Source organism: Lycium barbarum, chromosome 11, assembly GCF_019175385.1.
Source record: "Lycium barbarum isolate Lr01 chromosome 11, ASM1917538v2, whole genome shotgun sequence".
NCBI classification, from domain to species: Eukaryota; Viridiplantae; Streptophyta; class Magnoliopsida; order Solanales; family Solanaceae; genus Lycium; species Lycium barbarum.
In genome coordinates this window covers 114013320-114085408 of record NC_083347.1, presented here as the reverse complement: position 1 = coordinate 114085408, position 72089 = coordinate 114013320, and the positions used below count along the sequence as shown (strand labels likewise).

The 72089-nt window shown below is 36.5% G+C and overlaps 2 protein-coding genes, 2 long non-coding RNA genes and 1 other non-coding gene across 5 annotated transcripts; 2 read left to right on the top strand and 3 right to left on the bottom strand.

Moving 5' to 3' along the window:
- Positions 1-543: 543 nt before the first annotated feature.
- On the bottom strand, positions 544-3176 carry LOC132618627 (uncharacterized). The gene is made up of 3 exons (XR_009574231.1): positions 2991-3176; positions 2332-2382; positions 544-866 (listed from the first exon to the last, which is right to left on the bottom strand). It is a non-coding gene; the product is annotated as an uncharacterized LOC132618627 (long non-coding RNA).
- Positions 3177-18950: 15774 nt separating this feature from the next.
- Positions 18951-19051, top strand: LOC132620530 (U6 spliceosomal RNA). The gene has a single exon (XR_009574977.1). It is a non-coding gene; the product is annotated as a U6 spliceosomal RNA (small nuclear RNA).
- A 103-nt stretch (positions 19052-19154) lies between these two features.
- Positions 19155-19970, bottom strand: LOC132620148 (uncharacterized). Its single transcript, XM_060334849.1, has one exon. It carries the CDS (start codon positions 19968-19970, stop codon positions 19155-19157), a length of 816 nt encoding a protein of 271 aa, XP_060190832.1.
- Positions 19971-35781: 15811 nt separating this feature from the next.
- Positions 35782-36597, top strand: LOC132620147 (uncharacterized). Its single transcript, XM_060334848.1, has one exon. It carries the CDS (start codon positions 35782-35784, stop codon positions 36595-36597), a length of 816 nt encoding a protein of 271 aa, XP_060190831.1.
- Positions 36598-41089: 4492 nt separating this feature from the next.
- Positions 41090-44231, bottom strand: LOC132618711 (uncharacterized). The gene is made up of 3 exons (XR_009574271.1): positions 43645-44231; positions 43193-43238; positions 41090-42218 (listed from the first exon to the last, which is right to left on the bottom strand). It is a non-coding gene; the product is annotated as an uncharacterized LOC132618711 (long non-coding RNA).
- Between the last annotated feature and the right edge of the window lie 27858 nt (positions 44232-72089).

The following is a 72089-nucleotide window of genomic DNA, read 5'->3' as shown; positions in this document are numbered from 1 at the left end:
ACTGTGCATGCATGCATGAGGTCATACATATATATCTGCGTATATAACGCTTATCTAGCCATTGTGGACATCTCATCGTATCGTATCTGTCGGTATCATCATCATCATCATCATCATCATCATCATCGTATCATCATATGACCAGCTGATCAGGTGGTAGTGCGTATATAATGTCGTCACCTTCCTCATACCCCATACATATAGTGCCTGACGGGTCTCAGGTATATATATATATATATATAGTGCCTAAGGGGTCTCAGGTGTATAAATATATATATATATATATATATATGCAATGCATGAACCTGATAGTAGTGCAAGTGACACTAGAGACCATACTAGATATAAAGAGAGATTTTTTGAGGATATCATTATGGAACATGAAACAAATAGAACATTCCAAATTCTAAGAGTAAAATCATTATGGATTAGCATTACGTATACGTTCGGTTCACAAAGTGTCACGACCCAACTAGGGGCCGTGACGAGTACCCGATACTTGTACCGAGCACCCCTTATCTATCGTTTTACCTTTACTTCTCAGCGGGCCGTAGGAACTGTGCCATATATTTTTTTTTCGTTACTGAACATTAACATTAGTAGCATCATCGTAAACATAGACTAGTAAACTTTTCTATCACGTTATACGACGACGTGAACATTCCAAAATACAACACATCTAACTATACATATCTGTCTACGAGCCTCTAAACAAAGTGCATATATACATAGGAAGGGCCGGGTTCTGCCGTGCCCGATTATATACACAAAAGTAGTACCAATAGGCTGAAGCTCCGGATCAACTGGAGCACTCTCAAGGAACAGCTGGTGAAGCTCCTAGGGATTAAACCCGTCTGTCTGTTGACCTGCGCGGCATGAAACGCAGCGTCCACAAGAAGGGACGTCAGTACGAATAGTGTACCGAGTATGTAAGGCATAAAAGATAATACAAGCAGGAACATAGAGTACGATTAACAATATCATGAGGTCGTAGGACATATAATGAGGCTAGAAAGTGACCTGTACGTAGGAACGCCCCTTTCAGGCCGGATACCGTGCATGCTTATCTTTCCCTTTTTAAAACATTCCTTTTTCATAGGCATAGAAAATAAGGTTTATATCATGTCGTGTTTTATCATATTATATCCTATCATCTCATAGCGTGTCGTATCATATCATGTCGTAGCATATCATATCATAGTATATTATGTCATAGCGTATCATGTCATAGCATAGCATGTCATAGCGCATCATATCATAGCATAGCATGTCATAGCGTATCAGGTCATAGCATAGCATGTCATGTCATAGCATAGCACCGAGCAATGTCGGCTCGCCCACATAGCGCTGAAATACCGGCTCGCCCAAATATCCCGCGTCCAGGATGATAAGCCAGCTGACCAGGTGGCAATGAAACATGTTTCCCTTCCCATTCCCCCCATGTATCCCTTCCCCCCATCCCATGTTCATATACATATCTTATATACATATACATATTTTATATACATTTACATAACTTATATACATATATCATATAGGCATGCAAGAGAGCCCAAAGAAAAATCATGTAGCCATCGGAGTGACGTAAGTTCGGTGAACTCCGATTACATTATGGAACAATCGTGATCGCTTTGTCTCTCCTTGAAGGAACAAGTATTTTAAGGCGATACTACCAACGGAGAATAGCATTAGAAGTAAACATAGAATGAAATCATGGGCATCATAGACGTCAACTCATAGGCTTTGGAATCCTTAGGAAATAGTGTCACAGCTAGGAAATAGAAATAAGGTTCAAGAACTAGTTTATCACCCTCAAGTTCACATTGAATCCTTAGCTTAAAAATCTTAGTCATGGAATCATTCTGGTCATATTTGTCATGGGCATATTCTCTTTTCTAACATCGTCGTTATCATTATCGTCATAGAAGTATTCTCGTTAGAGTAGTTATAGTACTTGTCATTTGGTAACGAAATTAGGATCAAAGGTTTTCTTTGGATTCGATCCTCAAACTAAGTCAAACAGAACTATAAGGAAAATCCGAGAGCAATGGGGCCCACCTCGGGCCGAATGAGGTAGCGTATACGATTTGCATATGTTACATGTCATGGCGTTACTTGTGAGGGTTTTAGGGTAGTCGGGTCCCATTTATGCAAGTTCTAGGGGTTTAGGAGGTTTTTCCAACATTTCACACACTTTCTAGTTCAATTCTACTGAATGAAAAAGGGGAAACTTTAGGTGCGGATTCCGGGGAATAGAATTGTCCCCGAGGCTCGTACCCAACTTATTACGTCTAAGACATGCCATAGAAAGAAGGGTGAAGCCTTACATACCTTTTCCGCTTCATACACGTCTCCAAAATCAAGTTTCAAATTCGCCAAAATCTACAATTTGGTCATAATTACCAAATGTTAATTGTAAGGCTTTAAGATTTCAATCTTAACCAATACTTGTCTACAAAAATTTGGGCAGCATCTCCCCTATAAATACAACATCCCCGAGATTTAACTCGGCTCAAATATCAACAACCATACCAACAACAATATAAAAACAACCCCCAACTATAACATAACGATGCCCGAAATTCTAACGAACACTTACAATACACCAAGCAGCCCATATACACTTCTTATACCTTATTTCATGCAATATTTTCAGCAAATTTCAGGGAAATACAACAGCAGCCACACGACACCACATCATCTACTCATATGCAAGAAAACCACATTATTATCTCTATAATCCTTACAACAACCCACAACAATTTTAACTCCAACTCTAACCATTAAATTCCTTCATTCTCCTCACATAATCTTTGATTATAACAACCAAAATATTAATTCAAATCAGTCCATCAATTTCAATTAAAACAGCCCCTAATCCATAAATATCAACAAAACAACAAACGAGTTTATAATGTTGTTTTCTCCGTTCTAATTCGTTAAAACTCTAAATAAACACTTTAATAAAATAAAATGAATCTTATAAATACCTTAGCAGCAGCTCCACCACGAAAATTTCATCCCCCAAGACCAATATTTAGCTCAAATTGAAGGCAACGCAACGTACGACGTTTTTCTCTTCATGAGCTTCGCGATCCGGGGCTTACATTTTGGTCAAAATCGATTTTTCTCTAAGTTTCTCCTCCCTTTCTCTCTCTAGAATGTTCTAAATGTTTATGGGTGTGTTTTGGTCTGAAATGTGGAGAGAAGACCGAAAATTTTCATTAAATGACAATAGAAATGGGCCTGACCCGATTTGAAGTCGGGTTGGGCCGAATTCACTGTTCATCTCGACCTTTCTGCCTTAAAATGTTCATATCTCGTTGTACCGACGTCACCTGGGAACCCACGACCTATGGTTGGAAAGCTAATTCAATTATCTACAACTTCTATTTCTTGGTATTTTTCCAAATTCCAAACTTATAATACCGTTTTTGCCCCTAAGATCACCCGAAAACGTTTGCTTAAAAATATTCGTTTGGAAGACTTCCACTTTGATTTGGCCCAAGGGTCCTTCTTGAGTTGTGTTTAACTTCACATATGTGATTCATATGACTTTTCAGATGTCCCAAAAAAAATCTCGATGTGTGGGCCCCACTTCAGCAAATAATCTGACGTTCAAAAAATACGGGATATAACACAAAGATCATGCAAAAAAGAAAAAAAAGGATAGCTTATATACCTTCAGTCGTCCAAGCAGTCCAACAATTGAGCTACTTACAACTAGCACCCCAATCCTATAACAAGAAATACATATATAAACTTAGATGGCGCTAGTATATCACGTATATCAACGACAACTTGATTCTAAAGTAAAACGGGCAGCATTTCCCTTTACTCTCCAATCACCTCAACATATACAACAACCTATAATAACAACAACAAGCTTACAAAAGGTTCTTAAATACTCCTTTCACTGCCCTTTCAAAGAACATACACCAAACAGCCCGAAGTATACCAATATACAATAACAATATACACTTCCTTTCTCCCTAATCAAGGAGCATAATCTCATCAACACATCAACAACATTAGATACTACTCATATTCATGGATATAAACTTAACAATATAGCCACAAGATGTTCAAAACAGTCCATGAACTCAACATAGTTCCTAAATCATGTTTGGATTTCTCTTCACATTTTCTTCCTTCAATCAAGTTGCATAATCATGAAACAACATCAATACCAAGAAATTACATTCAAACTAGACTTAAATCCTTCCAAAAATTCTTTTCAAATTCAATTCATATCCAACCATTACAACACAAATGACTTTTCTCCATAACTCTTTTCACTTTTAGGACTTGCTAAATTTTCAAATCAACTGAACATAAGAAATAATATGAAGAATATACCTTATATTTGAAGAATTTCAACCCACATAACTTGCTCCAAGACTTAATCACCACAACTCTAAGTGAAAGTAAGAACACCCACCTTCCATAAATTAGTTTAGGTTTTCAAGGGTTGATCTTCTCTTGAAAAGGTTTAGGACAGTTAGAGTGGATTAGAAATAGTTGGGAGGTCTTAAGGGGTCTAGAAGAATCTGTTTTGATGTAATAAAATGACCCCAAGTCATGTGAAATCAATATATATGCCAAGTCTACCGACTTAAAAGTTTTTGGAATTTCGGGCAAAGTATGGGAAAAAAGTGCGGGCCGTACCTTCATCCCGTATTTGGAATGATAAAAATCCAACTTACTGGAAATTTCAGGTAAAACACGAGCACAAGGTGCGGTCCGTACTTCAAAGTACGTCCCGTATTTCAGAATTGCGATTTTTCAGTTGCATTGGAAAGTAGACTCGCTGAACTTCAATTTACATAGGTTATGGATTCCATAACTGTCACGACCCAACTAGAGGGCCATGACGGGTACCCGGAGCTAACTACCGAGCACCACTCATCATGCTAGCTATCATACTCAACCTGAACAAATATAACTTCTCAAAGTAAAACTTACTATGAAATGATCACTAAACATCTCCCAAAAACATGCGTATATACATAAGCCCACGAGGCTACAAAATGATATACAAGACATACACTAAAGAGATAATAAGACACCTACTACCCACACATATGTATCTACGAGCCTCTAACTGGAATACTGAATTCACAAGGACGTGACAAGACCCCGCCATACCCCAAGTATGTACACAAAAGAATATACCCATAAGTGGCAACTCCATAGTAGTGGAGTGCTCCTGTATATCTGCAGAGAAGGCGCCTACGTGTCCGGACCGTCTCCCTGTCTACCTGCGGGCATGAACGCAGCGTCCATAAAGAAAAAGACGTTAGTAATAATGTACTGAGTATGTAAGACATGTATAATAACATAAAAAAAGAAATAAAAGAACTTGAGATAAAGAGATAACCTATAACTGATTGCCTCTTAAGGCGGAGTCATGCATGCCAACTTTCTTTAACATCTTTTGTACTTATATACATATATTGATATCGATCCATAACATCATATGTTGCTGCGGAACGTGCAGGCCGATCCATAATATCATATATGCATCATATGTCTATATATTGCCGCGGAACGAATGACCCGATCCATTTATCCATATATCCCGCGTCCGGGACGATATCATAATCTGCCAACTGATCAGGTGGTTATGCGTATATAACGCCTCGCCCTTCTTTCCATACCCTATATATACATACTCATGTATACATGCACATCATATACTATGCATGAGAGCCCAAATGAAAGCTACGACTTTATCGGAGTGACGTAAGGTCGGTAACCTTCGATTATATTATTGAACAAACATCATCGCTGTGTCTCACCTTAAAGGAACTAGTATCATGAGGTGAAACTATCAACAATGAATAACATCAAGGAAATAATGAAATAGGATCATTAACCTCATAATAGCATCAATTCATAAGCTTTAGAATCTCTAGAAATCGAGTTATCATCATCAATATCATATCACACATCTTATCTCTTTCTCACAAGGAGCTCTTAAGAATCTTTAACTTTCAATTCTTGGAATGTAAGAAGATCATGGAAATATAGAGGAAATTGTAATGTAGGAATCATGCCTTTGAAAGAAAAGGACTAGTCTTACATACCTTGTCTCTTTAGTATACGGATCCCACGAGTCCTCATACGCTCTATGAATGATTATCTATATTAAACGAAGTATCCGTATCAACGATGGGTTCATAAATTATAATAGAGCTCATTCAGACATTTTGTCGAACATTTTATGTGCATGAGATTTATGTAGCTTATTTTCCTCAATTATATACATATTTCGGTACCATCAATCCTTCACTAGTTCCCTTTTCATCTTCACAACTCACTTAATGATCCAACAACTTCATATAACAACTTTATTTGCACAAACCAACCCAACAACATTACAATTGTACCAAGTCTAGAACAACTCATACTCAAGCATAGCTAAGAGCAAGTTCTAACACAACTTAAACCTTACTTTCACAATTCCTCCTTCCCATAATTTATGTAAATGCCAAATAATACTATAAACATGAAGATGGAGTGAAAATATTACCTTCAATCACAAGGATCACTTTAATTTCAAAATTCCTTCACCTCCAAGAAGTCTCCAAATTCAACACCATAAGAGGTGCAACAATCTAAAGATGATCATGGAATTCTTCATGTTAGTATCACTTGGTTTGCCCTTGATTTTGGTCTTGGATCATAAAACGACTTGTTGAGAGAGTTTTTAGAAGTTTCTAGGTCCAAAAATGGTGAAATTTATGATTTAGGGTCAAATTTGGTCTATTTATAGTTGTCCAGAAAATGCTGGACCAACACAACATGCTGCGAAGTTGCGAGGTCGCAAAGCGTGCTTTGCTAGACGCATATTGTGTCGCAAGCCTCGCAATATCACCAAAATTCAATGTCACACTTTGTTGCGCAACTGCGTCGCCGCAAAGCATGCTTTGCCCTTCGCAGGTTGCGCCACTTATTGCGCCATAATGTGACACTTTGTCAAACTTTTGCCGAAAATTAACTCTGATGATCCGACGAGTCTTAAACCTTCCCGAGACTTACTAAACATGGTTTTACTCCCTTATATACCCAAGATGGACATATCTATCCTCATGACCTCTAAAAATTGTCCTACTTCCCAAGACTAGGACAACTAGCCTTCGGCGAAACTCAACATATGAAAATGCGAGGTGTAACATCCTTCCCCCCTTAGAAACATTCGTCCTCGAATGTTAGACTCTTAGGAATCCTATAAAAATTTCGCCGGAGTTTCCCCTGTAAATATGCCACTACCATCCTGTCACAACAACCTAAATATATAACGCGCCACAGGGCCACAATAACAACAACAATAATGGCCACACACGACCAAAACATCATAAAGAGAATGCATTACATACCTGAGGACAATGGTATCTCTGCCTGAATCTCCTCTGGAAGTGAAAATAAATACGAATACCTGGACTTCATATCTTCCTCGGCTTCCTAAGTCATTTCTTCCCTATTATTGTTTCTCCATAACACTTTAACTGAAGCTACGTCTTTGGTTCTGAGTCTCTGAATTTTCCTATCTAGAATAATAATGGGTACTTATTCATAGGACAATTTCTCAGTAACTTGGACATCATTTACACGAACAATTATGGAAGGATCTCCAATGCACTTACGTAGCATTGACACATGAAAAACTGGGTGGACTAACTCCAAGTCTGAGGGCAGATCTAACTCATAAGCCACCTGGCCTACCTTGTCCACAATCTTATAAGGTCCAATATACTGGGTACTAAGCTTTCCCTTCTTTCCAAATCTCATTACACCTTTCATAGGCGACATTTTCAGAAATACCCAATCATTAACTTGAAATTCCAGATCTCGACGGCGATATCCATATAAGACTTCTGTCGGCTCTGGGCTGTCAACAACCGGTCTTGGATAAGCTTGATCTTCTCCACCGCTTGCTGGATTAAGTCTGGACCCACTAGCTTTGTCTCCCCTAATTCAAACCATCCAATTGGCGACCTACACTTTCTTCCATATAAAGCTTCATATGGAGCCATTTGAATGCTATAATGATAGCTATTATTATACACAAATTCAATGAGTGGAAAATTGTCACGACCCAACTATGGGCCGGGACGGGTACCCGGGGCTAGCCACCGAGCACCACTCGCTCTAATACTCATTTAATGCCCTTTTACCAATTTTATACACGAATTGTAGGAAAATCATATTTTATATAGAAACATAAATACTTATATACATTTGCCTCTCGGCCATCAAAATAACATATACAAATATAACATCTTGTGAGACCATCTAACCCACACTCCGCGTTTACGAGCCTCTACTGACATATTATACATATAGACGGAATAGGACTCCGTCGTGTGCGAAATACATAAAGGAACCAAAAGAATAAACATAAGCACCTCCGAACAATGGAGTGCTCTCAATCAGCTGACAGCTACTAAGAATCTGGATCAAGCTCACCTCCCTATCTACCTGTGGGCATGAACACAGCGTCCGAAGAAAACGGACGTCAGTACGAATATTGTACTGAGTATGAAAGGCATAAGCAGTAACAATATATCAATGAAATATGAAGGCATCAATGAGATAAGGAGTCATCAAGAAAGAGCAATCTGTACTGGCTATCAAATATAACTGAAATAATGCATTCTGACTTACTCATAATCTTTATCATGTCATGTATCTATACATATATAAGCTGCCCATCCATGCAGGTACGGTGTGATAATGTATAAGCTGCCCGTCCATGTAGGAGCGGTGTGATAATCATAGCCGGCGTCCAGGCCTCCCGCGTCCGGGGTATAAGCTGCCCACTATAGTGGTGTGCACATCTACGTGCCTGCCCGGCCGACTATAGCGCGGCGCGGTGTGAGAAAATACATACATACATATATATATATAAAGCATGCATAAGAGCCCAATCAAAAGTCATAACTATATCGGAGTGACGTAAGGTCAGTGGCTTCCGACGTCATTATGGAACATTCATTGATATCCTGCCTCACCTTGAAGGAATTAGCATATAAGGTGAGTGTAAGCAATAAATAGCATCATTAACATCATAGGATCATCACAACATGAGTATTGGAATTTCTATACTTTAATCATTACCTTGTGTGGCTAATTATGGACATAGACTCATATTTTCCAGAACTTAAGGAAACTCATGGATAAACAGAGAGTCAAGCTATAAGATTCATGCCATAGAAAGAAAGGACTAGCCTCACATACCTTGAACTCTATCTAATGTCCAACGTCTACTTCTCGAGCTCGCAGGTCTAAAATTAAGACAACATATGCCACAGTTAGATTATCCACATCACTTACTAACCAATCCAAGCACGAATGAAACTTAACAAAATTCGGGCAGCATTTCCCCTGTAAACTTAACAATCCTCGAAATTCCAACTTAGCCAAACATCAATAAAATACTAGCAACAACAATACCAACAATTTCATATCAAACTAGAATTAAATCCATCCTTAAATTAATTCAAAACAGCCCAATATACGCTTTCTATACAATGTCTTCATACACTTTATTCTCCCAAATTCAAGAACAACAACTTATCAACAACATCTACAACAATATCAACAATTATTATACATCATAAATCAGCTAATTCCATCCATTTAATCCACCTAAAACAACCCCTTAATCCATAAATCTCAACAAAACAACAAACGAGTTTATAACGTTATTTTCTCAATTTAAATCTATTAAAACTCTAAATAAACTTATTAACAATGAAAAAGGGACCCTAATCTTACCTTACTTGATGAACTTATAAATTACTTGAGCTTGCCAAAACAATTTTTGCTCCTCTTCACCTTCTATATTTTGTTTTTGAGCAAGAACCGAACACTTCTTAAAATTCCAAAAAGAAAACGTTGTTGAATTGAGGAAACAAGGTGAGAACCCTTTCTTTTGTTTGCTGGTACGTTTTTTTCCTTCAATGTAATATATGTATACAGCAACAATGTTGAAGCAAGTTGTTCTGCTCATTTCCATTAATTGTCTCAATATTTAATTGATTAAAATCCACCTCTTAAGCCTAATTATCATGAAAATTAGAGATCCACGTGCTATTCCTTGGACCAAATATTGGTCTTTATCTAATATTATTTATTAAGTGAGCCAGGTGGCCTACATGTCCCTTCATCACTTTAAAGAAATTACACATACGGATGCCACCTCTTATATTAGAATGATTAGTCATTATTTGACTTTCTACAAGGCCCCACGTGGGAGGGGGCTGCTAAGAGTAAGTAGCAGTGCACTTCTTTGCTTTATTTAATTTCCAAAACAAGATTTCTAAGTTTGTAAACTTTTTCATGGAAAAATCGTTACTGCCCCTATATTTTATTTGAATTGTTTCTCACTAAAATGATCTCTATATAAATCCTTTTATAATAGGTTTTGGGGTCCACTTAGCTCATAATGACAATGATCACACTATACCAAAATATGTCACCCATTATATAAATTTACATAGTCATATGCTGACTTCCACGTAGAATGGTTGGCACATAGCGTTATCAATATTTTTACAACTTTTATCACATTGTGTACGTAAATAATAAGATAAGGGAGGCTATGTACTTTCCCATTAAGTGGACCGTGGGGTCCACATGCCTTTAAATCATTTCAACTAGCCGTTTACTACATAAACAAAGATGCCACCTCCTCATTCCTAGAACATAGTCACAACACTTTCATCTTCCATGTTCCACGTGGAAATGCCATATGTGAACACTCACCTCCTATTGACCAGCTATATTCCTTTTGTCTCACACGTAATTAAACTTATCTAATTAGTTAATTCCTGATCACCAATAAAATCCCCACCTAATAATCTGATCATAGTTAATCAATCCCTAATCTTCACTAATGTTTCTACACTAATTGTAATTAATATGCAAACCGTGCACTATTAAAATCGGAAATAAAAAAAATTCTTGTCTCATATCTCAAAAATAATCTTGTCCTTGAACTTATGTCGATTAGTTTACGGATAACCCAACATACAAAAATACGGGATATAACAAAAATGATCATCCCAATTACCTTCGAAGTCCAATACACATGCCCGCAACATATCTTCGAGGGTTTGTATGGTGCGATCAACTTGCCCATCAGTTTGTGGATGAAATGTTGTGCTAAGTTTCATCTGCGTTCCCATGCCTTCTTGGAAGGATCTCCAAAATTTAGCTGTAAATTGCGCTCCCCTGTCAGTGATAATAGATATGCGAACTCCATGAAGTCGCACTATCTCTTCTAGGTACAGCTTTGCATAATCTTCTGCTGCGTATATAGTTCTGACTGGTAAGAAATGAGCTGATTTTGTGAGTCTGTCAACAATTACCCATATAGAGTCATACTTATGTTGGGAACGAGGCAAGCCTGTAATAAAATCCATATTAATCACTTCCCATTTCCAAGTCGAGATTTCCATAGCTTGCAACAATCCACCAGGCTTTTGATGCTCAATTTTCACCTGTTGACAATTTGGACATTAAGCTACAAACTCTGCTATATCTTTCTTCATTTCGTCCCACCAATATGTAGACTTAAGATCATGGTACATCTTTGTCGCTCCTGGATGAACAGAATAACGAGAATAATGAGCTTCTTCCAAAATCTGTTGACATAACCCTGCAACATCAGGAACGCAGAGTCTGCCTCGGTACCTGAGAACTCCATCTGCAGGAATCTCAAATGGAAACTTCTTCTTCTGAGGAAGTGCATCTCTGTAATGAATTAACTTAGGGTCCTCATATTGGCGCTTCTTCGCGTTCACTATTAGAGATGAAACAGCTGAATTACGAATAGTAAATCCCGCACTACCCGAGTTCATTAAGCGGACTCCTAGGCTAGCTAACTGTTTAAGCTCACGGGCTAACTCCCTCTTCTTGGGCTGAACATCACATACATAGGCTGTCCATGGATTTGCGGCTAAGAGCATCAGCCACTACATTCGCCTTTCCAGGATGATATAAGATACTCACATCATAATCTTTTACAGCTCCAACCACCGCCTTTGTCATAGATTCAACTCCTTCTGTTTAAAGATATATTGGAAACTCTTATGATCTATATAAATATCGACCTGAACACCATATAAATAGTGTCTCCACATCTTTAATGCATGAATAACCGCAGCTAACTCTATATCATGGGTCGGGTAGTTTTTCTCGTGCTTCCGCAGCTGCTTTGAAGCGTAAGTAATAACCTTACCGTGCTGCATCAGTACGCAATCTAATCCCACGCCTGAAGCATCACAATAAACAACATAACCCTCTGAGCCTTCTGGAAGTGTTAAGACTGGAGCTGAAGTTAGTCTGTCTTTCCGTTCCTGAAAGCTGCATTCACAAGCGTCGGTCCATTGGAATTTTGCTGATTTTTGAGTTAGCTTCGTCAATGGTGCCAAAATAGAAGAGAATCCTTCTACAAATCTTCTGTAGTAACCGGCCAGCCCTAGAAAGCTACTGGCCTCCGTAGGTGATGTGGGCCTTGGCCAAGTCTTCACATCCTCAATCTTTTGAGTATCTACTCGAATAACATTAGCTGAAATAATTTGCCCCAGAAAATTAACAAAATTCAGCCAAAACTCACATTTTGAAAACTTGGCATATAGTTCCCGAGTCTGAAGAATTCCAAGAACAGTACGTAGATGATCTGCAATCTTCGTCTCTGATCGAGAATATACTAGAATATCATCGATAAACACGATCACGAATAGATGTAGGAAAGGCCTAAACACATTATTCATCAAATTCATGAACACTGCCGGGGCGTTAGTCAACAAGAATGACATTACCCGAAATTCGTAATGAACATATTGTTGACACCCAATTTTGTCCCGCCTCTCAAAATACCTATTTACGCTTCTAATATTTTAAAAAAATAAAAAATAATATATATTATAATTATTAGCCTCTTTATCAATACTGACACTTCATTATTCTATTACAGTTACTATTATTATTATTATTATTATTATTATTATTATTATTATTATTATTATTATTATTATTATTATTATTATTATTTATTACTATTATCGTTTTGGTATTTTACCAGCTTACGCACATGCATCGCATTTATCTTTGCATAATTGAATAATAGTATTTATTTTACTATGGAATTCAGAATATTATTGCACGACTATTACAACGCCATTTTTTTTATCTGAACACTCATAATTGCATATTTTATATTAAATAATATTTTAATACAAGTTATTTAAATAGGTCCTTTATTTAAATGTAATATCCCAATCGACTCATATTATTTGCGGACAAATTCACAAAACCAGCCCACATTTTAATTCACCCCAGCCCAAATAATTAACCAACATTTCAGACCAGCCCATCTTTTTAATTTTGGCCAGCCCATTCACTTAATATCAGTCCAAAAGAAATTAAACCAGCCGATACCACTGACCCGACCCGGACGGCCCATTCTTTCCCTAAAACCTAATCACCCCCCTTTCCCTATTCTTTTCTCTTCTCTTCTCCGTCGTACCTCCCCTGCTCCCTTCTCCCTTTTCTATCCCTCATCTCTCTCCTCTCCTTCATCTCCCCCACGTGATCTCTGCCACCCCCACTCCGCTTTGTCCCCCCCCCCCCCCCCCACGCTTCTGCCGCCCCATTTCACCCTGTTCCCCACGCTCTTCCCTCTCTCGCTTCCTTCAAACTATAAAGAAAGGGGAGAGATTCGAAAGGAGGAGGGGATTTTGTTTGGTGAAACCCCCCAAGAACCTGGAAGATTTTTCGATTCATGAAATTCCCCAAAAAACAAGTCGTTCAGCCGCAAGAACCCCCCGAAAAATATAAGCTTAACCGCCTGGAATACTTCAGGATATCAGTCCTTTAGCAGTCAGTTTTATTGTTTTAATATCAAGTCAAAGGATACTACAATCATCCAGTATCATCTTTTGCGTTCGTTCACCTTGGTATCGCTTCGAATCCGAGCATCGCAAACTCGGATTTGGCAGTCTTCGAGTGTAGATTGGAGACCCCGCATCCTTTCGCTGCACCTGAAGAAGCCATCTGTCCGCAAAAAAAAAAAAGATAGAAAAACAAGTCCTGGGCCAAAGCCCAATAGGCAGCAACAGCAGCAGTAGCAGTCCTTCAAAATGGGCTGAGCCCATTTAATTTTATTTCAGCCTCTATTTGATTTTTTTTTTTTTTGCATTTAATTTGTATTATTTGACTAACCCATACTTTGTTTTGTTTTCCTAACTTAGATGAATTTTAGTAAATTTAGTGGGTTAGCTTTACTATAATGGGTAGAATTTAAGAGAGAAACTCGCCATTAGTCCCATAAGTTTCTTTTTATGTTGAACTATTTATAGCATATATAATATTTATTTTATTGGAATAATCAATTTGCAAAATAGCATGCCTATAAATTTTGGGTTAAAGGAATCATATTTTGTTCTTACTATTTTAGGAATTTCAGGATTTCACTAATACACAAATATAAATTTAAGTATATTTTATAAATAACTCTTCAAGTTTGAATCAATCGCGCATATTTTTAGCTAAGCATAATTAATAAGAGATAATGAAAAGGAGAAAGAAAGTTCGCACCTTGTCTATATTCCTAAATTGCAAAATCAATTAATATCTCGCCATTTGAGTTGTTTCAAAATATTAAAACACTGCAATCCGCACTCTTTTCCATTTATATGCAAATTGTTATATTTTGCAAATCTTATTTTTTTAAAATAGCATTTTTTTTAAATCCATAGCAATATTTTGTAAGATTATTTTCTATAGTATTATTATATTTTCACTTGAAGCTTTAGCAACATTCTTAAGTTTACTTTAAATAGTTTTATTATTTAAAGCCTTAATAATATTTACAAGTGTTATTTTAAATAGCTTATATTTTCCTTTTAAAACATTAGCAACATTGTAAGCCAATTTCTTAAAATTTAAATGCTACATTTATATCTTTAACTTTAATTAATTAACCTAAGTTTGGCTGGATAACCGTAGTTAACGGATTCTAAAGGATGCCTAACCCCTTCCCTTTAGGATAATATAGAACTCTTACCTAGAATCACACTGATTAAGCAGACTATTAACCGAGGTTTAGTTAGCTTTACCTTAGTTAATAATTAGATGCCCTAATTCACCTTAAAATCAATTAGGTGGCGACTCCTTAAAATAAAGCAATTTAGGAATCTCCAATATGTTGTACTTCTACTTTAACCCGGTTAAAATGGGGTATAACACATATCTGGTTCTGAAAGCTGTCTTCGGAATGTCCTCTTCCCTGACTCTCACTTGGTGGTATCTTGATCTCAGATCTATCTTTGAAAACCATTTGGCACCTTGCAATTGATCGAATAAATCATTGATTCTTGAAGTGGATATTTATTCTTGATAGTCACCTTATTCAACTGCCTATAGTCATTGCACATCCGTAAGGAACGATCTTTCTTCCTTGCAAACAACACAGGTGCTCCCCTCGGTGATGAACTGGGCCTAATAAATCCATTCTAAAGCAAATCCTTCAGTTGCGCCTTTAGCTCTTTCAATTCTGCAGGAGCCATTCTGTAAGGAGGAATAGATATTGGCTCAGTGTCTGGTAACACATCAATAGTAAAATCGATCTCCCGTTCTGGTAGAAGGCCCGGAAGCTCATCCGGGAACACATCAGGAAATTCATTCACTATTGGAACGGATTGAATACTCGATGGCTTTGCTTCTATATCTTGAACCCGGACTAAATGATAAATATAGCCCTTAGCAATTATCTTCCTCGCTTTGAGATAGGAAATAAACCTACCTCTTAGGGATGCTGTATTCCCTTTCTATTCTAGAACCGGCTCTCCTGGAAATTGGAAACAAAACCATTTTTGTTCTGCAATCAACATTAGCATAGCAGGAAGCCAACCAATCCATACCCATAATGACATCAAAGTCTATCATCTTCAATTCAATCAAATCAGCCATAGTATGGCAATCACAAACCACAACCAAACAGTTTCTATATACTTGTCTACCTATTACCGGGTCACCAACAGGAGTAGATACCTCAAAAGGTTTAATTGGCTCGGGTTTCACCCCAATACAATCACCAATATAAGGAGTAATATATGCTAAGGTAAAACTCGGACCAATCAATGCATAAACATCATGAGAGAATACTGATAATATACCTGTGACCACGTCAGGAGAAGAATCAAGATCCTATCGTCCGACCAATACATAAATACGAGGCTGAGGGCCACTCGAACTAGATGCTCCACTTCTTCCCCTGCCTCGGCCTGCTGGAGTATGGGAAGCCTTCTCAAGAGGGCGCACGGACGAAGAAGAGCCAATAGTTGATCCGGTGGGTCGAGCCCTATCTCTATCATTCCTCAATGGACAATCGCGCATCATATGACCAACCCGACCGCAGGCATAACAAACACCTAAACCTAAGCGACGCTGTCCGAAATGTGGCCTGCCACACTGAGTACAACGTGGTAAGGATAGTTTTATCTGGCTGGAATGAACTCAATACTGAGAACCTGGAACTCTTGAGCTTTGACTCGGTCCGGAATAGATGGGGCGGTCAAATCTTCTACCCTCAAATCGAAGAGGTGCACTAGCTACGGATTGGCCTGAATATCTAGAATATTTTTGCCTCTGACCCCCTCTATACTCACTACTAGCACCGATAGATCTGGCCCTCTTACTATGCCCTCTATTAATGTCATGCTCACCCCTGTGCGGCTGCTGCTGCTCTTCTATATTCTGAGCATTAGCTTGAATACGGGAGATGTCCATCCCCTCATGGAGTGAACCTGTCAAGCAATCTTTAATCAAATATGGCCCCAAGCCGCTAACAAACCGATGGACACGGTCCCCCATGTCGGCTACCATAGTTCGAGAATATCTAGCCAAGGAATTAAACCGGAGACTCTACTCTCGAGCGCTCATACTCCCTTGTCTAAGATTCAAAAATCTGTCGACTCAGGCCCGTCGAACCTCGGGTGGCAAATAGTGGCGAATGAAAGCATCTACGAACTCCTGCCATACCGGGGGAGATGCATTTCCCCCTCGAAGATACCCAATTATTGTACCACAAAATGGCTACATTTCGTAGTCTATAGGAAGCCAACTCCACTGACTCAGTATAGGAAGCATGTATTATCCTCAACATTTCAACTATAAAGCCCTGCGGGTCTTCATCCGGCTTCGACCTGAAAACTTCTAGAGGGTTCAAACTCATAAAATCACGGGCTCTGGAACTAGTCGCTCTGTCATCATGAACCGCACCCTGTCGCGGAGCCTGGGCGGCAACTAAATGGGTCAGCAACTGGAATGCGTCTTACAAGTCCTGATCCGGAGCAACGGGAGGAGGGGCTGGAGCCCTTTCATAGGGGCTGGAGCCCTTTCATTCTCTTCTACTACTGGAGGAATAGAGGTAGCATGCGAAGGAGTTGCACTCTGAGCCTCGCTATGTCCTAACTCAGCCAGGGGTTCTTGGCTGCTACCTTCTCCAGCAGCGCCCAGTATTGCGCTGACTTTTTTCTTTCTCAGAGGCATCATTGAAAATTAGACAAGAAAAGATTAGATAGTTGCATCCTTGGCTTGGCTCTATCGCACGATCTAAGATAAGAAAGAAAGGTCAATAGTTCCAAAATATTACCTTCAATCACAAGGATCACTTTTAGTTCAAAATTCCTTCACCTCCAAGAAGTCTCCAAATTCAACACCACAAGAGGAAGAATAATCTAATGATGATCATGGAATTCTTCATGTTAGAATCACTTGGTTTGCCCTTGATTTTGGTCTTAGATCATAAGAAGACTTGTTGAGAGAGTTTTTAGAAGTTTCTAGGTCCAAAAATGGTGAAAATATGATTTAGGGTCGAATTTGGTCTATTTATAGTGGTCCAGAAAATTCTGGACTAACACAACATGTTGCGAAGTTGTGAGGTCGCAAAGCATGCTTTGCTAGACACATATTGTGTCGCAAGCCTCGTAACATCACCAAAATTCACTATCACACTTTACTGCGCAACTGCATCACCACAAAGCGCGCTTCGCTGCTCGCATGTTACACCACATATTGCGCCATAATGTGACACTTTGTCAAACTTTCGTTGAAACTTAACTCGGATGATCCGACGAGTCTTAAACCTTCCCGAGGCTTACTAAACATGGTTTTACTCCCTTATATACCCAAGATGGACATATCTATCCTCGTGACCTCGAAAAATTTGTCCTACTTCCCAAGACTAGGACAACTAGCATTCGGAAAAACTTAACGTATGAAAATGCGAAGTGTAACAATAACTCCTCATATTCTAGGAGGTATGACTCTCTCAAGTTGGACCAAAATTTCTGCTCAAAATTCTGCCAAGTTTTCTCAAAGCTTTGACAAACTTAATTCCTTCAATTTGCTTGATCCTGGAATCTTTTGAAACTTGTTTAGCACTTGTTAAAAGTCCTCCTTAACCTTAAAAGAGTTCCATTATCTCTCCGTCTTACGTTAGTTTACTTACGACGCGAAAATTTTTGAGGTGTAAAAAGGGACAGATCTGAAATTGTTTGTGGATGCTAAATTTGCTATAAAGTACAAACATTAGTTATGTATTGTAATTATTTCAAACTATAGCTGTGAATGGTGAATACCTAGTAGATGTTAGTTATATCATGCAAAATTTCCTTAATTCAATTATATGATCCCATAATATGTGTCTGAATTAATATATATTAAATTTACAATATAAGAATAAAGTATTTTATGAATTTAATTTCAATAAAATTTAATCGTCTACCCTGACAACTTAAGAGAGCATAGACAAATTATTTGTCACAAACCACATGCTTCCGCGGAGACATCTAAAAGAAGATTGTAAATCATGAGACTCATTTCCAAATTAGTGATTTTCTAAATTTCTCCTTTGTTTAAATTGAAGGCTAGGGGTCCCTTCGGGGACCTCCAATAAAATTGGAACAATACAGAGAAGATTAGCATGGCCCTTGCGTAAGGATGACACACAAATCGAGAAAAGGCAAGGGATCCAAAAGCAAAAGAAGAGAGAACCAAAATTGGAGGTATATCTTTCACTAGTAGTAGTATTTCTCTAACAATAACTACAATTTTTTTTATGAACATAATATTCAAGATTAGCAGGAGAAGATGTTTAGGAGAGAACTCCTTGATCTAACCATACACCTAAATAGTCCTTCCAAACCATTTTCAAAGTTGTCAAGGTGAGATTCGAACGATTCCACTCTGACTTCAAAGTCCATTTTTTCTTCTTCGCCTTCGCATGGTATTCTTCCTTTGTTTACCAGTCTTGAAACCAATGACCTTTTAGATTGTTTTGGCTTCAAAAGCGGGTCAGAAAATAAGGACAAGAACATTTGGAAAGTGGAAAGGCGTATCGTGTTAGCTTCCCTTAGTGTTTTAATCATATCTACCGTGTCTTGGTCTGCATCTAGGAATACTGATGATCCTTCAGAAGTCTCATGATCCATTTTCTTCAAGGTCAATATTAATTTCTTCGCTTCTTTCTTTATCTTCTTGTTGGAGGAGGCGAACTTGACGATGTTGGTTTCTGTTGTTGAATCCCCTTTACTCCTTCTGAGAGAGAATTGAAGATCTCTTACGTTTTCCTTACGTTGTAAGACAAGTTCCCTTATAGCGGCACACACATCGAGAAGCCTCTCAGACTTATCCAATAAATCCTTAACCCATTTTTCGTGTTGATGTTGGGAGAAGAATAGGAGAGCCTGAGGCAAGTTAAGTAGATCATTCACACACTTGTATAACTCCTCTAAACCTAGTAGACCATCGTGCATAGTCTGAAATGTCGATTCACTCGATATTTTCAATGTTTTAAGGTTGTTGAGTGCCTCTTCAACTCTTTGAGTTGTTGGATGTGATCTTCCCGGCAAACTGATTGATCTAAAGTGGTTGAATTTTGAAGAAGTAGTCATTGTTGGAATTTTTTTTTTCTTTTTGGTGGAAGGAATATTAACTTTGTGATGTGCAATTAGATTAAACCAGTGTTATCTATATAGCAAATGAAGGAGACAAGATGAGAAGTGTCTTAATAATATTGTAATTAGCATGTGGCAGTAATATGACTATTTCTTGGAATTTGTTAAGTTGCTACACATTTGGCCAACAAAGGCTCTAATAAATTCAATTTCTAATTTAATCTTCACTGTCATGGAATTAAAGAAAATGCGTCACCTTTAATATTGGATCATTAATAGTTTTAATCTCCCTGCCTACCCAACGTTGCTTCATTAGTACCCGATATTGTTAAAGATGCAAACTACACTTAAATTTCAGTAAAGACAAAAATGGCCGGTGATTGTTTGTTATTTGTGTAAACCTTTGTAGGCAGAGTTACATAGTATTTATGTTAATAGAAAGTGCATATAAACTGATCCAATCACTGTCCTTATCAAACAAGAAAAGAAGATGCCAAGTACATTACTTTACTGAAATATAGGTGGATGCCGATTTGCTTTTTCTATGAGCTTAAATTTAATATAGTGGCGGTGCAAATACTATTTTTTGGATATCTACAATAAATAAAGATATATAACCTGATAACTTAAAAACTGTTTATATTGGCGGTACATATTACTTAAACTCTTTTTATATTCGACCCTCCTATTATCGAAGTTATTAGGCGTCTTATTATCAATTTATCACCATGTTCACTGTCTAAGATTTTGCTTAAGACGATCAGGTGATCTTAAGATAATAAAGGCTCCATAGATGATATAACTCCAAAGCTTCTCACTTCTCAAGTTCACATGTTTAGCACATAATACTGAGAAAAGGCTTAAAATTGCTGGTTCTCTAAAGGAAGCGCACATGTGCTTACAGAAAGCAGTCACTTAAAGTGTTTAATGGGTTTAAGGAACTTCCATATGCTGTTCTAAAACTACAAGTAATTTACTCATTTCCTTATTTAAAGAAATTTTGTAATTTATGTTGTAACGTTCATGACCGAGAGGAGGTCGGCGAGGGTAGGTTATACTATAGAGAAGGAATGTCAAGGCCTTTTGGCTGGCAAAATTATGAAAAAAGGGTTCAAATGATATTTTAGGCGAATTTCACATAAAAATGAAAGAGGAAACTGAAGAGCTTCATAAGGTATAGCATAAGTTCGCACGATATGCGCGCTTTGGGCTCGAACATGGCGTACCCCAAGGAACAAATACATGTGATCTATTTAATTGGGCCAAAGCGGACAATGCACGCCATAGCCTAGGATCGTGACTTGTGACAAATATGGTATCGGAGCCGGGTATTCCCTTTCTATGGTGGTAGAGAAATCTCAATGAGGATGCTGAGTAACCAAGGGGTGTATGTGTCGGCCATGAAGGAGTGTGTTACACCCCGCACTTTCATAGCATGAGCATGACACGTACATCACCGTAGTAATGGAGTATCGGAGACGTCCCATGATGTTTTGGAAGGTACAAGCCATGAGAAGTATGTAACAATTAAGTAAAGGATGAATTACGATCTCGTAAGTCGTAATCGGGAAAGACTATTTTGAAACACGAGAACATGGCCATTATTAATATAATGAATGATAAATATCATGTATGGAGAGTTCTGGAAGATTTCGAGATCAAGCAAATCGAAGAAAATAAGTTTGACGAAAATTTGAAAAATGTTGGGCAGATTTTTAGTCAACTTTGGAAGGGCATATCTCCTAGTATATTAGGAGATTTAAGGTGTTTAAAAATCTTAAAATGAAGTTCGTCGAGTCTAGTTTCTAATGCAACAAACCGCTCGTCGATAGGACCTCGGAGTAGAGAATTATGAACGTTACAAACTGAGCTGTCAACGCAGAAACAGGGCTGTTACAATACCACTTCAGTACTGCCGACTTAACCACTATAAAAGGGATTAAAATCCCATTTTTCTTCATCAAAAATCCTCCAAAATGTTCCAGAATTTTCAGCCAACAAAAGGGGCTCTTATGCCCCCTAGAAATGAGGATTTTGAGTGAAATTTAAGCTACGGAATATCAATCAAGGTCCCAGCAACATGTAGACGCGATTATAATTTCATTTTTGTGTAGGAGTAGCTTGGGAACAAGTAAATATTGAAGATCTTGTTACATTAGCAAATACAAGGTATGAATCATTGAATTTCTTTTCTTTATCAACATTGATTAAGGAATAATTGCAAGAATAAAAGTTATAGTTGTTGTATTGGCGTTGTTGGCTTATGGATTGAGGGTTGAAAGGAATTTTGGATGAAAATACATATATTCATCTTGTATGATGTTGGTATTGTTGTTGTTGATTGTTTGTTGATATTATGATTTCGGGCTAGGCATATAAACAGGGGAGATGCTGCCCGAATTTCGACAAAATTTAAAAGGATTTTAATTAAGGGCTTAAGACGAGCGTATGATGATGATTCTAACAATAGTATGAATGGTTGTATATGTATATTACGAGGCTACGAATAATCTTAAGTGAATTGCAAGACGGGAAGTAAGTTGGAAGTCGCTAAATTATCTTCCAGGTATGTTAAGGCTAGTCCCTTTCTTTCTAAAGGCATGATCCTTTCGTTATAAACCTTTGTGTCATACCCATAATATCATTGGTTTCACCAACGCTAGAAGTCCACGAATTTCGTGATCCTTATGATGTTATTGAGCTTCTAAAGGCATGATTCTTTTCCTACCAAACCATGCATGAATTCCATGAAAATTTACATTTTCAAGAATGTTAGAGATTCATGACTCTTAAAGTTTTTATGATGGTAAAGATGAATAATTTTTTGTATGATAACCATGACGATGATTATGAGGGATTTATTTATCAAAGCGCCAAGGCATACGGATTTCATGTTATTATGAAATGATTTTATTTATAGAGATTTTCCATGCACATGAGCTTTATATTAGTATGAGGTGACTGAGCTTACTTTGCAATTTCTTAATCTCCTTCATTGTTGGTAATCTCACCTTATGACCCTTGTTCCTTCAAGGTGGGATAAACGATGATGATTGATCCATAATATAATCGGAGGCTACCGACCTTACGTCACTCCGATATAGTTGTGGCTTTGATTAGGATCATATGCATGCTTTATATATATGTATGTATTTTCTCACACCGCGCCGCACTATAGTCGGTCGGGCATGGCACGTAGATGTGCACACCACTGCAGTGGGCATGTTATGATATTGCCCCGGACGCAGGTTAATGATGATAACACCGAGCCTTAATGGCCGGGCATGATACTATATATATGACACCGAGCCTTAATGGCCGGGCATGGTACTATGTATATGTATAGATTTTTTTTTTTTAAAAGGCTAAGCATGCATGACATCCGCTTTATGAGGCATTCAGATTTACAGTTTATCTCTCTTATTCCATGTTACCTTTCATATCTATGTTATGGTGTTATTCATGCCTTACATACTCAGTAAATTATTCGTACTGACGTCCCTTCTTGTGGACGTTGCGTTTCATGCCACGTAGGTGTATACAAATGAGTAGAGGATATTGCTAGAAGATGTTCCAGCTGGATTGGCGAGCTCCATTCTCTTCCAGAGTTTGCCGAGTCAGAGTATCTATGTTATGGTATATTGATTTATGTTAGAGACTTTGCAGACAGAGTCACGTATATATCATTGTCAGTCTTGCAAGCGGCTCTGCAAGCCGATGTATCATTATGCATTATGTTACAAATTTCATATCATTACAGATTTTACTTGATTTGAGAAAGACGAAAAGAATGTTTTTTTTTTTTGAAAAACTTTCATCATGCATTTCATTTCGTGATTTAAGAGTCCAGTGAGATTATGAATATAACGAGAACCAGCGGGTTCGCTCGGATCTAAGTAAAGGGTCGGGTGCCCATCATGCCCTATCAGGACTGGGGTGTGACAAATTGGTATTAGAGCAGTTCGTCCTAGGGGTTGTCTGCAAAGTCGTGTCCAGTCGAGTCCTGTTTATGGTGTGAAGCGCGCCACATTTATAAACAGGAGGCTACGGGGCATCTAGGGTGGTTACCCTTCTTTCTCATCTTAGATCGTGCCATAGAGCTAAATCATAGGATATGACGTCCCTGATTCTTACCCCAATTTTTTTTATTATGTCGCTACGAGGAAATTGCTTCGAATTGAAGTTTTTCATTCGAAAGGTATGTTTCCTATTTTATTAATATGGATAGACGTTGATATAAGAACTTGAGCAAAATATTATGGGTATTTGTGATTGCTCTGTGGGGCATTGGATGTGTTTTCTGGGCTGTGTGCACGAATGAGGTAGTATGAATTATAGAGGAAACTCTGCCGAAATTTTTACAAATTGAATTGTTTGCATGTTTATAAAGAAAGAGTAAAGGGAAAATGTGACCATCAGCCGTTTGGTAAGTCATGATTGAAGGAACAATTATGGGACGGTTTCAAAGAGAAGTTTTAGAACGATTTTAATTTAATTTAAGGGAGGAATCCTGGAGGGAAAAATGATTAGTAGTTAAGAAACTGGGATGAGTTGCATCCGAGATTTCGACGGATTGGGACCTATTGGAAACATAAAGAAAGTTGACATCAGGAACTCAAATGCAGTATTACGATTTATAGATTAGATTGGTTAGTAAGTGATAACAAAAAGATATTGATATGGGAAGGAAGTTAACAAGTACGGGAAAGTTCCACCCTAGAAGTATATATATAGATATACAAGATCAAGATGGGTTTGTACTTATAGTGGAATGTTCTGCAAACTTCTAAGTAGATACTATTAAGTGGTAAACGGGAAAAGAGCACTTTAAGAGCAACGAAAATCTAGGAGGACCTTCAGGACAGAAGTACGAGAAAGTGCGGTTATGAACTGATTAAAGGAAGTTATGTGATTGGCGACTATTGGCGGAAGTTTAATAAATTAATAAGGTTGGCCAAGGGTAGACAGTGATGGCATACGACAGTGGACTTGGGATAGAGATACGATTATAAAGGAAACAAGACGAATATACGAGAAATAAACATACCTACGAGCAAGCTATGCTATCGTAAAGGGAAATAAGAAATGAACGAAGGAAGAAAGAGAAGGGCGTATTTTACTAAAATTTCATGATAAGAACAAGAATCGGCGAGACATTAGAAGGACTATGACGCATGATTATGATACAAACAATTAGTTGAGAGAAAACATGGGACACTATGAGCTAAATTAAGAAAAGGACGGATCGCGAGAATATGAGAGAAAGTATCGACTTTTACTGGTATGATATAAACCCAACTCGGAATCAAGAACCAAGAGTAAGAGAAATCTCAAAGGTGTTGGGGAAAGGATGTCTACGACTACTTATAAGTGGATGGAGATGCGATGAAAGTATGATTAATGATATATTTCTCGATATATAGGCTCGGGTGAAGGGCAAGCTTCGATGTAAGGAACTCTTTAAGTGGTGGCTTGACGGATAAGGTATGTAAGGTGTTCGTTTCCTTTTTTCTTTGGCACGAACCCAACTAGAACATGAACATGAGCGTTCCATAACAACTTCACTCCATTCCCATGCTTTGTATATCAAATCTTAATGTCTTGTTATTTGATTGATTCTTGGAAATATTATTTTACTCATCATCGATTATTCCTTTGGGCTCGATACGAATTCCATAAGCTATTCGGGGGCTATCGACCTCATGTCCCTCCGAAAGGCCAAGGCTAGATCATTGACTTCTCATTCAAAAATCAGCCTCAGAACATTGCGCTTTCCTTCCGCATCGCGGGAGAAAAGCGGAGTCCTGCACAGAAGGCCTCAAGACATTGCGCTTTCCGTCCGCATCGCGGAAGGAAAGCAGAAGGTCTCAGAGCATTGTGCTTTCCTTCCGCATCGCGGAAGAAAAGCAGAATCCTGCACAGTTTTTTTTCGAACCAGACCAATAATGGTATATACGTATGAATAAATGTAATGCACTATTCTACGGCTGAAGGAGCATGGTATAGTCGGGCATGATATGAGAAGCCTAACGAATTCTAATGTCACCATTGATTCATTAACCTAGGGGACTATTAGGAATGAAGGAAGGAAGTGGTTTGAGTTGTGTCCAATATGTGTGGGCATTTGACTTGATACAAGAATTCAATTAGTATAAGAGAAATAAGTCAAACCACGCGATGATAGTAACTCCGACATTATATGGACTAGAGGAGTTGAAGGATCGCTAGGGTCGGCCAATTGACTACCAAAGACGGTCAACACTCGAATGTTACTGGTATATGAGGACATTCTTAGACGAATTAGAATATTCCCTAGTACAGAAGAAGGAAATGTACTGGTTTGAAGGAGACAAAAGTTCGAGATGAACTAATACAACAAGGATGTGCTAAAGGAAAGTGAAAATGGACTAAATGCATGTATATTATGAGACAGACATGGGAAAGGAGGCATGACAAGATAATAAAGGTTTAGCAAACCAAGGAAATAAGTTTTGTCAATGCAATACGTTGTGCTCCGGGCTACGATTCGAATCGGTCATACCAGAGAAACTATTTTTGTTACAAGTAAATATGCAGCAAACGTACCCCAAAAAGGTAATGGAGGAAGTGAGAAGGCCTATAAATGATCAAGGATAAGTATCAGGGACAGACAGGATTACTAAAGAAAAACAAATCGCGGCGTTGGAAGAGATGAGAGTTTTAAAAGAGAAATATTATAGGAATCTCAATGATCGTCAAAAGAAAGAAAGACAGTATGTCTATGGATAGCATGACAACAGTAGTACCTGAGACTAGAAAACATCTCCTGCGTCGTGAAATCATAAGTCATCGTTTATATCAAGTCGTGAGAGTATATGTCATAGGACCATATAAATAATCGTCCTGATGAAATGGCTAGTAAAATGGTGTGGGGACGACGATAAATATTTGAAGAGGAATGGAAGCTAGTTAAGTCTCAATTAGCCGCTGCTATAGGTGAGCCAAGGACTTAAAGAGGGAAGCACACTTGTATTGAAAGGAAGTTGTGATAAGTAAGATTTTATTTTAGTTTCATGCCAATGATTTATCTTGTAATGATGTTAAGATTAGAGGAGAGGAAAGATTCAACCAAGGATTTGAAAATATTTTGAATAGTGGATTAGTATGTTGTAAGTATAATCTTATGATAGGGGATAACAACGATGATAAGAAAATATTGTGTACAAGTGTATAAGGAATGGTGCTGAGGATTGTTGTATGGGTCGAATGGAGTCCCATTTGAATATAGATCTCTTGGCTAGGCATTTTTGACGCATTAGATGAGTAATCTGAGGTAAAGTAGTTAATGAGAATAATAAGCCATTGGCAAGGAAATGCTATTGCAAGCTGTCTGGGCGCTACCATAGGTGGAACTATAATAACATTGCAAGGCATTAAGGAGTTTGATAAAAGAATTAAAAAGGAGATGGAATGATATGTATATAAAATCGATTAATACTAAGAGTGTAATCTAAAGTAGTACTAGAGAAGCAAGCAAAGAAAAGTGCCACAGCTAAATAAGAAAGTTTCCCACTAGTAGAGAAATAGGAGGGACTAAGTCAACGGAAGGTGAAGTCGTGAAGACAAGATCGCAGGAAAAGGATTCAAGGATATAACTAAAGGAGATGGAAATTTAAGGAATTAAGAGGTCCGCTTGATTGGTAAATCGAAATGACAGATAATTGCGTCAAACTATGGGAAAGACTTATTAAGTGATAATCGGGAAAAAGTTAAAAGTAGAAGGAGAAACCCAAAGGAAACGATCAAAGGATATTGCGTTTGATTAGATCAATCGGGTGACAACGAAACCTCGTGGAACAAGAAACATGATGGCTCTTATTGGAAAAAGGAACAAATGAAGGTTACCGACAAAAGAAAGAATGAAAAGATCCGAATTTGCTGTATGACTAAGAATCTTGGTTATTTTTCGACAAACTTCTGAATTCACCCCTAATTTATTAGCCGAACTAAGGATCAGAAACTTTAAGCGTAAACTAAAGGAAATGAATCATTAAAAGAAGAGGTTTGAGAGGTTTTCGATATAAGTACAAGGATTGTCGTTAGTTAGCCAAGTGCCAGAAGTCCAATTGAAGGAAAGAGAAATTAAGCAAGACATTTCGGTGTTAAACTAGTTGAAAGACAAAGTACCGCAAAGATTAATTCGTCTGCTATAAAAAGCAAAGGATGCTAAATGTGATCAACATAGAGGTTATCTTTAAGAAAGTAAGGATAAGAATAAGTCAACTCCAAGAAGACAAAGGCTTGGGACATCTGTGAAACGTAAGAAAAATACGGGGGATCGAAGAGAACAAGAATTTCTAAATAAAAAAAAAGATGGCATCAAAAATTGGATAGAAGTGTGGTAAGTACTGGATGAAAGGGCATACAAGAATGTAAACAACGAAGGCTAAAGAGACATGAAAGCGATAAAGCATGGAGAGTTAGTAGACAGACAAATAATAAAAAAAGGGATGACCTCGAGTACAGGCATAAATTTTGGCTACAAAAGAGGAAGGATAAACTGCATAATTCGGACAAGTTCAGCTTTAAGTGAGTAAGTCATACTACAAGTAAGTAAAGTAAATACCGACAAATACGGGTAAAAACAGACATCTACCTCGGAGCGAACTTTACCTCAACATTCGAGGACGAATGTTTTTGAAGGGGGGGGGGGGAGAGAATGTTACACCCCGTACTTTCAGAGCATGAGCATGACACGTACATCACCGTAGTAATGGAGTATCGGAGACATCCCATGATGTTTTGGAAGGTACAAGCCATGGGAAGTATGTAACAATGAAGTAAAAGATGAATTACGATCTCGTAAGTCGTAATCGGGAAAGACTATTTTGAAACACGAGAACATGGCCATTATTAGTATAATGAATGATAAATATCATGTATGGAGAGTTCCGAAATATTTCGAGATAAAGCAAATCGAAGAAAATAAGTTTGACGAAAATTTGAAAAATGTTGGGCAGATTTTTAGTCAACTTTGGAAGGGCATATCTCCTAGTATATTAGGAGATTTAAGGTGTTTAAAAATCCTAAAATGAATTTCGTCGAGTCTAGTTTCTAATACAACAAACCGCTCGTCGATAGGACCTCGGAGTAGAGAATTATGAACGTTACAAACTGAGCTGTCAACGCAGAAACAGGGCTGCTACAGTACCGCTACAGTACTGCCGACTTAACCACTATAAAAGGGATTAAAATCCCATGTTTCTTCATCAAAAATCCTCCAAAATGTTCCAGAATTTTCAGCCAACAAAAGGGGCTCTTATGCCCCCCTAGAAATGAGGATTTTGAGTGAAACTTAAGCTACGGAATATCAATCGAGGTCCCGGCAACATGTAGACGCGATTATAATTTCATTTTTGTGTTGGAGTAGCTTGGGAACAAGTAAATATTGAATATCTTGTTACTTTAGCAAATACAAAGTATGAATCACTGAATTTATTTTCTTTATCAACATTGATTAAGGAATAATTGCAAGAATAAAAGTTATAGTTGTTGTATTGGCGTTGTTGGCTTATGGATTGAGGGTTGAAGAGAATTTTGGATGAAAATACATATATTCATCTTGTATGATGTTGGTATTGTTGTTGTTGATTGGTTGTTGATATTATGATTTCGGGCTAGGCATATAAACAGGGGAGATGCTGCCCGAATTTCAACAAAATCTAAAAAGATTTTAATTAAGGGCTTAAGATGAGCGTATGATGATGATTATAACAATAGTATGAATGGTTGTATATGTAGATTACGAGGCTACGAATAATCTTAAGTGAATTTCAAGACGGGAAGTAAGTTGGAAGTCGCGAAATTATCTTCCAGGTATGTTAAGGCTAGTCCCTTTCTTTCTAAAGGCATGATCCTTTCGTTATAAACCTTTGTGTCATACCCATAATATCATTGGTTTCACCAACGCTAGAAGTCCACGAATTTCGTGATCCTTATGATGTTATTGAGCTTCTAAAGGCATGATTCTTTTCCTACCAAACCATGCATGAATTCCATGCAAATTTGCATTTTCAAGAATGTTAGAGATTCATGACTCTTAAAGTTTTTATGATGGTAAAGATGAATAATTTTTTTTATGATAACCATGACGATGATTATGAGGGATTTATTTATCAAAGCTCCAAGGCATACGGATTTCATGTTATTATGAGATGATTTTATTTTATAGAGATTTTCCATGCACATGAGCTTTATATTAGTATGAGGTGACTGAGCTTACTTTGCAATTTCTTAATTTCCTTCATTGTTGGTAATCTCACCCTATGACCCTTGTTCCTTCAAGGTGGGATAAACGATGATGATTGATCCATAATATAATCGGAGGCTACCGACCTTACGTCACTCCGATATAGTTGTGGCTTTGATTAGGCTCTTATGCATGTTTTATATATATGTATGTATTTTTGTCACGACCCGGCTAGGGGCCGTGACGGGTACCCGGGGCAACCCTCCGAGCACCGCTCGTATTATTACTACTTGTACTCATTAGCAATCAATTATCCAATTCATGCTCAATTCATAAAAAGAAATCGTTTCATTTAGAACAAAATACTTTTATACACATGAGCTCTTAGGCTAGCAAAACAATTCATATATACATATACATGCATAAAGATCCTGCCACAAAAACCATATGACCCACATCGAGTATCTACGAGCCTCTAAGAGATGACAACTACAAATTTACACAAAAAGGATCATCATAGGCACCTCCGGGACAATGGAGGGCTTTCAATCGACTAGCAGCCTCTAAGAATCCGGAGCGAGATCTCCTCCCTGTCTACCTGTGGGCATGAACACAGCGTCCAAAGAAAAAGGACGTCAGTACGAATATTGTACTGAGTATGAGAGGCATAAACAATGAAGGAAAGCATCAATAATATAGAGGAGCATCAACATAAACATCTGGATCTGACTGCTGATCATAAAAGAAGTAATGCATGTTGTCTTACTCATACTCATCATCATGGCATATATGCATCATACACAAGTTGCCCGTTCATGTCGGAACGGTGTGATAATCAATAATATTAGCCCGCGTCCAGGCCTCCCGCGTCCGGGGTACCATCTCATGCCGCCCACTAGTGGCGTCTGCCCATGCCCGGAGGTCATGGTGTATCTGTTTAGCTGCCCGCCTCAGCGGTGACTGCCCGGCCAAATAGGCACGGTGTGAAATTCTCATGACATGCTCATCATGCAATGCTCATAATAATATATTCATCATAAAATACTTATCATAATACGTACATAAAGCTCAGGATCAACTTTTCTCTATCGGGGTGACGTAAGGCTGTGATCCCCCGATTCCATTATGGAGCAATTTCTGATATTCTGCCTCACCTTGAAGGAACTAGTTTATAAGGTGAGTGTAAGCGATGAATAACATTATCATCATGCTAGCTCTGTCTTATCATACTTCTCATATTATATAGGCATTATAGCTTTAGACTTCTAGCTTTCCGGACTATAAGGACTCATGGAGTAGACAAGAATTCAAGTTATAAGATTCATGCCATTAGAAAGGAAGGACTAGCCTCACATACCTTTGTCGTTTAGTTAAGCTATCCCTCACTCGTTCTCCTTCAATATCACGTCGTCACCTTCATGAGAGAATTTGGGTCGACATTAGTTAATTATCTACAAGAACGCATCATAAATTCTAGGAAAAACTTTGGGCAGCACTTCCTTTGTTTATACTACTTTCTCCATGTTCTATATCACTCCCAACATCCACAATATTACCCACAATGTCAAAATCAACAACCATCAATTATGCACATTTAGCGAAATCCACCATTTTCCTCCAAATTTTCCCTTATTTATCCTCATAGCTCATCTTCGTTTTATCACATGTTTAATACTTGTTTCATGATATACGCATCATTTATGACGTATTTGTAATCACAACACTTCAACAATTATGGTTCAAGTCTAACATCATTCAATAGTGACACTATTTACCCATTCAAAACCCATGTCCCACATCTTGCTACAATGTGAGTTCCTTAGCCTTCTAGTACTGTAAACAACATGAAATGATCATGAAAATTACCTTAGAGGATGATTAAACAAGCCTTGGGTGGAACTTTCTTTCTAGCACCAAAACCCTACCTTCTCTCCTTTGGGTCTTTCTTGAATTAGACACACTTGGTTAGGTTTCACACACTTGGGTTCATGGATTTGATGTTGTTGATCATGGGTTTTCCCTGAATTTTCTTGTAGATGGATGTTGGAGAGAGTTCTAGAGGTTTCCTTGGCCAAAATGGGGGAAAATAATGATTTTGGACGAGTTAAACATATTTAAAGGGGTCCAAAAAATTCTGGACCGACACAACATGCGGCACGCTTTGCGGGATGCAAAGCATGCTATGCGGGCCGCATGTTGTGCCGCAAAGCTTGCCAGTCGTCCAACTCTCACTGGCACGCTTTGCGGTTGAACTGCGGTACCGCATGTTGAACTTGCGGTACCGCATGTCGTGTCGCAAAGTATGCCAGTTGATCAGCTCTCACTGTCACACTTTGCGGTTGCACTGCGGAGCCGCATGTTGCGCCGCATGGTGCGCCAAACTATCCGTAGTAGAATGGCCATAACTTTTGATCCCGATAGGCTGTGAGGGCCTACAACCTATGGTTAGAAAGCTCTTTCAATTGTCTACAACTTTCATCCTGTGGTGTTTTTCCCAAATCCCAACTTTATAGTAGCGTTTTGGCCCCTACAAACCAGATCATTACGAAGATGTTTCCTTAACTCGCCCTTTCGGATGGCTTATGCTCATGTTTGGCTTATGGGTCCTTCTTGAAACTTACTTGGCACTTCATTACCAATATAAGAGACATTATAATTCTTCTCCAAAATGTCATTAAGACATCATTAATTTGATACTCGTAATTGCCCTTCGTCAGTCAATTCACTGTGCCCGAACAAAAAAAAATTCGGGGTGTAACAATTTTCTCACACCGCGCCGCACTATAGTCGGCCAGGCATGGCACGTAGATGTGCACACCACTGCAGTGGGCATGTTATGATATTGTCCCGGACGTGGGCTAATGATGATAACACCGAGCCTTAATGGCCGGGCATGGTACTATATATATGACACCGAGCCTTAATGGCCGGGCATGGTACTATGTATATGTATAGAAATGTTTTTTAAAAAGGCTAAGCATGCATGACATCCTCCTTATGAGACATTCAGATGTACAGGTTATCTCTCTTATTCCATGTTACCTTTCATATCTATGTTATGGTGTTATTCATGCCTTACATACTCAGTACATTATTCGTACTGACGTCCCTTCTTGTGGACGCTGCGTTTCATGTCACGCAGGTGTATACAGATGAGTAGAGGATATTGCTAGAAGATGTTCCAGCTGGATTGGCGAGCTCCATTCTCTTCCGGAGTGTTGCCGAGTCAGAGTATCTATGTTATGGTATATTGATTTATGTTAGATACTTTGTAGACAGAGTCACGTATATAGCATGTCAGTCTTGCAAGCGGCTCTGCCAGCCGATGTATCATTATGCATTATGTTATAAATTTCATATGATTACAGATTTTACTTGATTTGAGAAAGACGAAAAGAATGTTTTTTTTTTTTTTGAAAAACTTTCATCATGCATTTCATTTCATGATTTAAGAGTCCAGTGAAATTATGAATATAACTAGAACCAGCGGGTTCGCTCGGATGTAAGTAAAGGGTCGGGTGCCCATCATGCCCTATCAGGACTGGGGTGTGACAGAGTGCTTATGTGTCGGCCATAACAGAGTGCTGGCCAATGAGAACCGATAACAAAGGAAGACTGTAGAATTCTAAAGAAGGGGTGCACATGATAGCTAATAAAGCAAATCTCACATCAGAATGGAAGAAGAAATTGAAGGGCTTTATAAAGTATACCACAAATTCACACGGTACACGCGTTTTTGGACTTGATGATGACGTGGCTCAAGGGACAAAATCATGAGTTATGTTTGGGCTAAAGTGAACAATACATGCCATAGCCTTGGATCGTGACAAATATGGTATCAAAGTCGGACACTCCTTCAGTATGATGGTGGGGAGAACCTCAGCGAGCACACTGATTCCTTAGCGGGTATATGCGATGCCCATGACGGAGAGGGGAACAGAAAAGGACTGATAAGCCTATTAGGCTAGGAATTAAAGACTCTAAAAAGGAGTGCACATGGCACCTTAGGCATATGCTAGGAATTAAAGACTCTAAAAAGGAGTGCACATGGCACCTTAGGCATATGCTACATCAGAATGGAAGAGAAAAATGATAAATTTTATAAAACATTGCACAAGTTCACATGGTGCGCGCGCTTTTGACCTCGATAATGGCTTAATCCTAGGTACAAATCCGCAAGGTCTTTTAGGCCAAAGCATAGAATACGATCCACAGCCGTGGGCCGTGACATAAACTGAGGAGAAAATAACTTGATAAACAAAATAAATCATCGAAGTCAACACTGCAGTTAGTTGTATTAAGCAATAATTTAATCAGCTTCTGCAGGGATTCTCTTGGTAACACGCATGGAAGGAATCATCAGCACGAGAAGCTACTCGTGCACAACTAATTAGAAAATAATCTTCAATATATTTCTTAACCACTCTACTACTTCAGTACCTAAAGTAATGCACAGATCTCAAAACTTTCTAGTACGTAAAGGGTGATGTTGTATTTTATACTTCTTGATATATAATTAAGTAAATAAAAATGTGCTCTTTCTAATAGCTTAAACTTTTAGATAAGATGTTCACGCACTTTTACATGGCAGACCAGTCAAGAAGTCCTAGATTTGAGTCTCACCGCTACATCACTATCAAAAAGAATTTTTACGTGCTTAACCAATGAACAAGAATTAAGCTCGCACGTGAGATGAGATGAGATGAGATATATTTTCATAACTAGAAACAGATTATAGTTTTAGCTAAGAGTCCATGCTCAACAATTGGTAAAGGGTGAATTTGTATTATGTTAACATCAACTTGGTGAGGATGAAAAGCAATTATGAATCCAATCATGCACATAGTGATATGATGCCATCATAACAGGGCATGGAATATAGAGTTAGTGAATCGATGACGGCCACCTATTTGCCAATAAAGTAATGAATAGTTGACAGGGTTGGTGCTAGAGTGTTGGCTACAAGATCGTCTCAATTCAATAATTTTGATTCAAACTCTGTATTTATTTAAAAATTTCATTGAATATGTACATATCATCACTTTAGAACTTAATAACTACAAAATATTAGGATCCAGAACTCATGCATATAATCATGATGTTTGGTTCAAGTTGCACGTACCTCGATAATTTCACTATGTACTTGATACTATATTCCACCTGTATACTGGATAACTCTACCTAAAAAAATTAGACAATAAAAAAAAAAAATCACCTCCGATCCATTTTGTTGTCTCTGCAAGAATTTAAATCTAGTTTGCATCTTTAACAATATCTGGTACTAAGAAGCAATGCTGGGTAGGCAGGAAGAATAGAAGTATTAATGATACAATATTAAGGTAAGGCACGTCATTTAATTTCATGACAGTTATTAGAGCCCTTGTAGGCCAAATGTGTAGCAGCTTAACAAATTCCAAGAAATAGTCACATTACTACCCCATGCTCATTACAATATTATCAAGAGACGTCTTATCATCTTGTCTCCTTCATTTGCTATATAGCTAACATTGCTTGAGTCTTATAGTCCATCACAAAGCTAAGATTTTCTTCTCACAAGAAAAAACAAAAACAAAAACAGCAATGGCTTCTTCTTCAAAATTCAACCACATCATAAGATCAATCAGTTTGCCTGGAAAATCACATCCAACAGGTCAAAGAGTTGAAGAGGCACTCAACAACCTCAAAACATTGAAAATATCAAATGAATCAACAGCAGAGACAATGCACGATGGTCTACTCGGTTTAGAGGAGTTATATAAGTGCGTAAATGATCTACTTAACTTGCCTCAGGCTCTTCAATTCTTCTCCCAACATCAACACGAAAAATGGGTTAAGGATTTATTGGACAAGTCTGAGAGGCTTCTTGATGTGTGTGCCGCTATAAGGGAACTCGTCTTACAATGTAAGGAAAATGTAAGAGAGCTTCACCACTCTCTCAGAAGGAGTCAAGGGGATTCAACAACAGAAACCAGCATCATCAAGTTCACCTCCTCCGGTAAGAAGATAAAGAAAGAAGCGAAGAAATTAGTATTAGCCTTGAATAAAATGGATCACGAGACTACTGAGGGATCAGTATTCCTAGATGCACACCAGGACACGGTAGACATGATTAAAACACTAAGGGAAGCCAATGCAACGCGCATTTCCATTTTCCAGATGTTCTTGTCCTTATTTTCTGACCCACTTTTGAAGCCAAAGCAATCTAAACGGTCATTGGTTTCAAGATTCGTAAGCAAAAGAAGAATATCATGCGAAGGCGAAGAAGAGAAAATGGACTTGGAAACTAGGTTGGAATCGTTCGAATCTCACCTTGACGACTTTGAAAATGGTTTGGAAGGACTATTTAGGTGCATGATTAGATCAAGGAGTTCTCTCCTAAATATTTTCTCCTGCTAATGTTGAATATTCTGTTCATAAAAATATTGTAGTTATTGTTAGAAAAATACTACTAGTGAAAGATTTATCTCCAATATTGCATCTCTGTTTCCTCTTCTTGTGCTTTTGGATCCCTTGCCATCAACTTAGACACGAGAAATTTAAAGAAGCACAAGTTCGAATATCAATCTGATAGCTTACAACTCGGAAAGTTGTTCATAGAATGTAAACAAGCATTTTTACTAAAATATAGTAGGAATTAGCGACGTACAAATTCTGTAGCTAAGCAATAAAATCCATTGATAATCCTATTTACTGACGGTTTAGCGATGGATTATCAAAAACTTCTATTAGTTACAAGCTATTTAGCGACAAATTAGCTATGGAATTCATAGTTAATTCCAGTTTTTTAGTAGTAAAGTATTAAAGCTTTGATTTTATAGGAAACTGAGTGATGAATCAAACTGTTGTATTGCTTCTTCTTTTGTTCCAAGAAATGTTCATGTTATTATCATATGCTGAAAATATTCTTATTCCAACAATATTCTCATCATGCATCCTTCATTTGCCTATATGAATGACCTTGCTTTCGTCCTATTGCCCATCTCATACTTTCATCAGGCACAAATCTTCCAGATTAGTTTTTATGAATTGTTTATTTTTTATATTGAGTGTAAATAAGCTCTATCAAACCACTAAATAGAGCTGAGGTTATAGTTAAAGCCGGGTATGTAGCTCAGGGGCGGAGCCACGCCCACCCAAGGGTGGTCAGATGAACACCTTTCGTCCGAAAAAGTTTCCAGGTATATAGGTTAATTTTATGTTATTTTTGGATATATATTAGTTGTTGGACAACCTTGACAAAGAAAAAGGTGATGGTCCAACGGCCAAGGGTGTGCAGATTCTCCTTCTGCGTGCGGGTTCGAGCCTCCGCTGGGACCCTTTTTTTCCTTTTCTTACAAGTGACGAAAACTCCCTTTCATTAATTAAAAATCAGCCAAGATGATGTCATTTAGTGTCACACCCCGATCTTACTGGGGTGTGATGGGCACCCGACCCCGTATTCGGAGCCGAGCGAACCCGCTGACTCTTATTACATACTTAACCTCTTTGGACTCTTACATCAATAAGGAGTCGAAAACATAGTAAAGCTTTCAATTTTTCTTTTTTTTTTCATCGTACTCAAATCAAATATAATCTGTTATCATATGGACTCTATAACATAACATAAAATGACGCATAGGCTAGTAGAGCCGTTCACAATACCGATATCTTATACCCACGACTCTGTCTGCAAAGTCTCTAACATTTATCAGACATCGTAGCACATGTACTCTGACTCGGTAGCACTCCAGGAGCAAGTGGAGCTTGCCAACTCTGCTGGAATATCTTCTATATTAGCTTCAACTCCTCTGGGTACACCTGCGCGGCATGAAACGCAGCCCCCGAAGAAAGAGGGGGTCAGTACGAGCATTCTTACTGAGTATGTAAGGCATGAATAATAATTGTATGGAACATAGAACATGTCATAAGATAAAAGAGTAACCTGTACATATGAGTGCCGCTTAGGCGGATGCCATGCATACTTATCTGGTCATATCATATCATATCACATCATATCATATCATATCATATCATATCATATCATATCATATCATATCATGTCATGTCATATCATATCATATCATATCATATCATGTCATAGCGCCGAAATACGTCGGCTCGCCCATATATCCCGCGTCCGGGACGATATCATGTATCATACTCCAACTGATCAGGTGGTTGTGCGTCTATAGCGCCTTACCTTTCCCCTTACCCCATATATATATATATATATATATATATACATGTATCATGTTCATATATCAGCGTCTATAGCGCTCTGCCCCTTTTTCCCATATACATATACATATATCATGTGAGCAGCATGCAGGAGAGCCCAAGAAATGCTATAAGTCTATCGGGGTGACGTAAGGTCGGTAACCTCCGATTATATTATGGAATAATCATAATCGCCATGTCTCACCTTGAAGGAACTAAAATTATAAGGCGGGGCTATCAATAAAGAGTAGCGTTAAGAGAAAACATATAATAAAATCATAAACCTCATACTGTCATATTCATGGTAGGAACATATCGTCAACGTATCTATCGTAGACATTTTCTCATATTTGACTTCATCATTGTCATTATAAAACATATCCATCGTCATTGTCATAAAAGCTTACAAAACCAAAAACCCTTTTGTTTTAAAAAAATACGGACATTTTGGAAAACATTGACGGGTTATCGGAAAAATAATCATTGCCTTGGGACCATAGACTTCTAACCTTTAAAGACAAGGAAAATATGGAACATCTATAAATTCATAACGTTAGGAATCATGCCTTTGAAAGAAAGGGACGAGCCTTAACATACCTGTGTCGCGCCTTACTTGCTACACATATTCGGCCAACTTGTTTGTCTACATTCAAGAAGGTTGACATAATCATGAGACTCAGCATCATACACTTGTCTTAATCTTTCAAATGAATTCATTTATAATCTGCCGAAATTTCGGCAGCATCTCCCCTGTAAATGCACCATCCCCGAGATTCTAGCTCGGCTAATTTTAATCAACAACAATCCGGGAATTCAACCCGGCCAAACCAACAACAATACCAACAACGGAGATATACATATAAAATTCTCACAATTCAACCCATAACAATTCTAACAACCCAACAACTTTTCAAAATCCATTTCAACCCACAATTTCATATAACGACGATTTCATGTATTTTCTTAATTTCAATTTCGTCCAATCCAATTTTAATCTTTCCATCACAACATCATTAATAAAATTATGCCACAAAATAAGAAAATCTTACCTTAACTTACTCGGAGGAATTTCTACACTTATTTGTTCTAATTTCACAATTTCTCCTTCCTCAATTCAATATTCTTGTATTGCCGCCTCCTTGCACGAAGAACACCCTTGAGATTTTAATTTTTGATAAAAAATTCAAAGATGGATTGGGATAGCCGTGTCTGTGTGCTTGCTTTCATGGTTGTTGGTTCATAGGAGAAAATGGTTTCCATACCCTTTTTGTATATTGAATAGTTATTGCACGTTCTTGGTGTTTTGTTTCTCTCAAAAGATTAACATTCTTCTTTGCTAGCTTTACAAACAAGGACGTGTATATTGGTATGATTTGCTGGCAACCTTTTGTTATATGTGTTTTATAAAGTTAACACATAATCACTTTATTTGCATAGGTGGCCGAATTATGTCCTCTCAAATTCAACGTTTCACTAGTTGTCCCCGTAATTAATTTCGTAGTTCCCGTCTCAATTTCTTTTTTTTTTTGCTAAAACAGGGATGAATTTTAATATGTTTAGGAGAGAATAATTCTTATCTTATATTTCAAGAAATACTCTTCTTCAACCTTACTTCACTTCGAAGAAAGTTCGAATTCAACATCGCGATAAAACAAACCAACGAGATCAATGTGGTGCGTGAAACTCATATATTGTACTTGATATAATTGCACTTCACATCTTTGAAATTACAATTCATGTTGCTCCTATAGAAATAAAAATACACGTTCCAACTCTATATTTCTATGAGTATGTCAATAATGCAGCATCTTTCCTTTTCCTTAATCCAAAGCAAAGAATGTATAATTTAAGAATTTTAGGTGGCTTTCGTCAGTTCACGTGTCCTTAAGTAAAAAAAGTTACCATTGACTCATCCAACTTTTAAGACCAATTTAATGCCACTCTTGGATAATGTACTGCCATGTGGCAGCCCACCATGGACACTTATCCATGCAATCCTACTTAATACCATAATTAATTCTGTAGCCTCCCACTTTGTTCTAATATTTAACCACTTATTCACATAATTAATTTCTTGATCGTAATTCACTTGAACATGAACCACTTTTAACACACTTCATACTCATTATCATAATCATATGGTAGAACCCTAGTCCATAACCTCTTTATACACCAAATATTATTTTCAATCACCGTCGTCACACTTGTTAAGACTTAAATTATTTCGGGACCTCTAACTCTTTGTACACCGAGCTCTCGACTTTTTTTTTTGAATATGATCGAATTCTCCGGGCTCGGGTAACTTTCTCATATTGAACGATTCAATTTTCTAGCCCAAAAATACGGGATGTAACATCCTCTCCCCCTTTGGAACATTCGTCCTCGAATGTTAAACTATGCCTGCGCTCCCAATACTTCCTTAAATTTTCTTTCATTGAACTATTCCCTTCACGTGCCTCTTTCGTTGGTTGATTCCCTTCAATTTATTATAGCGCATTTCAGATCTTTACATAGTCATTCCTGTAATGCTTTCTCTTTTTGTTGCTTTTCGAGGTAATTATTCCACGTCGTTGTCTTTGCTCTCCTCGTTAGTTCATGGTCTGTTGTCAGTTATATTGCGAGCTCTTTCACTGAAATCTTACTTCCTTCTTGCGATTCTCCTATAGTTATTTCCTTAAGGTATCGTTTTCTCTATCTCACCTTCTTATCTTTAAGCAAGATCTTGTAACGCACAGACATCTCTCGTCGGTTTATTTGACTTTAGTATCCTTGGAGTATCGCACGCCTCCGGTAACCTGTGAACCCTTCGCAGGTTCTACGAGTAAAAAAAATTTTCACCGAGGGTGAAATTTTTGTAATCCAATATCCTTGCTTTATTCCGCTGTTATAGTCCGTATTCTGAATTCGCAGCACCATGTGTCACTTTCTGACTTCCTTTTAAAGGTCTTTTAACTATCACTTGCTTTTATTTCGTCATACTCCTCACCGTTAGACAAACCAGATCAAATAACCTAATTTTGAAAAATTCTGACCGGGTCTCCTCTACCATTCTTACTATTCAGAATTTGTACATAGCAAACATCGACAATACCGCACAGCACATACGACTATATATCACATTCCAGCCATTCAGAGCTTCCAATTTCAGGTAAAGAACAAAATATCAATACTTACCCCTGTGGCTTTCCATATCGACATTCACTTTCCTCCGTCGTACGCAAGGCTTATATAAGGAATTTCATTTTCCTATGACTTGGCCCTACCGCACGATCTGAGACAGAAAGAAGGTCAACAATCCCTAGATGCCCTGTAGCCTCCTGTTTATAAATGTGGCCGGCTTCACACCCATAAATAGGACTCTACTGGACACGACTTTGCAGACAACCCCTTAGACCGACCTGCTCTGATACCACTTTGTCACACCCCGATCTTACTGGGGTGTGATGGGCACCCGACCCCGTATTCGGAGCCGAGCGAACCCGCTGACTCTTATTACATACTTAACCTCTTTGGACTCTTACATCAATAAGGAGTGGAAAACATAGTAAAGCTTTCAATTTTTCTTTTTTTTTTCATCGTACTCAAATCAAATATAATCTGTTATCATATGGACTCTATAACATAACATAAAATGACACATAGGCTAGTAGAGCCGTTCACAATACCGACATCCTATACCCACGACTCTGTCTGCAAAGTCTCTAACATTTATCAGACATCGTAGCACATGTACTCTGACTCGGTAGCACTCCAGGAACAAGTGGAGCTTGCCAACTCTGCTGGAATATCTTCTATATTAGCTTCAACTCCTCTGGGTACACCTGCGCGGCATGAAACGCAGCCCCCGAAGAAAGAGGGGGTCAGTACGAGCATCGTACTGAGTATGTAAGGAATGAATATTAACTGTATGGAACATAGAACATGTCATAAGATAAAAGAGTAACCTGTACATATGAGTGCCGCTTAGGCGGATGCCATGCATACTTATCTGGTCATATCATATCATATCATATCATATCATATCATATCATATCATGTCATATCATATCATATCATGTCATAGCGCCGAAATACGTCGGCTCGCCCATATATCCCGCGTCCGGGCATCCCGCGTCCGGGACGATATCATGTATCATACTCCAACTTATCAGGTGGTTGTGCGTCTATAGCGCCTTACCTTTCCCCTTACCCCATATATATATATATATATGTATATATATATACATGTATCATGTTCATATATCAGCGTCTATAGCGCTCTGCCCCTTTTTCCCATATACATATACATATATCATGTGAGCAGCATGCAGGAGAGCCCAAGAAATGCTATAAGTCTATCGGGGTGACGTAAGGTCGGTAACCTCCGATTATATTATGGAATAATCATAATCGCCAAGTCTCACCTTGAAGGAACTAAAATTATAAGGCGAGGCTACCAATAAAGAGTAGCGTTAAGAGAAAACATATAATAAAATCATAAACCTCATACTGTCATATTCATGGTAGGAACATATCGTCAACGTATCTATCGTAGACATTTTCTCATATTTGACTTCATCATTGTCATTATAAAACATATCCATCGTCATTGTCATAAAAGCTTACAAAACCAAAAACCCTTTTGTTTTAAAAAAATACGGACATTTTGGAAAACATTGACGGGTTATCGGAAAAATAATCATTGCCTTGGGACCATAGACTTCTAACCTTTAAAGACAAGGAAAATATGGAACATCTATAAATTCATAACGTTAGGAATCATGCCTTTGAAAGAAAGGGACGAGCCTTAACATACCTGTGTCGCGCCTTACTAGCTACACCTATTCGTCCAACTTGTTTGTCTACATTCAAGAAGGTTGACATAATCATTAGACTCAGCATCATACACTTGTCTTAATCTTTCAAATGAATTCATTTATAATCTGCCGAAATTTCGGCAGCATCTCCCCTGTAAATACACCATCCCCGAGATTCTAGCTCGGCTAATTTTAATCAACAACAATCCGGGAATTCAACCCGGCCAAACCAACAACAATACCAACAACGGAGATATACATATAAAATTCTCACAATTCAACCCATAACAATTCTAACAACCCAACAACTTTTCAAAATCCATTTCAACCCACAATTTCATATAACGACGATTTCATGTATTTTCTTAATTTCAATTTCGTCCAATCCAATTTTAATCCTTCCATCACAACATCATTAATAAAATTATGCCACAAAATAAGAAACTCTTACCTTAACTTACTCGGAGGAATTTCTACACTTATTTGTTCTAATTTCACAATTTCTCCTTCCTCAATTAAATATTCTTCTATTGCCGCCTCCTTGCACGAAGAACACCCTTGAGATTTTAATTTTTGCTATAAAATTCAAAGATGGATTGGGATAGCCGTGTCCGTGTGCTTGATTTCATGGCTGTTGGTTCATAGGAGAAAATGGTTTCCATACCCTTTTTGTATATTGAATAGTTATTGCACGTTCTTGGTGTTTTGTTTCTCTCAAAAGATTAACATTCTTCTTTGCTAGCTTTACAAACAAGGACGTGTATATTGGTATGATTTGCTGGCAACCTTTTGTTATATGTGTTTTATAAAGTTAACACCTAATCACTTTATTTGCATAGGTGGCCGAATTATGTCCTCTCAAATTCAACGTTTCACTAGTTGCCCCCGTAATTAATTTCGTAGTTCCCGTCTCAATTTCTTTTTTTTTTTGCTAAAACAGGGATGAATTTTAATATGTTTAGGAGAGAATAATTCTTATCTTATATTTCAAGAAATACTCTTCTTTAACCTTACTTCACTTCGAAGAAAGTCCGAATTCAACATCGCGATAAAACAAACCAACGAGATCGATGTGGTGTGTGAAACTCATATATTGTTCTTGATATAATTGCACTTCACATCCTTGAAATTACAATTCATGTTGCTCCTATAGAAATAAAAATACACGTTCCAACTCTATATTCCTATGAGTATTTCAATAATGCAGCATCTTTCCTTTTCCTTAATCCAAAGCAAAGAATGTATAATTTAAGAATTTTAGGTGGCTTTTGTCGGTTCACGTGTCCTTAAGTAAAAACAGTTACCATTGACTCATCCAACTTTTAAGACCAATTTAATGCCACTCTTGGATAATGTACTGCCATGTGGCAGCCCACTATGGACACTTATCCATGCAATCCTACTTAATACCATAATTAATTCTGTAGCCTCCCACTTTGTTCTAATATTTAACCACTTGTTCACATAATTATTTTGTTGATCGTAATTCACTTGAACATGAACCACTTTTAACACACTTCATACTCATTATCATAATCATATGGTAGAACCCTAATCTATAACCTCTTTATACACCAAATATTATTTTCAATCACCGTCGTCACACTTGTTAAGACTTAAATTATTTTGGGACCTCTAACTCTTTGTACACCGAGCTCTCGACTTTTTTTTTTTAATATGATCGAATTCTCCGGGCTCGGGTAACTTTCTCATATTGAACGATTCAATTTTCTAGCCCAAAAATACGAGATGTAACATTTAACTCTAATGTTTGAATTTGTTTTTTTTAATTAAAAAAGTAGTTACTCATTAAATAAAAGCTAGTCAACATTTGTCTTCTCCTACACTCTTTGGAGAAAGAAACATAACTTGCCATTACTGCATTGAAAGAAACAAAAAAACCCTTCTCCTCTTCTCTTTCAAGTTTCAACCCTTTTCCCTCCACAATCATTATCATGTTTTTTCCTCAAAGACATTGTAGTGAAAAGGTATTCTTTAGTTCTTCTTATCCCTTAGTTATTTAACCAGATATTATATTTTTTTATAGCATTAATTATTTTTCTCTCTGAAATTGATGTGTATTTCTTGAAATTGCTTTTGTGCATTTTTTCTTCTTTGAACAGAGTAGTTTCACATTTTAGTTTCTCTTAGTAGATAACTAATGGCCATATAATTAATAACTTAGTAGTTAGTACTATTTGGGGGAATTGAACAAAGTTTCAAGAATTCTTGAATTCTACCACAATAGTATTGTCTTTATGTTGTGCTAATAAAAACTTATTTTGTATGGATTGGATTCTGTTAAAAACTATCAATATGTTAAGAGTAGATTTATATATTCAGGGGGTAATTTGTATGACTAATTTTTAACAAGTGTGATGCATTTAACTGTTATTTCAGTTTGAAGTTTCAATGAGCTTGAGAAATATTTCCGTAAAGTATCAAAAACAAGTTCGGTGTCTCAAAATCAAAATCAACTACATCGAGATGAAAATGCGGACCAAATAGAAATACCATCTCACTCTTCTCTGAGACAAAAATTTGATGTAAATAATCTAAAGGCTGACCCGGCTGAAAGAACTCCAATTTTGGATTATCATCCAAACATTCGTGATGAGATAAGGAGGGCATACATTCAAAAACGTCCTTGCCAATCTCGGGGTCATGTGTTCCCTCAAACTGACTTTTTTGGAATACCACGTCGTTTTGTTTCTGGATGGTTTAATGAATATCCTAATTGGTTGGAGTATAGTACAAGTGCAAATGCAGCTTATTGTTTGCCTTTGCTTCTACTAGTTGCCACTGCGACAGTTGAAAGAGCTTTCTCAGCAATGAAGTTTATCAAGAATGACTTGCGGAATCGAATGGACGATGAATTCTCACCCACCATGTTCTAAAAGTATGAACACCCTTGATGAAAATCTTGTCTCCGCCACTGATGTAGCTCAGATGATTAATTAAAGCATGTGGCTACGAACAATGGTGTTGGGGGTTCAAATCCCTCCCCGCACACAACCGTCCAAAAGGGAGTAGCTTTTATTTTAACATGCCCGGATTTCATGCTTAACATGATCAGGTGTTCTTACAATAATAAAGTCTCCATAGATGATATAATTCCAAAGCTTCTCATTCTAAAGTTCACATGTTTAGCACATATAATACTCAAAAAAAGGTTTAAAGATGCTGGTTCTCTAAAGAACACACGCATGTGTTTACATAAAGTGTTTAATGGGTTTAAGGTACTTCCATATGCTAGCTGTTCTAAAACTACAAGTGACTTACATGTTTCCTTAAAAACAATTTTAATATTTAAGCTGTAACGTTTGTGACGGAGGGTGGGTCGACGAGAGTAAGTTACAGAGAAGGTCTAATAGGCTTATAAGCTAGCAAGAATATAAAGAACTGCACATCATACCTTAGGCCAATTCCACATTACAATGGGAAAGGAAAACGATTTTAAAGACATAATACAAGTTCACATGATATACGCGTTTTTGGCTAAGGTCCGTTGGACCTAAGCAGACAATAGGTGCATAGCCTTGGGCGACAACAAATATCATATTAGAGCCGAACACTCCCTCTATATGATCGTGGAGCAAACTTTAGCGAGGATATTGCGTCCCTAAAAAGGTGTATGTGACGCTCATGATGGAAGGCGGGTCATAGAGAAAGACTCACCGGTTTCTACGCCGGCAAATTGTGAAGAAGGGGTGCACATATATGATATCCAAGGTGAATCCCATATCAAAAAGGGAGATATATGTGAAGAGTTTTATAAAGCATAACACAAGTTTGTAATTTGCATAGTACGCGCGCTTCTAGGCTCGATGATGCCGTAGCCCAGGGGACAAATCTGTGGGGTCTGTTGGCCAAAGTGAACAATACATGACCATGGGCCATGAAAAATATGTTTTATGATACCCATGCATGAGGGCAGGTGACAAGAAAGGACTCACAGAGGGTGTTTTTGGGCTCAAATGCTCAATGATAACATAGCTAAGGACAAGCTCACTAGGTCTATTAGGCTAAAGCTAAGAATACAAAAAGAGAAGACACATTGCAGTTAGCTCTATTAAGCACTAATTTGATTAGCTTCTACAAGGATTCTCTTGGTAACACGCGTGGAAGAAATCGTCTGCACGATAAGCTACTCGTGCACAACTACTTAGAAAATAATCCTCATCATATTTCTTAACCACTCTACTAATTCAGTACTTAAAATAATGTGATTCTCTACTTTGTTTAGATCTCAAATCTTTCTAGTCCGTAACCTATTCTTCTACTTTTTCTGTGAAATAAAAGGGTGTATTTGCATTTCATGAAGTAAAAATATTCTCTACTAACTTAAGCTTTTAGATGAAATGGTTACACACTTTAATATGGTAGCACAATAGTAGATGTCCTAGATTCTAGTCTCACTGCTAGTCCGCTCCCCATTATATATATAAAAATGATATTTTACGTGCTTGATCCTAACAAGAATTAGGCTCCCACGAGAGCAAGCGTGTGAGATTTATATATACATAACTAGAAATAAGTTATAGTTTTAGAAGCTCGCACACGAGGAAGCGTGTGAGATCTATGTTCATAACTAGAAACAAATTATAGTTGTGGCTAAGAGTCCGTGATTTTTTTTTTATATTGATAAAGGGTGAATTTGTAATTTTGTATTATGTTAACATCAACTTGATGAAGGATGAATAGCAATTATGAATCCAATAATGTAACAAAAACAGCCAAGAATACAACCGTGCATAAATTTTTAAATATACCTCAATCCTGCATGTCTTTCCGGTACTTTTCCTTCCAGCATATATATTTTGATATTCTAAACAATTTTTATGATGTGAATCAGCAATTATGATATGCTTGGTAAGCAAAATCTTAGCCAGTGCACATAGTGATATGATGCCTTCATAATATAGGTGGAATATAGAGTTAGTGAACCGAGGACGGCCACCTATTAACCAATGAAGTAATGCAGGGGCGAAGCTAGAGTGTCGGCTACAGGTTAAACCGAATCCACTTGCTTTAATTGAAAGTATGTAACTATCTTAAAATTTCATTAAATATGTATAAATTATTAGAAATTAAAATTCAATAACTAAAAATTATTAGGATCCATAATCCATAAACTTTAAATTTTGACCGCACCTTATAATTAATATTTTAAAAAAAAAAATTAATAAAACCATGGTGTTTGAACCAGCATAAATACAACTCAATGATTTTTACCAAATACCTGTTGCTATATTCCACAAGTGTTGCCGTATTCCACAAGTATATATACCGAAGATTTAGATAACCTACACCCCGCACTTTCAGAGCATGAGCATGCCACGTACTTCACCGTAGTAATGGAGTATTGAAGACGTCCCATGAAGTTTTGGAAGGTACAAGCCATGGGAAGTACGTAACAACGAAGTAAAGGATGAATTACGATTTCGTAAGTCGTAATCGGGAAGGACAATCTTGAAACACGAGAACATGACCATTATCAAGTATAATAAATTATAATTATCATGTAGGGGGAGTTTTGGAAGATTCCAGGACCAAGCAAATCAAAGAAAATAGTTTTTCGAAAATTTGGAACAAGTTGGCAGAATTAAGGAAAGAATTTTGGGTCAAGTTTGGAGGGGTATATCTCCAGGTATATGGGGAGTTTTAAGGCGTTTCAAAATCCTAAAATGAAGTTAGTCGAGTCTAGTTTCTAACGCAACAACCCTCTTGTCAATAGGATATCGGAGTAGAGAATTATGGACGTTACAAGTTAGGCTGACATAGCAGAAACAACACTGCTACAGTACTGCCGACTCTTAGTCACTATAAAAGGGTTAAAAACCCCATTTTTCTCCACCATAATCTTCTAAAACATTCCAGAAAATTCAGCAAGCATGACAGCTTATACATCACATAAAAGTGAGGATTTTGAGTAAATTTCAAGTTACGGAGTATTAACCGAGGTGTGGACAACGTGTAGCCGCGATTATAATTTCGTTTTGTGTTGGAGTTGGCTTGGAAACAAAGTAAATATTGAATATCTTGCTATTTTAGTGAAGATAAGGTATGAATCATTAAATCTCTCTCTTTGTTAACGTTGATTTAGGAATATTTACGGAAATAAAGTTATTAAATAGTCGTATCACAAAGTTGGTTAGTTGAGAAGTTTAGAAAACATTGTGTGGGATGTTTTAGAAAATATATTGGTATGGATAATGGTGTTGATGATGTTGGTATTGTTGTTGTTGATTAGTTGTTGATATTATGATTACGGGCTAGGCATATAAACAGGGGAGATGCTGCCCGAATTTCGGCAGATTCTAAATGGATTTAAATTAAGGGTTTAAGACGCGCGTATGATGATGAGCCTAACAATAGTATTAATGGTTGTATATGTAGATTACGAGGCTACAAATGATCTTAAGTGAATTGCAAGACAGGAAGTAAGTTGGAAGTCGAGAAATTATCGTCCAGGTATGTTAAGGCTAGTCCCTTTCTTTCTAAAGGCATGATCCTTTTGTTATAAACCGTTGTGTCATACCCATAATATCCTTGGTTCCACAAATGCTAGAAGTCCACGAATCTCGTGATCCTTATGATGTTATTGAGCTTCTAAGGGCATGATTCTTTTCCTACCAAACTATGCATGAATTCCATGAAAATCCCCATTTCCAAGAATGTTAGAGATTCATTACTCTTAAAGTTTTTATGATGCTACAGATGAATAATTTTTTATTTTTTTATTTTTTATGATAACCATGATGATGATTATGAGGGATTTATTTATCCAAGCTCCAAGGCATACGGATTTCTTGTTATTATGAGATGATTTTTGTTACACTTCGTAGTCGTGTACGCGCAATCTATTAGGCGTTAGTTGTTTAAGTCTATACGTGGAGCATTTATCCCATGGTTGCGAGGGTTTGAGTTCATATAATAAGCTATGGAAGACTCTAGGACCAAGCAAATCAAGGAAAATAAGTTTGTTGAAAAATTTGAAATAGAATTTTAAGTCAACTTTGGAGGGGTATATATCCAAGTATATTAGGAGTTTTAAGGTGTTTCAAAATTCTAAAATGAAGTTTGTCGAGTCTAGTTTCTAATGCAACAAACCGCTCGTCAATAGGACATCGGAGTAGAGAATTATGGACGTTACAAACTGGGATGACAAAGCAGAAACAGAGCTGCTACAGTACAGCTACAGTGCTTCCGCCTCAGCCACTATAAAAGGGGTTAAAACCCCATTTTTCATCAAAAATTTTCCAAAACCTTCCAGAAATTTCAGCCAACAAAAGGGGCTCTTATACCACCTAGAAGTGAGGATTTTGAGTGAAATTTAAGCTACGGAATATCAATCGAGGTCCGGACAACGTGTAGTCGCAATTATAATTTCATTTTGTGTTGGAGTGAGCTTGGAATAAGTGGATATTGAAGATCTTGCTACTTTAGTAAATATAAGGTATGAATCCTTGAATCTTTTTCTTTATCAATATTGATTAAGGAATAATTGCAAAAATAAAAGTTATAGTTTGTTGTGTTGATGTTGTTGGCTTATGGATTGAGGTTTGAAGAGAATTTTGGATGAAAATACATATATTTATCTTGTATAATATTGAGGATGTTGTTGTTGATGTTGTTGGTATTGTTTGGGAGTTGTTTTTCTATTTGGAGGAAGTCGATGATATAGGGGAGATGCTGCCCAAATTTTCGTAACCCAAATTAGTCTTCCATAATTAGTACTTATAAGTTGATGGAAATGCGATGAAAGTATGATTAATGATATATTTCTCGATATATAGGCTCGGGTGGAGGGCAAGCTTTGATATAAGGAACTCTTTAAGTGGTGGCTTGACGAATAAGGTATGTAAGGTGTTCGTTTCCCTTTTTCTTTGGCATGAATCCAACTAGAACATAAACATGAGCGTTCCATAAAAAATTCACTCCATTCCCATGCTTTGTATATCAAATCTTAATGTCTTGTTATTTGATTGATTCTTGAAGTATTATTTTACTCATCATCGATTACTCCTTTGGACCCGATACGAATTCCATAAGCTATTCGGAGGCTACCGACCTTATGTCACTCCGAAAGGCCAAGATCAGATTATTGACTTCTCATCCAAAATCAGCTCCAGGATTAGGCTTTCCTTCCGCATCACGGAAGGAAAGCGGAAGGCCTCAGAACTCTGCGCTTTCCGTCAGCATTGCGGAAGGAAAGCGGAGTCCGACGCAGAAGGCCTCAGGACATTGCGCTTTCCTTCCGCATCGCGTAAGGAAAGCGGATTCCTGCGCAGCCTTCCCGGTTCGGACCCAACAATGGTATATACATATAAATAACTGTAATGCACTACTTTACTACGCAGGTCAGATTATTGGCTTCTCATGCATAGTGTATATATATAAAGGTATTGCACTATTTTACTACACCGTGCCGCGCTATAGTCGGTCGGGCATGGCGCATAGATGCGCACACCACTGCAGTGGGCATGTTTCGATATTGCCCCGGACGCGAGCTGATGATGATAACACCGAGCCTTAATGGCCGGGCATGATTTTACATATATAACACCGAGCCTTACGGTCGGGCATGGATACTAGCTGTTACATACATACATATATATATATATAAGCATACAAATGATTTTATCATGCATTGCATTTTGTGCTACTTCCAGATGTTCGGTTTTCTTTTGCCTATATTAATGTCACATTTTATCTTAATTATGTTGTTGCCCTCCTGCCTTACATACTCAGTACTTTTATCCGTACTGACGTCCCATTTTCGGGACGCTGCCTTTCGTGCTGCAGGCTCTGACAGAGTTATCGAGGAACAACCGCAGTAGGATTTTACAGCTTCAGCGGTGTTAGCAAGTACCACTACTCCAGGCTTGCTATCTTTTGGTACTTTTCTGTTAGTATAATATATATGTTCATATGTATACTCTTAGAGGCTCATGGACATTGTGGGATATGTAAATATTAAGTATGGCCTTGTCGCCCTTGTTTTGGCTTCTGGATATTTTTCTGATAGCCTTGTCGGCTTTATGACATACTTCATGCCTTGGCGACCTTGTCGGTCCGCATATGTGCATATGTGTGGAATTGTCGAATATTTTTATGTTGGGCCTTTTCTGCGCGTAGATGTTCTCGAGTTATGGTATGTGCTGTCCAAGTAACTGTTAAGTCAAGTGACCTTTGGCCTACGGGTCAGAGCCTGTCATACTCCTCGCTAGGGGTGTGACAATTTTATTCAAAGAGATTTCCAAGTACATGAGCTTTATATTATTATGAGATGATTGAGCTTACTTTACAATTTCTTAATTTCCTTCATTGTTGGTAATCTCACCTTATGACCCTTGTTCCTTCAAGGTGGGATAAATGATGATGATTGATCTATAATATAATCGGAGGCTACCGACCTTACGTCACTCCGATATAATTATGGCTTTTGATTGGGCTCTAATGCATGCTTTTTATATATATGTATGTATTTTCTCACACCGCGTCGCGCTATAGTCGGCCGGGCATGGCACGTAGATGTGCACACCACTGCAGTGGACATGTTTTGATATCGCCCCGGACGCGGGAGGCCCAATGATAACACCGAGCCTTAATGACCGGGCATGATACTATATATATGACACCGAGCCTTAATGGCCGGGCATGATACTATATATATGACACCTAGCCTTAATGGCCGGGCATGGTACTATATATGTATAAAAATATTTTTTTAAAGGCTAAGCATGCATGACACCCGCCTTATGAGGCATCCAAATGTACAGGTTATCTCTCTTATTCCATGTACCTTTCATATCTATATTATATTGTTATTTATGCCCTACATACTCAGTACATTATTCGTACTGACGTCCCTTTCCTGTGGACGCTGCGCTCATGCCCGCAGGTAGGCAGGGAGACGGATCAGACCTGTAGGTTTTCTATCAGCGGATTCTCAGGAGCACTCCACTTACTTCGGAACTGCAGTCTATTTGGTATTGTTCTTATGATCATTTGTATTCTATGTAGAGGCTCGTAGAAGTGTGTGCACAGTTAGATGTTTTATAGCTCCACCGGTTCATATTATTGTATAATATATTGGTGGCCTTGTCGGCCTTATTTTGAGTTGTTGATACTTTACTGTTAGCCTTGCTGGCTTTATGATATACGTTATGTTGTGGCGACCTTGCCGGTCCGCCTATGTACATATGTCCTGGATGATCGGATATTCCTACGTTGGGCCTTTTCTGCATGCAGGTGTTCTTTGAGTTATGGTTTATAATGTTCAAAGTAACGGATAAGTCAGGTGGTTCCCGGTATACGGGTCGGAGCCCGTCATACTCCTCGTAGGGGTGTGATAAGTAGGTAGGAAGAATAGAAGTATTAATGATACAGTATTAAGGCGAGGCACATTATTCAATTCCATGACTGTGAAGATTAAATTAGAAGTGAAATTTATTAGAGGCCTTGTTGGCCATATGTAGCAGCTTAACAAATTCCAAGAAATAGTCACATTACAACCACATGGTGATCATATTATTATTAGGGTGCTGTCAGTGACGGATCTAGAAATTTCGTCGAGAGGGGTCGAAAACCACTTAACCAACCCTTACTCTTGTGTTTAGGGTGTTCAAAATCTATATATGTACATAAAAATACAAAAATACCTTATATATAGTGTAATTTTTTGCCGAATGTGTTCGGGTGAACACCCTCACTTGTGTGTAGATCTGCCTCTGGGTGCTGCTAAATGGCACAACTCAATTTAGCACAAACTAGCACAATATATGTACACAATCTACTTTATCCTTAATGAAAAATGGCTCCACCATTTAATATTTCCCTGCAAATTTTTTCCCTCCAAGACAAAACAATTATTACACTTAAACATGCTTAATCTTTCATTTTTTTCAACATTTAGAACCCATTAATGTCCTTGTGTAAAAGTTCACTTCAATTTTTCCCTCTAAATTTTTTATACTTTTTATACATACACCTAATTTAATTATACAGTCAACCTATTTGTACAGTTTACCAATACAAACTACATGTCAATATATCCTATAAATATCTTATAAATAATTTAAAAAAACTAAATTACGTACAAAAGCTATCTAATTTTTTGATGAAATTCTATTTATTATATAAAAAATGATTGAATTGAATAAAAACTTAGTAAAAAAATTTACTCAACTATATAATATTTAGTTACATTAAAGCAATTCATTGTTTCAATTACAGTCAATCATAGTGTTGACTGCTTGTTTCATCCTTTTTTTAAAAAAAAATGATTGAATTAAATCAAAACTTTATAATTGTTCCTCAATCATATCTAATACTTATCTCATTTTTTGTTAAATTAAATCTTTCATTCAAAGTCAACCAAGTGTTGACTACTTGTTACATCCGTTGTTTTGTTTTTTTTAAAAGAAAACTGATTGAAGTAAATTAAAAATTGCTAATTGTTACTCAATTCTATCTAATACTTAGCTAAATTAGATAATTCAAATTTTCAGTTAAAGTCAACTATAGTGTTGGCTAATTTTTACATTCACTGTTTGGTATTTATTTAAATTGATTGAATTAAATCAACACTTACAAGTACTTAATCAATCTAATCTGACCTAATGCTTAACTAAATTGAGATAATTCAATGTTTTAATTAAAGTCAAACATAGTGTCAACTACTTGTTACATCAGTTATTTTTTTACAAAAAAGGTTGATTGAATGAAATTAAAACTTGTTAATTGTTACTCAATCATATCTAATACTTAGCTAATTTGAGATAATTTAATATTTCAATTTGAGTCAACCATAGTGTTGACTACTTGTTAGTTGTTACATCCATTTTTTTAAAATGATGGAATTGAATCAAAACTTGCTAATTGTATCTCAATTTTATCTAGTACTTAACTAAATTAAGATAATTCAGTATTTCAATCATAGTGTTGACTACTTGTTATGTCTACTTCTTTTTTAAAAAAAAATTGATTGAATTGAATAAATATTTTGCAAAACGTTTACTTAACCATGTTTAATTCATAGTTAAATTAAGATAGTTTAATGTTTCAATCAAAGTCAACCATTGTGTGTTGATTACTTATTACATCTCTTTATATCGCTTCAATTTTATCGGATGTTCCCAAAGGGACACTACTTGTTAAATCCACTATATTTTTTTTTTTTTTGAAAAACATGATTGAATTAAATCAAAAGTTGTTAATTGTTACTCAATCATATATAATGCTTAACTAAGTTGGGATAATTTAATGTTACAATTAAAGTCAACCATAGTGTTGATTACTTATTATATCCATTATATTTAAAAAGATAATTGAATTAAATAAAAACTTGTACATTGTTAGTCAATCATATATAATGCTTACCTTAATTGAGAAAATTAAATATTTTAATTAAAGTCAATCATGATAACAGTGTTAACTACTTGTTACATCCACATATTTATAAAAAAGAATTATTGATGAAATGGAATCAACACTCAGCAAACTTTTTACTAAATGTTATATAGTAACTTAGCTAATTTGAGATAATTCAATATTTCAATTAAAGTCATCTATCGTGTTGACTACTTGTTACCTTCACTAATTTTGTTTAAATTTGTTGAATTAGATCTAAACTTGCTAATTGTTACTCAATTCTATTTAATACTTAACTGATTGAAATAATTTATTGTTTCAATTAAAGCCAACCATAGTATTGACTACTTGTTTCTTCTACTTAAAAAAAAAACGATTTAGCTAAATCAAATGTTGTCAACTGTTACTCAATCTTATATAATACTTAGCTAAATTAAAGAAATTCAATGTTTTAATTAAAGCTGCTAATTGTAACTCAATTATATTTAATACTTAACCAATTGTAATAATTAAATGTTTCAATTAAAGTCAACCATAGTACTGACTACTTGCCACATCTACTTTTTTTTTTTTTTGAATTGATTGAATTAAATCAAAAGTTGGTAATTGTTACTCAATCATATATAATACTTAGCTAAATTGAAGCAATCCAATGTTTTAATTAAAGTCAACCTTAGTGTTGACTACTTGTTACATCCACTATTTTTGTTTAAATTGATTGAATCGATCTAAACTTGCTAATAGTTACTCAATGCTATTTAATACTTAACTAATTGAGATAAGTCAATGTTTCAATTAAAGTAACACATAGTATTGACTACTTGTAACATCTACTTTTCTTTTAATTGATTGAATTAAATCAAAAGTTGTCAATTGTTGTTCAATCTTATATAATACTTAGCTAAATTGAAGCAATTCAATGTTTCAATTAAAGTCAACCTTAGTGTTGACTACTTGTTACCTTCACTATTTTTCTTTAAATTGATTGAATTAGAGCTAAACTTGATAATTGTTACTCAATTTTATTTAATACTTAACTAATTCAGATAATTCAATGATTCAATTAAATTCACTCATAGTATTGACTACTTGTTACATCTAACTTTTTATATAAAAATCATTTGAATTAAATAAAAAAAATGCTAATTGTTACTCAGTCCTATACAATACTTAGCTAAATTGAAGGAATTTAATGTTCCAAATAAAGTCAAACCATAGTGTTGACTACTTGTTACATCCACTATTTTTGTTTAAATTGATTAAATTAGATCTAAACTTACTAATTGTTACTTAATCCTATATAATACTTAGCTAAACTGAAGCAACTGAATGATTCAATTAAAGTCGGCCTTCGTGTAGACTACTTGTGACATCCACTATTTTTGCTTAGATTGATTGAATTAGTTCTAAACTTACTAATTGTTACTCAATTCTATTTAATACTCAACTAATTGAGATAATCGCTATTTCAATTGAAGTCAATCATTGTATTGACTACTTGTAGCATCTATTAAAAAAATGGTTGAATAAATCGAAAATTGCTAATTGTTACACAATCATATATAAATTGTTAAACAATCATATATAATACTTATCTAAATTGAAGGAATTCAATAGTTCAATTAAAGTCAATCATAGTGTTGACTTACCTCCACTATTTTTCTTTAAATTGATTGAATTAGAGCTAAACTTGATAATTGTTACTCAATTTTATTTAATACTTAACTAATTTAGATAATTCAATGATTCAATTAAATTCACTCATAGTATTGACTACTTGTTACATCTAACTTTTTATATAAAAATCATTTGAATTAAATAAAAAACATGCTAATTGTTACTCAGTCCTATACAATACTTAGCTAAATTGAAGAAATTTAATGTTCCAAATAAAGTCAAACCATAGTGTTGACTACTTGTTACATCCACCATTTTTGTTTAAGTTGATTAAATTAGATGTAAACTTACTAATTGTTACTTAATCCTATATAATACTTAGCTAAACTGAAGCAACTAAATGATTCAATTAAAGCCGGCCTTCGTGTAGACTACTTGTGACATCCACTATTTTTGCTTAGATTGATTGAATTAGAGTTCTAAACTCACTAATTGTTACTCAATTCTATTTAATACTCAACTAATTGAGATAATCGCTATTTCAATTGAAGTCAATCATTGTATTGACTACTTGTAACATCTATTAAAAAAATGGTTGAATAAATCAAAAATTGCTAATTGTTACACAATCATATATAAATTGTTACACAATCAGATATAATACTTATCTAAATTGAAGGAATTCAATAGTTCAATTAAAGTGAGTCATAGTGTTGACTACTTACCTCCACTATTTTTCTTTAAATTGATTGAATTAGAGCTAAACTTGATAATTGTTACTCAATTTTATTTAATACTTAACTAATTCAGATAATTCAACGATTAAATTAAATTCACCCATAGTATTGACTACTTGTTACATCTAACTTTTTATATAAAAATCATTTGAATTAAATAAAAAAATGCTAATTTTTACTCAGTCCTATACAATACTTAGCTAAATTGAAGGAATTTAATGTTCCAAATAAAGTCAAACCATAGTGTTGACTACTTGTTACATCTACTATTTTTGTTTAAATTGATTAAATTAGATCTAATCTTACTAATTGTTACTTAATCCTATATAATACTTAGCTAAACTGAAGCAACTGAATGATTCAATTAAAGCCGACCTTCGTGTAGACTACTTGTGACATCCACTATTTTTGCTTAGATTGATTGAATTAGAGTTCTAAACTCACTAATTGTTACTCAATTCTATTTAATATTCAACTAATTGCGATAATCGCTATTTCAATTGAAGTCAATCATAGTATTGACTACTTGTAACATCTATTAAAAAAAATGGTTGAATAAACCGAAAATTGCTGATTGTTACACAATCATATATAAATTGTTACACAATCATATATAATACTTAGCTAAATTGAAGGAATTCAATATTTCAATTAAAGTCAATCATAGTGTTGATTAGTTATCACATGCACTGTTTTATTAATGGAATTAGATCTAAACTTACTAATTTCTACTCAATTATATCTAATACTTAGCTAAATTAAGATAATTCAATGTTTTAATTAACGGAAAAAGGGTCAGATTTGTTCCTTGTACTCTCACAAATAAGCTATCCCTTCGTACTCTCACAAATAAGTTATCCCTTCGTTATACTTTTTCATGATATTTGTCTTTACCATTCTACTTTAGGATCATATTTGTCTTTATTCTCTAAAAAAAAAAGTCATGTTTATCTTTATTCCGTTAAATCCTCATGTCCCACCTTAATATTCATACGTGGTGCCTACATGACTTTTTTTCGATTAAATTACTAACCCATAAACTTTTAAAAAATTAAAACCCAGCTATTTTCTTTTATTTTTCTTCTTCTTTTCTCTTTTCAGTACCCATCCAAAGCTTCAAATTTCTTTCATGCTAGTTTTTTTTTTTTTTTTTTTTTTCAAAATTTTCAAAACGTTGGATTATAGGCATAAAGCTAAATAAAGTATTTTATGGACAAGATCAGCAACGGGAACTACCCATTAACATATTGATCGTGTACCCAAAATTAAACACTAAATATCACACATGGTAACCAATTTTATATCAATTGCTACCATTGAAGCAAATGGGAACGAGGAATTACTTTATAATTTCTTTGGAAAGTGGTCAAATTTGCCCATACTTTCACAAATAAGTTATATTTGTCCTTCGTTATACTTTTTTGATATATTTATCCTTATTATTCAACTTTAGAGTCATATTTACTTTCATACTTTATTTTCGAATCATATTTACCCTCATCTGTTAAATCTCCTTGTCCCACTTTTATTTTTCTATGTGGAATTTTTTTCTCCCCATTTAAACTAAAAATAAACAAAACGAACCCCCGCCCCAAGTGTCTTCTCCACCCCCCAAAACACTTTTTTTTTTTTAATTGAACAGCAAGGTCATATATCAATTTTGATTTCACCATAATCATCCTCTTCATCTTCAATTTCTTCCTCCAAATCGGGATATTCATCACCATTTACTGGCTCCATATTACTGCCTTCAGCATCATCATCGACTTCAACATGACCAGCTGGTTGAACAAGTTAGCCATGTACTGGTGTTCCAAAGGAGTATTATTGTTCCTATATTTATTTTGTTCTTTTTCGTTTTAAATAACATGTCTTTTTTCTTTTCTCTTGATGAATAATATAATTAATCCGGATCTACGCATTGGATTCTGCCATTATCTTCTTCCTACCATTAGAGGAAAACTAGTTAAGTAAGCTCTATCTGCTAGCATACACAATGATAACCTCAAATAAACCATTAAAACCATTTTTCCAAGAGAAATTGGGAGAGGTAGTTCAATTAAAAAAAATGAAAAAATAAAAAGGAAGGTGGGAGGTCGTGGAGAAGACAACTGGGCCAGAGGGTGCAAAGGGGGGAGGGGGGGGGGGTTTAGGTTTAGTTTATTTTTAATTTAAATGAGGATAAAAAAAAAATTCCACGGAGGCGCCATGTAAGAAAATAAAACTGGGACAAGGAGATTTAACGGATAGAGGACATATATGGCCCGAAAATAGAATACAGGAGCAAATATGACCCTAAAGTTAGATGACAAAGACAATATATCAAAAAAGTATAATGAAGGACAAATATACCTTATTTGTGAGAGTGCAAGGGCAAATCTGACCCTCTTCCACAATTTCTTAGCCATTGGATTGAGTTTGAGTTTCTTCAATATGATAATTATCGATTTATTCAATGAAGGCATTTTTAGAGTGTATTTTTTTTTTAAAAAAAATAAGCATGCAAAAATTTATCTAATCAATGTATTGGAAAGGAAAACAATAATTACCTTGAGGAGATAGATTGAAATTTGAATTTCATCTCTTCTTTTTCATAGAAGGGTGGTTTTGGTATAGAAAAAGTAGTAAGTGGTTATTATGCCCTTAAAAGTCCTGTGAAGTTACTTTAATGTCCTTAAAAGTCTTGTGAAGTTACTTTAATGCCCCAATTTGTGTCAGTTTACGCCAAATAGAATTTTCCTTATTATTAATGGCTTGTTTGAATTATACTCCCTCCATTCCATAATAAGTGAATTTTTAAGCTCATGTATACCCCTTACGAAATTACTCACTCCTAGAAAAGTAGGAGTGTTATTACTAACTTATCCCTAATCAAGTTTTATTACTTTCTAGAAAAAGAAAAGATGGTTAATCAAACTTGACTGTTTAAACAAGGGTAATCTTGGAAGAAGTTGCTGTTACACCTTGGAAAATTTCGCGTTATCAAGACTGTGGACGGCTTAGTATGAGCTCAGGAGAGAGAAGAGTTATACAAGGATTAGGGATGAAGATTATAATATCTAAGCATAAGAATATATATATGACATTTGGAGAGTGTATGAAGTAAATCAGTTAACAAGTTACTTGATGATAGCCCTCGTAACCATAAGTTAAGGTGGAGCCCACATGTCGGGATTTTATAAAGGACATATGAAGAGATATATGAGTAGTACATGTGAATTTGAGCAAGTCCTAAGAAGGACCCTTAAGCCAAACATGGGCATAAGCCCTCCAAAAGGATGATTTAAAGATATGTTTTCGGATGACCTGACTTGGAGGGACCAAAACGCTATTATAAGTTTGGAATTGGAAAACACAAAAAATGAAAGTTGTAGATAATTGAAAGAGCTTTCCAACCGTAGGTCGTGGGCCCTCACACAACATCGGGATCAAAAGTTATGGCCATTTTAAGATCAGGACTCTAAGCTGCCAAATGGCTCCGCGGGCCCCACATGAGGAGGTCGGTGAAACCGACCTAGGAGGGGTATAAATACCCCCATCAACCCATTTTTTTTTAGCATAATAACATTCCAAAAGGTCCTAGAAAATTCTCCACACCTCCCCCAAACATTATAGTCCGATAAATAAAAAATTTAACAAGATTACGCCAAACTAGTCCGTAAAAGGTGATTGTTCTTGCTTCTACTTAAGTTTGGCGCTGGAGAAAGTTGATGTGGCTGAGTTTCTTCAAGTATAAGGTATGCTATCCATCCCATCTCTTATGTTGAGTTTATTTGAAGGTCTAGCAAGCCTTAAAAATGAAAATAGTTATGGAGGAAAGGTCATAAAGTGTTGTGTTGTAGTGTTGTGTTTATGGGCGGTTTTGAACATGTTGTGGCCGTGTGGATGGACTGATTTATGCGTATAAAAATGGTATCCAACATTGTTGGTGTGTTGATGAGATTATACTCCTTGATTGGGATAGAAGAAAGTGTATGTTGTTGTTGTATGTTGAAGAACATCGTGTGGGATGTTTATGGAATATATTGGTATGAATAATAGTGTTGTTGATGTTGGTATTATTGTTGTTGTTGATTGGTTGCTGAATTGTAATTTTGGGCTAGGCATATAAACAAGGGAGATGCTGCCCGATTTTCGGCAGAATATAGAATAGTTTGATTTGAAACTTGAAACAAGTGTGCGATAAAGAGCCTAACGTTAGTGTGAATTATTTTAAATGTAGACTTACGAGCTCGGACGAATAAGCGTAGCTAATAAGAGGTGGAACAGGTATGTTAAGGTTCGTCCATTTCTTTCAAGGCATGATTCCTATGATTATAATTCCATAAATGTGTTCTTAGCCTCCTTATTTCCAAAAGTTAGATGTTCATGATTCCAAGGCATAACCCCTTCCTAATAATTCATGAATGTTTTCCAAAATGTTCGTATTTCCTAAACTAGAGGTTTATGACTCGGTAAGATTTTATGACAACAACAATGGATATGTTTTACAATGACAACGATAATGTCAAGGGTGAGAATATTTCTATGATGAAAATGATTTCATGTTTAAAGATACCAAGTTTATGATTTCAATGACGATATAAGAATGTTGAACTATTTCTTGATGTCTCAATTTTATTCATGGATGATGACTAATTTTTTTAAGATTCCAAAAGTATATGAATTGATGCCTTATGAGATTTATGATCTTATTCTATGTTTTCTCTTAATGCTATTCTTCATTGATAGTCTCACCTTCTAATAATTGTTCTTTCAAGGTGAGACAAAGCGACGATGATTATTCCATAATATAATCGGAGGTTACCGACCTTACGTCACTCCGATATACTTATGGATTTTACTTGGCTCTCATGCATGCTTTATGTATATATGTATGTATTTTCTCACACCGCGCCGCGCTATAGTCGGCCGGGCAGGCACGTAGATGTGCACACCACTGCAGTGGGCATGTTATGATATTGCCCCGGACGCGGGCTAATGATGATAACACCGAGCCTTAATGGCCGGGCATGATACTATATATATGACACCGAGCCTTAATGGCCGGGCATGGTACTATGTATATGTATAGAAATGTTTTTCTTTAAAGGCTAAGCATGCATGACCTCCGCCTTACGAGGCATTCAGATGTACATGTTATCTCTCTTATTCCTTGTTACGTTTCATATCTATGTTATGTTGTTACTCATGCCTTACATACTCAGTACATTATTCGTACTGACGTCCCTTCTTGTGGACGCTGCGTTTCATGCCACGCAGGTGTAAACAGATGAGTAGAGGATATTGCTAGAAGATGTTCCAGCTGGATTGGCGAGCTCCATTTCTTTCCGGAGTGTTGCCGAGTCAGAGTATCTATGTTATGGTATATTGATTTATCTTAGAGACTTTGCAGACAGAGTCATGTATATAGTATGCCAGTCTTGTAAGCGGCTATTTAAGTCGATGTGTCATTATGCATTACTTTACAGATTCATATGATTACAAATTTTATTTGACTCGAGAAAGACGAAAAGAATGTTTTCGAAAAGCTTCCATTATGCATTTCATTTCATGACTTAAGAGTCCTGTGAGATTATGAGTATAACGAGAACTAGCGGGTTCGCTCGGCTCTAAGTAAGGGTCGGGTGTCCATCATGCCCTATCAGGATTGGGGTGTGACAGTTGCCCAAAGTCTTCTTGAAATCCTAAAGCACCACTTATTTTGAAAAAATTAAAATGTTTATAACACCACTTATTATGGAATGGAGAGAGTATTAGATTTGGCGTAATTAATAGAATAGTAATTACACAGTATAGTAATTACAAATACTTATTTGTTAGATTGTTATAATGTAATTACAGTACAATTATAAACATAATCTTTGATTGCTCAAGTATAATTACATAATTAAATATTAAAAATATTAAAAATAAATGTTAATTATTAAAATCTAAACGTTAATATTTGCGAAATTTTGTATCTATATAAGAAATATTACTAAATTTTATCCGTTACTAGGTATTCAAAGATACATATTATTTTAAAAAAATACAGTATTATTAAATAACTATAGATATGTAACTAATATTATAAAAAAATTAATATAAAGTTTTTAAATAAATAAAATTTAAGTTGAATCGATTAATAAAACTTCTAACTAAGTACACATTTTGCAAGAACGACATGGACTACATATTTGAGGGGGAAAAAAATTACAATCATAGTTTCATAACAATCTTCAAATATTTGACAACGTAATTTATCAATTCTGGCATATTTACTCGATATAAGTCAAGTTTGTCTATAGCCTCATTTAACAATGAGATCCAACTTTAATAATATCACTCATTATAAACTATATTTGTGAATGCTTGTTTTTAAGATTAGAAGGTATTATTTCAAAAGATTAAATTAATACATTGTTAAGGAAAAAAAAAGAATATAAAATAAATAAGAAAAAAGAGAAGAGAAAGCACCCGGTAGCACATGAAATAAAAGTAGGGAAATGAGAAGTAAAGAAATAAAAGATAATTAATATAAACACAATAATATTTCAAAAAATAAAATAAAACAGAGTATAAGAGTAAAACAGAGTATAAGAGTAAAAATAGAAAATAAATTTAAAAGAATAGAAATTAAAATTAAACAAACAGAAAGAAAGAAATTAAGAAAATTCTTATACTTACGCCATATAGTTACCGACAATATTCAGAGTCCGGAACAAAATAGTCTCAGAAAAAAGTTTTTGAACCAAACTACCCTAACAAAAAAAAAGTTACAAAACTGCCTTTAGCGCAGTAAATTACTGCGCTAAAGCAATTAACGAGGACGACACCGTTAACTGCTATAACGCAGTAAATTACTGTGCTAAAGCGGTCCCCCTTTTTTTTGGCCTTTTGATTAATCCTTCTTTCATTACACTTTTTAACGTACTTTGATCATAGATTAATTATGCTTGGAGACCCCGAAACATCAATATTTTATATAGAACCCTACTTATTTTTGTGCGATTAATAAGGTAGGCTCAATACATCAAGGATAAGAAAATCTTCGGATGACCGTTTTAGTGGTTGAAAAGTGCTCGAACGCCATTTTTGTTTGAAGGCTTGGTGTCATTAGCTTTAAGTTCTTTACGAATACTTAAATTTTTAGTCAAAATTGCAGCATTCATACAAATCTCAAAATAATTAAATTGCATCATTCATAACAATATGAAAATACTTAAACTTGTTCATTAATAAGAAACCCAAACTTTTTAAAATACAATCATAAAAAAAAAAAAATTAAAATACATTCATCAATTCATGCCCTTGAGTTGATCTTCCGCCACCACCGCGAGATGTGCCACCACCACTAGATCTATCACTACGAAAGTTTCCTCCACCACGAGAGGTTCTTCCACCGCGAGATGTAGTTTGACCACCATGTCGTAAGGGACACTTGCACTTATCATGACCAACATAATTGCAAAATGAGCATTTTCGAGTGTATCTCCCCGGTGGAACATCCATTTCATTATGAATACGAGAGTATGCTTTCTTTCTGAATTTACAGATAAATGCTTTATTTGCAACCATTGAAAATAGATTCGGTGGCAAATAACTCTCACTACCAAGTGGGTAGAACCTTCCAGCATACGTTCTTGCATAATTTTCAACTCTATATTCCTCAGCCATGTACGCGGTGGCATTCTTTCCCATTGCGATAAAACACTTGAAGGCATGAGAACATGGCATGTGATATGATTGCCACTTGCCGCATGTGCATATTCTTGGAATCTCACAAATTCTATGGACGTTACCTCCTTTACCTTGGTGCACACTTGTTGTGAGTTCAAATATGCGCTATGCAGAGTTGTACTCCATCCGGTCATGTTTCTGAGCCTTATATTTGTGGTACTCGAACAGTTGTGACGGTTTTGGCATCCATCTTAGACCTGCTGCATGTGCTTTGGCCTCTTTTGATCTATTGACAAACCGCTCCACAACCTGCTTAAAAGTCATTCTCACAATTGCAGTGACGGGTAATCCCCGTGCAGATTTCAACAAGCCATTGAATGACTCAGAGCTATTTGTTGTCAGCATACCCCATCGCCTACCTTCATCCTGGTGTAATGACCATTTATCTTTATCAATTGCATTCAACCAGTGTAAGGCTTCCTCATTCGCCCTCCTAATAATATCCATCTGCATGTTAAACTTCTTCTCCTGATGCTCTGTTGCAGCCGCCTACATCCAATTGCAAAGTGCTGGGCTTCGATATGCCTTTTGGAAGATTGTCTTCAAATGCGTTAAACAATAACGATGGTAGCCAAAGGGTGGCTGCCACCCCTGCAAATTGAACATATTGAGCAATATGCCAGCATTTCTGTCTGAGATCACACATATTCCCATGCGATACTTAATAATGTGTTGCCTTAAGTAGTCCAAAAACATACCCCACGTACTAATGCTCTCATTAGCTGCAATTGCAAAAGCCAGAGGGAATATAGCTCCATTTGCATCCATTCCAACTGCAATTAGTAGCTTTATGTCGTATACCCCATACACATGTGTTCCATCTATTGATATTACAGGCCGACAACGAGCAAAACCTTCAATGCATGATTTGAATGCCCAAAACACAAACTCAAAAATATTACCGGGCACACCAGGCTTCGATTTGAGCTTCCATTCAACAACAATACCATGATTGAAGTGTTGTAGAGCTGCTATGTATCTCGGTAACTTCTTGAAAGAGCCCTCCCAATTGCCATAGACTATCTCATGTGCATGCCTACGCCCAAGATACGCCTTCCTCCTGTAACAGTTTTGCTATATACTTTCAGGATGGCTGTAATACAATCTTTAATAGGGAACCTCAAAAATTTGAAATATCAGCATATAGCAACGGGAAACATTATATTAACACCAAAAATAAAATAAACTTAGGCAAAGGGGATACCTTGGGTTTTTTCCAATGTCGCTAACTAACACATGAGCAATCATATTGGTATCTAGATTGCAATGATCATCTGGGAGGTCACACATATCACAAGTGTGCTTTGTGTAGAACTTTGAAATAGTCCATATCTTTTCAGCAGTTTCCTTACCACGGAGCATCCATTCGCAACCTTGATATTTTTGCTTGCAGACCAATCACCAAAGTTTTCATGTCGAATCGTCAACTTTAAACTCCCTCATCCCCAAGATGTAATAAATCTTAACAACCCTTTGTAATGATTTTTTCGAGCTGAAAATCATGCATTTTTCAATATGAGCCTTTTGTTTTAAAAGATCCACTGGCTCTTTCCACAAACTTCGCCGAATATGATCATCATCCCTAGTAAAGACAAAGGCATCTGGGCGATCTTAAAGATGATGAAGATAGGGGATCTCATCGGAATGCCACTGAATCGGGGTCGACTCTTGCAGTTGAAATTGGCTTTGCGGCTGAACCGGAGTCGACTCTTGCTGTTCAAATGGTTGCTGTTCATTCAGTTTCTCTTGGTGTGCCGGACTGTTCATTATGTCTTGCAAGAGTTCTACTTGATATTGAGGATTAGTTCTAACCTCAACCTCATCGTCACATTGCTTATCGTCACTTTCCTCCGCGTTAGGTATTTCCTCACTATCGCTGGATGATGTCACTATATTATTCGAATAATCCGGACCATCCATAGCAGGTCTTTGCCTATTATTTTGTGCAACCACCACATTCTCCCTACATAAGAAATTAGAGTATTTTAACTACTACACATCAAATAATACTAGTGATATTAAAAATAAATAGACGTACTGATAGTAATCAACTGCACCGAAACTTGAGGAAAGACTATCGTTTTGAGTAGTTGGATAGGCTGAGGATGTTCCACCCTGATTCATCCATCCCGATTGAGAAAACCGTTCGATATGATCCATATCAGGTGTATAACCCCTAAATAATATAATCGACATCATTAGTAGCATTCAAGTGCCACTACACATAATAAGAATAATAATATTGTATAAAATGAATATTTATCATTGCCCATCAAATTGCTAACTTAAACTATCCAGAGGCATTTGGCTCGTCAAAATGTTTTCATAAGTACTCATGTCAGGGTAATTGTGTTCATAAGTAGGTTCTGTTTGAGTGACTTCGGCCTGAATTCTAGACGGGGCTTCCCGATGAGGTCTATTTCGGGCTTCCCGAAGAGCCCTAGTCATGAATTCAAGTCGATTAATGGGGACCTTCTCTATGTACATTTCAAGGACGTTTAAAGTTATGCATTGCCTATAATCACAAGGGGCCTTCAAATAATCAGTCAAAGAACCATCGTCTTGAATGTACCACTGTCCATGACTAGTTACACCTTGCGGCGTAAATGACATTGGATATTTTCCAATTATATTTAAATCAAAATCACTCTTACTAACTTGTAGTCTATTATACAAGGCTTAGAGTAGTTTTGAGAATTTTAAGTCAAGTGGAAACTTAACATGGTATTTTGGGAGAGAATCATAGCGCAAATTATTTTTCTCGAATATAATTTGTCCGTCCCAGAATAAAGAAACTCTAATTTTAGGAACATCTTCCATTTTTTGATTAATTTTAGAGGAATACAAAATGCAAAAACTGGATGAAACTTAGAATGTGTTAAAAATTGGATGAAACTTAGAATTTTTCCCTTATTCGAACTCTGTATTAATAAGATTTGAAGTTTGAATATTGAACCAACGCATGCATGCAATTGGTGTGCATGCATGCGTTGGTTCAATATTCAAACTTCAAATCTCATTAATACAGAGTTTGAATAAGGGATTTTTTTTTAAGTTTCATCCAATTTTTAACACAAATTCTAAGTTTCATCCAGTTTTTGCATTTTGTATTCCTCCTAAATTAGTCAAAAAATGGAAGATTTTCCAGAAATTAGAGTTTCTTTATTCTGGCAAGGACAAATTATTTTCGAGGAAAATAATTTGCGCTATGATTCTCCCCCAAAATACCATGTTAAGTTTCCACTTGACTTAAAATTCTCAAAACTACTCCAAGCCTTGTATAATAGACTACAAGTTAGTAGGAGTGATTTTGATTTAAATATAATTGGAAAATATCCAATGTCATTTACGCCGCAAGGTGTAACTAGTTATGGACAGTGGTACATTCAATATGATGGTTCTTTGACTGATTATTTGAAGGCGCCTTATGATTATAGGCAATGCATAACTTTAAATGCCCTTGAAATGTACATAGAGAAGGTCTCCATTAATCGACTTGAATTCATGGTTAGGGCTCCTCTGGAAGCCCGAAATAGACCTCGTTGGGAAGCCCTATTTAGAATTCAGGCCGAAGTCACCCAAGTGGAACCTACGTATGAACACAATTACCCTGATATAAGTACTTATGAAAGCATTTTGATGAGCCAAATGCCTCTGGATAGTTTAAGTCAGCAATTTGATGGGCAGAATTATTATTATTATTATTATTATTATTATTATTATTATTATTATTATTATTATTATTACTATTACTATTACTATTACTACTATTACTATTACTACTATCACTACTATTACTATTATTACTATTACTATTATTATTATTACTATTATTACTATTATTATTATTATTATTATTATTATTATTATTATTATTATTATTATTATTATTATTATTATTATTATTATTATTATTATTATTATTATTATTATGGCACTTGAATGCTACTAATGATGTCGATTATATTATTTAGGGGTTATACACCTGATATGGATCATATCGGACGACCTCCTCAATCAGAATGGATGAATTAGGTTGAATATCCTCAGCCTATCCAACTACTCAAAACGATGGTCCTTCCCTAAGTTTCGGTGCAGTTGATTACTATCGGTACGTCTATTTTTTTTAACATCAATAATATTATTTAATGTGTAGTAGTTAAAATACTCTAATTATTTATGTAGGGAGAATGTGGTGGTTGCACCAAATTATAGGCAAAGACCTGCTATGGATGGTTCGGATTATCCGAATTATATAGTAACATCATCCAGCGATAGTGAGGAAATACCTAATGCGGAGGAAAGTGACGATGACAATGAGGTTGAGGTTGGAACTAATCCTCAATATCAAGTAGAACTGTTGCAAGACATGATGAACAGTCCAGCACATCAGGAGGAACTGAATTCACAGCAACCATTTGAACAGCAAGAGTCGACTCCGGTTCAGCCGCAAAACCAATTTCAACAACAAGAGTCGACCCCGATTCAGTGGCATTCTGATGAGATCCCCTATCTTGATTATCTTCAAGATCACCCATATGCCTTTGTCTTTACTAGGAATGATGATCATATTCGGCGAAGTTTGTGGAAAGAGCCAGTGGATCTTTTAAAACAAAAGGCTCATATTGAAAAAGGCATGATTTTCAGCTCGAAAAAATCATTGCAAAGGGCTGTTAAGATTTATTGCATCCAGGGGATAAGGGAGTTTAAAGTTGATGATTCCACACGAAAACTTTGGTGATTGGTCTGCAACCGAAAATATCAAGGCTGCGAATGGATGCTCCGTGGTAAGGAAGCCTGAAAAGATGTGGACTATTTCAAAGTTCTACAAAAAGCACACTTGTGATATGGGTGACCTCATAGATGATCACTGCAATCTAGATACCAATATGACTGCTCATGTGTTAGTTGGTGACATTGGAAAAAACCCAAGGTATCTCCTTCGCCTAAGTTTTTTTTTTCTATTTTTGGTGTTAAAATAATGTTCCTCGTTGCTATATGCTGATATTTCAACTTTTTCAGGTACCCTATTAAAGATTGTATTACAGCCGTCCTGAGAGTATATAGCAAAACTGTTAGTAGGAGGAAGGCGTATCTTGAGCGTAGGCTTGCACATGAGATAGTCTACGGCAATTGGGAGGGCTCTTTCAAGAATTTTCCGAGATACATGGCGGCTCTACAACACTTCAATCATGGTACTGTTGTTGAATGGAAGCTCAAATCGAAGCCTTTGCGCCAGACAATATTTTTTTAGTTTGTGTTTTGGGCATTCAAACCATGCATTGATGGTTTTTCTCATTGTCGGCCTGTAATATCAATAGATAGAACACATGTGTATGGGGTATACGACATAAAGCTGCTAATTGCAGTTGGAATGGATGTAAATGGAGCTATATTCCCTCTAGGCTTTGCAATTGCAGCTAATGAGAGCATTAGTACGTGGGGTATGTTTTTGGACTACTTAAGGCAACATGTTATTAAGGATCGCATGGGAATATGTGTAATCTCAGACAGAAATGCTGGCATATTGCACAATATGTTTAATTTGCAGGGGTGGCAGCCACCCTTTACCTACCATCGTTATTATTTAAGGCATTTGAAGGCAAACTTCCAAAAGGCATATCGAAGCCCAACACTTTGCAATTGGATGTGGGCGACTGCAACAGAGCATCAGGAGAAGAAGTTTAACCTGCAGATGGACATTATTAAGAGGGAAAATGAGAAAGCCTTCCACTGGTTGAATGCAATTTATAAAGACAAATGGACATTACACCAGGATGAAGGTAGGGGATGGGGTATGCTGACAATAAACAGCTCTGAGTCATTCAATGGCTTCTTGAAATCTGCACGGGACTACCCGTCACCGCAATGGTGAGAATGACTTTTAAGCAGGTTATGGAGCGGTTCGTCAATAGATCAAAAGAAGCCAAAGCACATGCAGCAGCAGGTCTAAATGGATGCCAAAACCGTCACAACTGTTCGAACACCACAAATATAAGGCTCAGAAACATGATTGCCATGTTCTCATGCCTTCAAGTTTTTTATCGCAATGGGGAAGAATGCCACCGCGTACATGGCTGAGGAATATAGAGTTGAAAATTATGCAAGAACGTATGCTGGAAGGTTCTACCCACTTGGTAGTGAGAGTTATTGGCCACCGAATCCATTTTCAATGGTTGCAAATAAAGCATTTATCTGTAAATTCAAAAAGAAAGCATACTCTTCTATTCATAATGAAATAGATGTTCCACCGGGGAGTTACACTCGAAAATGCTCATTTTGCAATTATGTTGGTCATGATAAGTGCAAGTGTCCCTTACGGCATGGTGGTCAAACTAAATCTCGCGGTGGAAGTACCTCTCGTGGTGGAGGAAACCTTTGTGGTGGTAGATATTACACCTTGAAAAATTTCATGTGTTGACACCCAATTTTGTCCCGCCTC

What these genes read in the sequence shown, in the direction of transcription:
- LOC132620147 (XM_060334848.1), top strand. Translation starts at nt 35,782, where the DNA reads ATGGCTTCTTCTTCAAAATTCAACCACATCATAAGATCAATCAGTTTG.
- LOC132620148 (XM_060334849.1), bottom strand. Translation starts at nt 19,970, where the DNA reads ATGACTACTTCTTCAAAATTCAACCACTTTAGATCAATCAGTTTGCCG.